Source organism: Garra rufa, chromosome 14, assembly GCF_049309525.1.
Source record: "Garra rufa chromosome 14, GarRuf1.0, whole genome shotgun sequence".
NCBI lineage: Eukaryota > Metazoa > Chordata > Actinopteri > Cypriniformes > Cyprinidae > Garra > Garra rufa.
Genome location: NC_133374.1, coordinates 22577061 through 22649149, shown reverse-complemented (window position 1 = coordinate 22649149; position 72089 = coordinate 22577061). Strand labels below are relative to the sequence as shown.

At 39.3% G+C, this 72089-nt stretch overlaps 4 protein-coding genes across 6 annotated transcripts in view; 1 reads left to right on the top strand and 3 right to left on the bottom strand.

Annotated features, from left to right (window-relative positions):
• The window catches only part of bco2b (beta-carotene oxygenase 2b), a 6768-nt gene extending 5630 nt beyond the window's left edge, over positions 1-1138 (bottom strand). Inside the window, exons 1-4 of the mRNA XM_073817808.1 lie at positions 1070-1138; positions 794-992; positions 502-713; positions 293-408 (exon numbers count right to left, since the gene is read on the bottom strand). Coding sequence (XP_073673909.1) covers positions 293-408; positions 502-713; positions 794-992; positions 1070-1097 — 555 coding nt within the window. The 5' untranslated portion in view covers positions 1098-1138. The remainder of the gene's footprint in view (positions 1-292; positions 409-501; positions 714-793; positions 993-1069) is intronic.
• Positions 1139-22064: 20926 nt separating this feature from the next.
• Positions 22065-26074, bottom strand: sdhdb (succinate dehydrogenase complex, subunit D, integral membrane protein b). 2 transcript variants are annotated; one of them, XM_073818020.1, is made up of 4 exons: positions 25980-26074; positions 25397-25507; positions 24443-24593; positions 22065-22351 (listed from the first exon to the last, which is right to left on the bottom strand). In XM_073818020.1, exons 1-4 carry the CDS (start codon positions 26026-26028, stop codon positions 22186-22188), a joined length of 477 nt encoding a protein of 158 aa, XP_073674121.1. In that variant the 5' UTR covers positions 26029-26074; the 3' UTR covers positions 22065-22185. The 2 variants fall into 2 exon arrangements, with proteins under 2 accessions (XP_073674121.1, XP_073674122.1); XM_073818021.1 differs by having other exon boundaries at positions 24443-24590.
• Positions 26075-28209: 2135 nt separating this feature from the next.
• il4i1 (interleukin 4 induced 1) lies at positions 28210-39960 on the bottom strand. Its single transcript, XM_073817339.1, has 8 exons — positions 39940-39960; positions 38177-38282; positions 33111-33331; positions 32405-32517; positions 31430-31631; positions 30941-31009; positions 30704-30840; positions 28210-28975 (listed from the first exon to the last, which is right to left on the bottom strand). Exons 1-8 carry the CDS (start codon positions 39958-39960, stop codon positions 28210-28212), a joined length of 1635 nt encoding a protein of 544 aa, XP_073673440.1.
• Positions 39961-56051: 16091 nt separating this feature from the next.
• On the top strand, positions 56052-60094 carry nkapd1 (NKAP domain containing 1). 2 transcript variants are annotated; one of them, XM_073818214.1, is made up of 6 exons: positions 56052-56145; positions 56516-56594; positions 56680-56756; positions 56961-57116; positions 57237-57290; positions 59044-60094. In XM_073818214.1, the coding sequence occupies exons 2-6, from the start codon at positions 56526-56528 to the stop codon at positions 59453-59455; spliced, it is 768 nt and encodes a 255-aa protein (XP_073674315.1). In that variant the 5' UTR covers positions 56052-56145; positions 56516-56525; the 3' UTR covers positions 59456-60094. The 2 variants fall into 2 exon arrangements, with proteins under 2 accessions (XP_073674315.1, XP_073674316.1); XM_073818215.1 differs by lacking the exon at positions 56052-56145 and having other exon boundaries at positions 56530-56594; positions 56937-57116.
• The last annotated feature ends 11995 nt before the right edge of the window (positions 60095-72089 follow it).

Sequence of the window (72089 nt, the reverse complement as noted above, 5' to 3'; positions counted from 1 at the left end):
AATTTTTACTGTTTAATGTATGCCACCATTTAAATGCTTATGTGTCAAAAAATGAACTAAAGTAGAAATATAATATAAAAACTTCACTATTATAGTATTATATGAAGTACCAACTGACTCCCATGTATATTCTACAGCATAAGTTGAGGATTTTTGTTTTCCTTGAGAAAATTTGGCATCTACTGTACCTGATATACATATCCAGAATAATCAATATCGAATCTCAAGCTTGTGAATCAGAATCAAATCGTCAAATTTGTGTCAAAACCCAGCCCTCATAACTACCATGTACCTTTTCTTTTGTTTCCAGTGTCTGTGGGTCTATTTTGTGCATGAAGTTGGTCTCTGTGCTAACATAGTAGTCTCCTTTATACTGGACAAAGCTCACATTCGCATTGTCAGTTGGCTCTGTGGGAAGAGACAGATGACAAGATCACATACTGTATGCAGAAAATATTTAATCAGACCACTTCAATCAGACACCAAAGACTTCACACTCACTCGGCAGCTCAAAGCGCGAGAGGAAGCGCTGGAAGAAGTTCTTGCATGGGTCTGGCATGGCAATCGTGCCGAATTCAGACACCATGATGCGGTTATGCTCAAGGTTTTCCTTGTAGCAATCACTGTTGAGAAAGCGGCTCATGTACGTCACCTTTCCATCCTCAATGTGGAATTGGTGCATAAGCGCCATGCCATCAAACCAGTGGTTGAAACTGAGGGGCAAACACAATGTCTTATTTACTTTAATTTACTTTGTTGGTTCTCATCTGCTGAGAACTCAAGTGATACTCACCTGCTTCTTCCGATCTCAAACTTTCCAGGTCCATTCCTGAGGAAATTGCCTTTGATCCAGGAGGGGATGTTACCTGTGATTGTAGTTGTGATTGGCTCCGGGGTTTCATCTGCAGAACACACCAGATTCTCAATGCATGGCAGACCGTGAACATCAGTGAAGTGTTGGTCTTTAGTCTGTGATCTCGTCTTTTTCCAGCCTGTGGGAGACAGAAGAGTTTTAGATCTTAAGTTTTTTGCAGAACATACATCAAACATGATTAGAACGGTAACATACCAGAAGTGCTACTGCTCATAGAAGACATGCTGGTCTGCTTGTGATGGCTTGCTGAGTTGAAGTCCTTCTGGAGACTCCCTTGTCTCCCTCTGCTGTGTGGACTCTCTTTTAAAGATATCTGTTGGGTCACATGGCGCTTATGCAATACCACATCACAGACACAACCACCAACTGAAGTTGTTTTGCCTAAATTACCTTGATAAGAATGGTATGTTTGAATGGAGTACAGGGTTACTCTTTAATCTAACACAGCTGAACTAATCTACTAATTAATTTCTTGGAGTGCTTGGGTACAACACATATATATCTAAATCAACAAACAAATATATTTTAATAATATCAGAAATCAGTTAATTATACTAAAGAGTTGTGGTGTTATGTTTATTAGCAAAATTAATCATTCTAAATCAATGTAATCTGTCTGGGAAATTCCAGTCAGCACCAAGTGATGTAACTATATCCTCACTTTAACTCAAACTTTAGAAAGAAACAGTAATAACTCTGAAATCCTAATGTCATGGCAGAACTTTAATTTATCTTACCATAAAATCTCATTATCAGAGCAGCTACCCTGAACCACAGACTTTCATTGAATTTAGGTCTTCATTATTTCAGTATTTTATCTGTTAAAAAATATGTTTTTGCTAACTAATACACTACCAGTCAAAAGTTTTTGAACAGTAAGATTATTAATGTTTTTTAAGAAGTCTCTTCATGCTCACCAAGCATGCATTTATTTAATCCAAAATACAGCAAAACAGTACAATTTTTAAATATTTTTACTATTTAAAATAACTGTTTTCTATTTAAACAAATTTTTAAATGTAATATATTCCTGTGATTTCAAAGCTGGAATTTTAGCATCATTACTCCAGTGACATGATCCTTCAGAAATTATTTGAATATTCTGATTTGCTGCTCAAAAAAAAAAAAACATTAATTATTATTATTATGTTGAAAACAGCTGAATAAAATGTTTTCAAGCTTCTTTTATGAATAGAAAGTGCAGAAGAACAGCATTTATCTAAAATAGAAATCTTTGGTAACATTATAAATGTCTTTACCATTACTTTTTACCCCAATTATTGGGGTACATTTTTCAAGAAAATACTATTTCAGTCTTTCTATTTTAAAATTTCACAGTTTAATAAAAAAATGTTACGTTGTACGAATTGTGAAATTTACTAGCAATCTCTGAGTCAAATTTGTTTCTACACTATTTTTTCAGTGTAAGCTGTACCTTTATAATTTCAAATGTGTAATTACACATATTTAAATACATGACATACAAGTTTAGGTAAAATATTTTAGTTTATTTTAGTTTATCATAAATATTTGTCAGCACATTCAGCAGTACTCCACTTAAGCAGCAGTATTCCAGCATAAATGGACATGAAAACCATGTATTAAAAGCAAAAAGTTAAAAGCAAAGACCCTAAAGTAAATTGCAATTAAATGATTTAGGTCAGGTCAACTCTTTTTGATTTTTTAGATTCAATAGACAGTGTTCCAGTGTTGAGTTTTCATCCTGTACATCAGAAAAAAGTTCTTGTCCCATTTTTAGATCAATCACATATGCAGTCATTAAAATGAATTATGCATGGGGTCGATAAAATATAACTTAAATAACAAAGGGTTAGAACGTTCAAGGGAAATTACACAAAGCCTGCCAAGAAATATCTGGGTCATATTTGTCAAACCGAAGTGGAAAAATAAGAATTCATAAAGAAAATGAAGCATGAAGTACTTTTGAAACATTGTTTGTTTTTTTCTTTTTTGACAATTATGCACATTTCTTCAAGTTTATGTAATGTGAACAATATGCTTATTTGTATGAATGCAAAACTCTATGCATGAAATCTTAATGGTCCAAAAATAGGGTTTCAGTTATTTCAGAATATTTTTCCTTTTGAGTTTGTTCAGAGTTGAATACAAATTAAAAATGTCTATGCTTTCTGGGAATTTCCCATAAAAACACATTGTGGAAAAACCAGACTGATTCTTTCATAGAAACAGGGCCGTCGCCAGACCATTTTTATTGGGGGGGCATTTCATTTTCATAGGGGGGCACAGTTTTTATATATAATAATTTATATATAATTATATATAAAACATTAACTTGAATAAAGTTCTATATTAAAACATATTTTAAAGCATGTTTTTGCAGCGTTGAACAATAGCCGATCACAGACATGACTGCTAAGATTGTATGCGCAGCTGAGCAAAAGGAGATTTTTTTAAGGAATTGCGTAATATGTATATTGATACATCAGTATAATGCTATATGCGACTATATACTTTGCTAAAACAATATTCTTCCATCTATATAGGCCTATAACAATGCATTTTGTAATTTACAACAAATTCATGACAATGCTTTACTTTAAACTACCCGAAAAGTTATAGCTAGTTAAAAGTTCCTTAAAATCCTGTAAAAAAGTAAAAAAAAAAAAAAAAAACGTATTTATGTACTTACTAGTTTTAAAACATTTGCTGCATGAATAAAAAAAGCTGCTATACACATATCAGACAAAATTGTATTGAGAGAAAAAAAAAGTTGTTATCGACAAATCCTTTAAATTTGCCTATTCAGACAGATGAACATAAAAATCTGAAAATATTAGCTAAAAAATAGCAGCTACAAAATTATAGTACAAATTTATAAATAAACATTATGAAATAAATCACAAATTATAATGGCATTCGTTATAAACACCATACAAATGTCTAACCATACGAATTTAAAGAGAAACTGAAACGCACTGTAAAAAGTGAACAGTTGGATCAACTTAAAAAAATTACTTCAATTGGTAACACCTAAAAAATTTAAATTGATTGAACTAAGATTATTTAAGTGTGGTCAATCACACTTAGATAATCTTAGTTCAATCAACCAATTGAAGTAATTGTTTTAAGCTGACCCAACTGTTCACTTTTTACAGCATCTTTTGGCAAGAATTTAAATATTTTCCACAGGCTCCGGCGCAATCGCTTAGATTTTTTTTCCTTATAGCGGAACCAACTTAAAATATGTCATTTTTGGTCCCATTGATAAGAATAAGACATTATTCGGAACTGTAAAAGGTTAACTTCTATTTGCACTCACTATAAAACAGCTTTCGTAAAATAAATAAGAAGTCTTTCAGCCGAGCTTGCTGCATGGTCACAAAATGAACCAGAACTCAGTGTCGCAGTTTTTTTTTGTTTTTTTTTTTCTGGTTTGATAATATGTTAATTATTTAAGTGAAACTTAAAAACATATTTCGTTTAGGACTATTTATTTTATTCTTTTATACCCCTTTTTTGGTTTTCTCCCTACACAGAATCCCATGCGCAGTGCGTGCCTGCTTGCTTGCTACGCCAGTATGTTTCCATCCAAAGTTAATTAAACTTATGCGCAAAATTAGAATATCGCATAAAACATTTGCGAATAAAGCACTGTTACCATCCAGTGAGTTGAAGAGAACAAAATTGTCACTTCCTGATTAACTTGCGCTAAATATCACGAAGAAAAAAAATCTGCAGTATAGGAGAAGGCACTGTAGGCTATAGCCTATAGATCATTCTTATATATATTATTATATTCGTACACAATAAATTACGAGCTTCAGAGCTCGCAGACAAAATGCAGTCATGTTATCTTATTTTCAGAGCCTGCTGTTTGGGAAAACAGTTCTGGGAGTTTATTTTAACGAATCACTTTGCAGACTTTCCTCAAGCATTTTAAATTGACGGAACTAGATGCTGTGCAATGAGATCGGTCTGTTGGTTGGTCCAGTTATGCTATCACATTGCAAAGTCACATGTCAAATTTTTGATGAGCATGAAGGAATGTATTAGGTAAAAGTGTTTTCATCGAGTTTATGTATGTTTTCTTACCGGATAAGAATTGTATCCTACTTAGCAAATAAGTTTTTACGCGCATTTTTAGAATTTATGCGCATCTTGGCGTTTCCATCCAGCGTTTTTTATGCACTATCCAAAAATGTGCATAAAAAAGGTTACGGAAACGATTAGTTATTTGCTTCATATTAGTTTACCGTTGTTTAGGCTAGTGCTCCTTTACAGCTAGATGATTTGTTTGGCAGTATTTAACACTAGATCAATGTTTTTCGTTCTCAAATGTAAGTTAACTCGCGGTCATGGGCAGGGGGTCACTTGGGGGGGCACTGGCGACGGGCCTGCATAGAAATCACCAGTTTAATAAGTCACAGACTATCCTGGTTAAACAGAGGTGGACAGCTTGCCTAATATTCTCACCTTCAGTGTTTTATTGATTTCCTTTGTCTACTCAGGTGATCCAACACAAGTTTTCTACAAATATCAGTAATCGGTGCAGTGTCTGCTTTGTAAGCTATATGGTATTATCTTAAGAAGTCAGTGACAGTTACTGATTTTGTGATATTGTCCAAACAGAACTTTGTAACATGAAGGTTAGTGAAAGCTTATCCATCCCAATCTGATCTGCTAACATTCACTTCCAACCACACTCCAACCAAACCCTGAGTGCAGAACACGTCTCCAAAAGTGCATCTGACCTCTTTACCAACAACTCCTTCTGGCTATTGCAAAAAAAACAGTACATTCTCGAATCGGACATAAATAAATAGACTAGTATGAAAGTATGAAAAATGTATTGACCTTCTGAACAAAAGCAGCATGTATCTTAATTCGCGCCTGGGAATTTCCAGTGAACTTATCCAAAATAAAATATTAATAATTTTCCCCATGAGGCCTTTAGTGCTATAACTAAATAAATAAGCTCTTTAGGTTAAAAACAGTGCAGCAGCTGGCACAAAACATATCTCCCCTGAGGATACATCCATAGCTATTAAAGACAGTAAAGCGTTTTAGTGTTGATTGGCTCTTATACATGCACATAGCCCGTGTAAGCAGCACATTAACATCAGGCTTAGAACCGGATCTTTTAAATGTAATGTAATGAATGTAATAAAACAAAATGCAAGGTACGCACATGTTATTAAAACAGTATATTCCTCTAAATAAAGTCATGGATTATTTTCTTTATATATAGTATCCAATATATATACAAATAATCAAGCAGCATTAAAAAAAAAGATCCACTTACAGATTAGTGTTAATTTTGTCAGCCATTTTTTATTTAGTATTAAGCCCCGTTCACACTACCAGTGACTTCTGTCCGAGGCTGGCGATGACATCACTAGTGGGCGTTCTCATTACTGGTTGCTTAGTAACGTCATTTAACAGACGTTTTTATCCAAAGCAACTTTAGAAACAAAGACAAACAGGTTACAATTCATTTTAATGCAGTTAATATTTTTAATAGGGTACGTTTATTTGCTATCTAATCATTTATGATTTTGTCATACATTTAACACATTTTGGTTGTGATTTTCTAAGAGGTAATATCTAATTTTACATCCTATTAGTTCATTAAAAACCTACTTGGAATCCCCACAATATCGGCCACCCCTTTCCATGCCTCATTTTTTAAATTTATGCCCCTGTATGTGGGCAGGGACATGTCATAAAAACAGGACAATTGCTAACGGCAAGAATTAATTTCTCCTCCATCACTGCTGGAGCTGAAAGGAGAATGATCACATGAGCACTATCGTCTTCTTTCCTATTGGCTGTCGCTCCCGAAAGTTGCTCTTCATTTGCATAAAGTCTGAACTTTGTCACGTCACTGGACACGCCCACATCCGGTCGCCAATGGTCGCTGATGGCCACTGTCGCTTTCACCGCCGGAAATCGCCAGCTCTCCATTGAAATGAATGGGACCGCGTCACTTTGTCGCTGCTTGTCGCGTGTAGTGTGAACGGGGCTTTAGTCTTTTAAATTAGCCTTAAGGTCATGGCACACTAAGTCAAAAATTTTTGTATGCGTTTTTTACCGTTTTTTTTTTTTCATATTCATCATCCTTTCCTATCAAAATGCTTGCTAAGGATGTGAAAACGCAGAAAATCGAACGTGAACTGATTTTTTTTATGACGGATGACAGTTGTAATGCCAGGCCAGCAGAGAGAGCCCTTACCCAGTACAGACTGTTACTTTTACAGAGTGCCCAGCAGCCCCCCTAGAGGGCACTCCAGTGTGGACCCTTTATGTTATGTGTTGTCTCAACCCACCATGCTTCACCCTTGTCTGTGTCATGTTTTCATTGGTTCCCCTGTTCCATGTGTCTGTCTCCCATTGGTTGTTTCTGTCATGTGACTCCTAGTGTTTGTTATAAAAGGCCACTCCTCCCCCTCTGTGTTTTCTGATTGTTGTTTAGCTTTACTGTTTGCCTAGTTCTGTGTTTATTTTTGCCCGTGTGTTTTCAATCTTGGATTGTCTTTGTATTTTGGAACCTTGCCGCCTGCCCCTGACCATTTTGCCTGTTTATCGGATTACGCTTTGGATTATCTTGTTTGTTCCTGTTTGCCGGTGTTGAACTCTGCCTGTTTTGACCACGTCTATCAATAAAAGCTTGCATCTGGATCCACCTCAGTCTCCCTCTGTAACAGTTACTCCTCCCTCTGCTGCTTCTCTGGTTACTTCCTGTTTGACAGCCATATAAAGAAGGCCATGCCAAACAGGAGGTTGCGAAGTATTGTTTTGCTCTTGCAGACTCCACCAAGCGTTTTCTGTTTTTGTTTGACTTGTCTTGTTTCCTAGTAGAGTTGTCAAAAATATCGATATTTTGATAAATATCGATACTGTCACAATCTGGCTGAAAGGAGGAGTGGAGATGAAGCAGGTGAACCGGAGTAGATGAACGAATAAAGTTTATTAAAAACAAAACACTGAAACTATTACAAACAAACAAAAACCGGGAGCAAGCAATGATCAGATGTAACAATACAAACGGAAGTAACATATTCATTGACGGACAAACGGGGAGTGCAAACACAGACTCTAAATACACTGAAAACAAGGCGTGGTCATAAACAAGATAACAAGGGGGAAATACAAATATGGGCAAAACTGAACTAACTAAACATAACCAAAAGGGGAAGAACAGACTAAACCATTATAGCTAGAAACATAGGGGAAAAAACACTTGGGAAACAGAACAGAACAGGACAAGACACAGACATAATCCTGACATTACCCCCCCCTCCCCCAAAGGCCGTCTCGCGCCTAATAACATCCAATGGGGAGGGAGGGTGGGCGCCCTGGAGACTAGGTAGGGACACAGGATACAGGGGTGGTCTCCAGGGCGGATCTGGAAGCTCAGGTTGCCATGGTGGGTCAGGAAGCTCAGGGGACCATGGCCGGATAAACAGTCCAGGAGGCCATGGTGGATCTGGGGGCTCAGGAAGCCATGGCCGGATAATCAGTTCAGGAGGCCATGGCGGATCTGGGGGCTCAGGAAGCCATGGCCGAGTATACAGTCCAGGTGGCCATGGCCGAGTATACAGTCCAGGTGGCCATGGCTGATCAGGGGAGTAGCCCCCCCCCCAAAAAAAATTCTTGGGGGAACCTAGGGTATAGTCCACCCAGGAGAGCACGGAAGGGCACGCAGGAGAGAGCTCCGGCTCTGGAGGGCGTGCTGGCTCTTGAGGAGTGGGCTCTAGACGGCGCTCTTGAGGAACGGGCTCTGGACGGCGCTCTTGAGGAGCGGGCTCTGGATGGCGCTCTTGAGGAGCGGGCTCTGGAGGACTGGGCTCTGGAGGACTGGACGACCCCAGCGGAGACTCTGGAGGGCTGGGCGTCTCCAGCGGAGACTCTGGAAGAGCAGGCTCTGGGCGAGCGGTCACTGGAGGGCGCTCTGGCGGCGCAGTCACTGGAGGGCGCTCTGGCGGCGCAGTCACTGGAGGGCGCTCTGGCGGCGCAGTCACTGGAGGGCTGGGCGGAACCAGCGAAGACTCTGGGAGACTGGGCGGAACCAGCGGAGACTCTGGAAGGCTGGGCGGAACCAGCGGAGACTCTGGAAGGCTGGGCGGAACCAGCGGAGACTCTGGAAGGCTGGGTGGAACCAGCTGAGACTTTGACTTGGCGGTCGCCATTTTGGGTGCAGACTTAGGCTTGGTGGCCATCTTGGCCGGGGACTCAGGCTTGGCGGCCATCTTGGCCAGGGACTCGGGAACAACGGCCATCTTGGCCAGGGATTCAGGCTTGGCGGCCATCTTGGCCGGGAACTCAGGAACGGCAGCCATCTTGGCCGGGGATTCAGGCTTGGTGGCCATCTTGGCCGGGAACTCAGAAACGTCAGCCATCTTGGCCGGGGACTCAGGAACGGCGGCCATCTTGGCCAGGGACTCAGGAACGGCGGCCATCTTGGCCGGGAACTCAGGAACGGTAGCCAACTTGGCCGGGAACTCAGGAATAGCGGCCATCTTGCGTGCAAACTCTGGCGTGGCAGCCATCTTGCTTGCAGAATCTGTCGTGGCTGCCATCTTGCTTGTAGAATCTGGCGTGGCAGCCATCTTGCTTGCAGAATCTGGCGTGGCGGCCATTTTGCTTGCAGAAACTGGCGTGGCTGCCATCTTGCTTGCAGAATCTGGCGTGGCGGCCATCTTGTGAACTGGCGTGGCGGCCATTTTGCGAGCTGACGCTGGCCTGGCGGCTGAGGGGCTGGAGCGTGGAGAGGAAGCCGGCGGGCTTGAGCGCTGGGTGACGGCCGGCTGAACTGGGCTGAGGATGACATGGGGAATAGTGATGCGCGGGTCGGGGTTTTTTTCAACCCGCGGGTCCCGCAATTATGAAATTATTTGGCCCGCCCCAGCCCGCCCCGCAGTACTGTGTCTATTTTTACAACCCGCCCCGCCCCGCACCCGCGACAATTAAATAGACATACTATGCATTGTAATGCAAATGAAAACCGAAAGTGCTTTTCGCCCTTTAAACTGGCAACAATACTGTACGATTATGAATATGAACCATAAATCAAATCATATTAATAACAAGATAATCAGTGGTGTAACGTTAGTGGTGCCGGAAGAAATGTGGGTATATATGCTTCATTTATGAATATCGTTTTGAACTTTCTGTTTGAACGCATTCGTTTACTGGATCCTTGGACTGAAAGGTTTAAAGGTTCACTGGTTTAAGGAAGTTCTGATCATGAAAATCTGCTTCTTTTTATTTGTAAGATATTGTTTTCGTTATTATGTAAAATGACAAGGGTGCAGGAAACGCAGCAGGCGCAATCACCAAATACATTTCAAAGCAAGCCGGCGCCACAGTCCTGACTACATCATTGCTGTCTTTATTGTGTGTTTTTAGCGAATATTTACATTCATTCACATTATATGACTGGATGTGGTTGACTGTCATGATTTTGGCTAATGCAGGATAATGCGCATCAGAGGAGATTTAAATACGCATAGCACCAGGCCTGCAGAGCCGAATGAGCGAGCGTTCGCTTGATGCGCTTGTGGCTGGCAGCTGGAGCTGCTTGGCGCTTTCGTGACGTGACGTGTTGATAACCTTATTAAAGAACTTAATAAAATATGAAAATAGATATTCCCAAATATGTAATATAGGCTATAGGGAATTGCACGCAACATACATTGATTTTTTTATTTTATTTTGTATTTAATGACCCGCCCCAACCCGCCCCGCAAATAAAGTGACAGTTTCTTTACCCGCCCCAACCCGACCCGCGGGTTACCCGCGGCGCCCGCGGGTTATGAGACGACCCGCGCATCACTAATGGGGAAGCGTGGAAGGTTTGGAGGGGTCGAGCTCATTGGAGAAGCAGGTAGAGGATACTGGCTTGTGGTGAGCTGGAGTGTTTGCTTGCTTTCGGATGGGAGAAGAATTGGAATTCTCCACTTGGAACTTGGAATTACAGATATTGAGGACGAAATTTATAAAATCCGCTAGGGGTTGGCGGCAATCGTCCGGAGTGATCAAACAAAACAGGTGATCATCTGTAAGTCCCATCTGAAAGCAAGCCGTGATCATAGAATCACTCCAACTCACCAGATGTGAAACGCTCAAAAAATCCTCTACAAACTCCTCCAATGGCCGTCCTCCCTGCTGAAGATTAAACAGATATTCCTCAGCCCAGTTCATCTTTGTGGGTCCGTCAATCTGTCACAATCTGGCTGAATGGAGGAGTGGAGATGAAGCAGGTGAACCGGAGTAGATGAACGAATAAAGTTTATTAAAAACAAAACACTGAAACTATTACAAACAAACAAAAACCGGGAGCAAGCAATGATCAGATGTAACAATACAAACGGAAGTAACATATTCATTGACGGACAAACGGGGAGTGCAAACACAGACTCTAAATACACTGAAAACAAGGCGTGGTCATAAACAAGATAACAAGATAGCGAAGAGGAAATACAAATATGGGCAAGACTGAACTAACTAAACATAACCAAAAGGGGAAGAACAGACTAAACCATTATAGCTAGAAACATAGGGGAAAAACACTTGGGAAACAGAACAGGACAAGACAGACATAATCCTGACAGATACTGAAATATCTGAACGATACCAATACTAATTTCCCGAAGTATCGATACTAGCCGAGCTGTCACTTTCACTTTTTCACATAGGCAAGTTGACAAACACCACACGTGACCGCAGTGCCTGTCTCGTCTCATTCAAGCGTGAGGTGAATGGAAAAGGCGAGTGCGGCACCCCACGACCGACTTTGTTTGATAAAGAACACAGCAGGAGTGCTATCTGGAAATATTTTGGATATGAAACAAATGAACATGGAAAGCCGAAGTACACAAGCAAGACAATATGTAAGAGTTGCTACAGAGCAGTGCTAACAAAAGACGCTACCACCACTAATTTCGCAAAGCACCTGAAAGACAGACACCCGGATCTATATAAAGAAGAACTGTTCTCATTTTAACATGACTGAATCATTAAATAAGATTGCCTTTTATTGTTGCTGATATGAGTGTTGTCCCGTTTTTTACCGTAGTTCGTTAATATAATCAGATTGAGGAATTTTAGACGAGTAAATGCTTTAACTGCGGTCAAATGTAAATTAACTGCGCTTATTTAACTTTATTTAAAAAAATCATTACTTAAATTCTACAATTTGTCTTAATGTCGATCCAGTGAGCAACTGAGCATTGTGTGTGATGCACGCTTGTTTGCTTGCGTGGATCGTTGATTATGAATCTGGCATTAAAATCTGTTCATCAAATAATATTAATCTATTAACCAGCATTTATGACCGATGAGCAATGCATTTGTTACAGAATATTTGAATCTTTGATAACGGTAGGTAATAAAAATACAACGGATCATGTTAGGTTTGGTCCAATAAAAAATATTAACAGATATAACTTTGGATTTTAATTAGTTAATGTAGTAGTAAATTATAGTTTGAATTAACTGTTAACTAAGATTAATAAATGTTTTGGAAGTATTTTTCATTGTTTATTCATGTTAACTAATGTTAACAAATGTGACTCTGGACCACAAAACCAGTCTTAAGTCGCTGGGGTATATTTGTAGTAATAGCCAAAAATACTTTGTATGGGTCAAAATTATTGATTTTTCTTTTATGCCAAAAATCATTAGGAAATTAAGTAAAGATTATGTTCCATGAAGATTTTTTGTAAAATTCCTACTGCAAACATATCAAAATGTAATTTTTGATTAGTAATATGCATTGTTAAGAGCTCAATTTGGACAACTTTAAAGTTGACTTTTAACTTAAGTTCTAAGATTAGTTAGTTCAGTTAATTTTAAAAGTGTGGTCTGAAAAAAAAAAGTTTACGACCTACACAACCAGTTGTATTTGAACAGCAAATAAAGCATGAAGCTCAAACTCAAATTAAGTTAAGAAGCTGAACAGGGCTGTAGCAGTGTACATATGCATATACTTTATTGTCATGTTCTAGACTATATTTATCTTTAAATTAAAAAAGAAATTTACCTCAATATTGTGGTAGTTTTTTTCTCTGTGGTATCGAAAATAGTATCGAATATCGATATTTTTCAAGGTATAGTATCGAAGTTAGAAATTCCAGTATCGTGACAACACTATTTCCTAGTCATAGTCGTAGTCTTGCCTTGTTTCATTGATTTTTTTCATTTGTTACTTTGGACTGCCCTCTTGGATTTTGACCCCCGCCTGTGTTACTGGATTATTCTTTTGTCTTGCCCTGGACATTCCTGTTTGTTGGTGTTTGACCCTGCCTGTTCGACCACAATCTGTTTAATAAAGCTCGCATTTGGATCTATCTACGCAGTCAAGTTGTTACAGAATACTTCGCCACCACAGATCCAGCAGCTTGTCAACACAGATCATCATGAACCCAGTATATCGTTTCATTGGACTACGTCAGGGCAATCGCCTTATTGAGGACTATGTACAGCAGTTTTGTGAGTTATCCTATCATGTACCATTTGAAGAAGTTGTAAATGATTTTTTTTTTCGTTTTGCACTTAATGAGCCTATTAAATCATGGTTCCCTTAAGGAAAATCCAATTGTAGTTTAAAAGGATTTTATGGTCTATGCACTAATTTTGAGCAGCTCTGCATTCACTGCGGAGATCGCTGAGGAAGAACATTGCACCACACTAGAGCCTGGTCACAAAATGGCAGAAACTCAGAAACTTTCCACAAAATAGCCACCATTCCTGAGCCTGCTTACACCACAGCACCCAAGCCACAGTCTGCTTGCACCATGCCTGCCACTCCCGGGCCTGCTCGCGCCATGCCTGCCATCCCTAAGTCTGCTCACAAGATGGCCGCCACACCCAAGTCTCCTCGTAAGATGGCCGCCACGCCAGAGCCTGTTGCAAAGATGGCCGCCACGACCAGAGCCTGTAGCAAAGATGGCCGCCACGCCAGAGCCCGTCGCCAAGATGGCCATAACGCCAGAGCCTGTTGCCAAGATGGCCTCCACGCCAGAGTCTGCACCCAAGATGGCCGCTACATCTGCACTTCATCATGTCAACTCTGTTTCGAGGTGGTTGGTGTCTAGCGTGGAAGACCCACCGCTGTTATTGACTCGAGCAGCTGGTCTCCTTAAACTCACGTCAGCCAAGCCACAGCCTGTTCATGTCATGTCCGCTGTTCCTGCCAAGTCAAGTCACGTTACAGCTGCTGTTCTTGCCAAGTCAAGTCACGTCAAAGCTGCTGTTCCTGCAAAGTCAAGTCACGTCACAGCTGCTGTTCCTGTAAAGTCAAGTCACGTCACAGCTGCTGTTCCTGCAAAGTCAAGTCATGTTGCAGCCGCAATCCCTGTACCAAGTCAAGTCGCAGGTGTACTTTCAAGGCCAAGTTCAGTCGCAGCTGTTCCTTCAGAGTCAAGTCAAGACACAGCAGTAGTTCCTGAATCAGGTCAAGACACAGCTTCACATCCTGAGTTAAGCCAAGACACCACTTCAAATCCTGAGTCAAACCAAGACACCGCTTTAAATTCTGAGGCAAGTCAAGACATAACAGCACTCCCTGAGTCAAGTCAAGACAGAGTTTCACACCCTAAGACAAGTCAAGACACACCAACACTTCCAGAGTCTAAGCAAAATACAGCAGCACTTTCAGAATCACATCAAGACACTACAGTACCTTCTGAATCACATCAAGCCGCAGCTGTTCCAGTTAAGTCAAGCCAAGCCACATCTGCTTTAGTAAAGTCAAGCCACAGCTGTTCCAGCAAGGTCAAGTGAAGCCATGTAACAACTGATCCAGCAGAGCCAAGTCAAGTCACAGCCGCTCCTTCAATGTCTAGTCAAGTCACAGCTGTTCCTGCCAAGCCAAGCCAAGTCACAGCCATTCCAGCAAAGACAGCTCAAACCACCGCCGTTCCTGCAAAGCCAAGTCAAACCAAAGTTGTTCAAGTAAAGCCAAGTCAAGTCACAAGCATTCCTTCAAGGTCAAGCAACGCCTCGCCCGAGCATCCAGAGCCAAGCCACGTCTCACCCGAGTGTCCAGAGCCTGTCTGCTCTGCCATGGCTACCCAAGCTCCCTGATCCGCCATGGCCTCCTGAACTGTCTGCTCTGCCATGGCTACCCAAGCTCCCTGATCCGCCATGGCCTCCTGAACTGTCTGCTCTGCCATGGCTACCCAAGCTCCCCGATCCGCCATGGCCTCCTGAACTGTTTTCTCTGCCATGGCTACCCAAGCTCCCTGATCCACCATGTCCTCCTGCTCTGCCTGCACCGCCTAGGCTTCCTGCTCTGCCTACACTGCCCTGGCTTCCACTACTCCACAGTCGGCCATTGCTCCATTACGCAGGTCCTCCAGAGCTTCACTGTCTGCCCTTACACAGTCCAGGCCCACCTCTGCTCCATGATCCAGATCCGCCATTGCTCCATTACCCAGGTCCTCCGTTGTTCCACTGTCTGCCACTGCTCCAGGGCCCAGGTCCTCCTGAATTTCACTCACCACTATCGCTCCACGGTCCAGGTCCTCCATTGTCTAACTGTCTGTCACTGCTCCACGACCCAGGACCTCTATTGTCTTACTGTCAGTCACTGCCCCATGCTCCAGGCCCCGAATCTGTCCCTATCCCCCTTCATGGACCTGGCCCTCCGTCCCACCCCCTGTTGTACCTTGTTCCACCCACCATCTTGGACTTTTGTTTGAGCACCAGGAGTAGCTCCTGGGGGGGGTACTTCCTGTTTGGCAGCCATATAAAGAAGCCCATGCCAAACAGGAGGTTGCAAAGTATTGTTTTGCTCTTGCGGACTCTACCAAGCATTTTCTCTGTTTTCTTTTGCCTTGACTTGTTCCTAGTCAGTTATAGTCGTAGTCGTAGTCTTAGTCTTGTCTTGCCTTGTTTCATTGTTTTATTTCATTTGTTACCTTGGACTGCCCTCTTGGGTTTTGACCCCTGCCTGTGTTACTGGATTATTCTTTTGTCTTGCCCTGGACATTAATGTTTGTTGGTGTCTGACCCTGCATGTTTGACCACGATCTGTTTAATAAAGCTTGCATTTGGATCTATCTACGCTGTTGTCGAGTCCAGATTGTTACAACACTCAATTGACACAATGTGAGGTTGTATTAATGTTTTAACGTGCACAATTTTTATCTGAAATTTTCTGCATTTTCGTATCTGTTTTGATAGGAAAAGATGATGAATCTAAAGAAAAAAAAACAAAACAAAAAAAAACCCATATGAAATTTGCTACGGATGTGAAAACAAAAAAATCGAAACTGATCCAAATTTTTTATGACAGACGAAAGTTTCGAAGGCAATTGACACAACGTGAGGTCATATTTATTTTTTAACATGCACAAATTGTGGACTTAAAAATTACCGTAAAGGTCATTGCACACTGAGTCCGAAATTTTCATGTGTTTTTCGTTTTTTCCGTATTCGTCCTCCTTTCCTATCAAAATGCTTGCTACTGATGCGAAAACTTTTTTATGACAGATGAACGTTTTGGAGGCAATGTGCAAATGTGATTGACACAACATGAGGTTGTATTTATTTTTTAATGTGCAAACATTTCAGATGAACATTTTGGACTTTTAAGTCTTAAGGCTATTGCACACTAAGCCCAAAATTTTCATCCGAAATAATCTGCGTTTTCGCATCTTGATAGGAAAGGATGACAACTCTAAAAAAAAAAAAAAAAAAAAAAAAATTTAGGACTCAATGTTCAAGGACCTTAAGTATGCATTTTTTCATATTTGTCATCCTTTCTTAACAAAAAGCTTGCTATGGATGTGAAAACGCAGAAAATCAAACCTAATGGACAAAGGTTTTGGAGACAGTGTGTAAACATGATTGACACAACATGATATTTATTTTTTAACGTGCAAAAATTTTGTATTTTTTATTTTTTTTTTACATTTTAGGTATTGCACTTTTACCAATAAGCACAAATCACATGTCGACTCATACACATGGTTTATTTTGCCTCATATGCGGATTTATTAAAGGCTATTCATTATCTACCTTGTTTTTCAATGCGGAAGTGAGCTGTTTTCTGGCAATGTGTTAGATTCCTGGGTCATAAGCAGCTGTAGGAAAATAACAAGAATATTTAAGTGCAGTAAACTGTAAAACTGTTCGAAATACAAACCAGTGTGTTCATAATTAAGATTAAAATAATATGGTAAGACAAAACAGTTTGCGAAATCAAGCAGCAAAACGAGTTGTTTTGTCCAGCTAAAAACAGCTGGAAGCTGATGAGACCGGAAGCCAGACAGTACAAATGGCCACGCCCGCTCTTATCAGAAAAATAAGATGGATATAAATTAATATCAAAGACTTATGCTACTCTGTGAAAACAGGTAAAACCAACTAAAAATTATTATAACAATGAAATCAATAGTAATTCCAAATCACAACAATGTTTCTATACTAAAACAACAGCGATATCTCATGACACTTTCATTTAATGGAGATCGCTCTACTTACCGAACACTTTTCAGATAATGTATCCTTTTAACAGAAAATTCCTGATTTGGTGATTTGAACTCTTTTGAACTCTACTGATTTCTAGCAACCGCATACATGAACGTAGTAGAGGCGTGTCCACAATAAAATGTAATTTTTCGTTTTTATTTTAAAGTTTTTATTTTTTTAAATACATTTAAGTCTAGTCTTTTATCTTCAACAATAGCCTATTGCATGTTGATGTAGTTACTGTTATCTTTATTGGCCTTGTTGTCGCGTCGTCATTGTCTCTATTTAGTCATGGGGAAAAAGCTCATCAACAAACATTTTTCGTATAGATTTCGTTAACGAAATTAACACCATTACAGGGTCCGTGTACTTTTTCGTTCATTCATTATTCAATTTCGGAATGAAAGATGAAATTTAAAAAAGGGTGCAGCTTGGTTTTTTGTTTAAAAGAAAAAAAGCAGAAATGGCTGTATTTTGTTTTCCAAATGTATTTTTGTCATCAAATAATAGTAATAGAAAATTGGACGCATTTCCGATCGTTTTTTAATTTGTAATATTTATTTGTACATTTATTGTATTTCATTTGACTGATCATATCTTTACCCGGAAGTAAATTACACCGTCGAGCGGGTATCAATTATTATTGTCTAGTATCACTAAAAATGCTACTAAGATCCATATTACTATCACACGAGCCAATGGCAATTAAATGCACGGATGCATAGTCAGATAATGAATGAAATACAACTGTTCACGAACAGAAGATTGTGACTCATGCTGCATACGCAATGACAATTATGCCTACTGTAAATATAGATATACAACTACGATTAGAGTTGTTTGCATAAAATGCACCGTGAATTTCACACGTTTGCCTAGATGTGATAGGCTACAATTTATCTCCATTAATACTATTTTCTCAATTCTGCTCATATATTTTCATTTACCTTACATCAATTGCTCGATCAATATTATCATCACATATTTTACATTTGTAACTGTAGGTACCACAAACAATTTAATATAGCTAAGTTTGTGTATTTTTACAGGTAGTAAAATACTGTGTGTGCTGCTTATAAACACCAGAGAGATAATGATTCATGAAAAAGATGGTCTTTCTTTACTCATCTTACTTGCACAAAATAAATGCAGTAATAGAAAGTACAGAAACGCACAAAATACACTGAAATACACTGGGAATTATATGCATTTAAAAATTTTGTTGAAATCATCTCCCCGGATCTTCTGCATCCACTCAGCCTGTACGCATGCAGCGTCAACGGGGAATGCGAAGAAACGAAGACCTCCATGAAACTGTGTTTTATTGACAAGTGGTTAGGTTTAGGGGCAGGGGTTGGGTTACGTGCTCGTAAATGTGTCTGTTGTGACTGTTCGCATTGAAAAATCACACCCCAATACATATGCAATAATGGCAATATTATTACCCAATAGATCATTTAATCATGACGATAAAATTCACAGTGCCTTTCGCGTCAGCTTATTGACGCCAAGGGTTTCTTATTTAAAGTAGTGAGGACCCTGCACGTCCAAAAATGACGCTGAAGGGGTACCCTGTGCGTCAAAATGCGACGCCAAAGGCCAAACGTCAATATGTGACGACTTGGGAGTGAGACTGTGTTGCGCGAGCGCACATTCAGCTCTGCAGGCCTGGTGCTATGCGTATTTAAATCTCCTCTGATGCGCATTTTCCTGCATTAGCCAAAATCATGACAGTCAACCACATCCAATCATATGTGAATTAATGTAAATATTCGCTAAAAACACACAATAAAGACAGCAATGATGCAGTCAGGACTGTGGCACCGGCTTGCTTTGAAATGTATTTGGTTATTGCACCTGATGCGTGTGCGCCCGCTGCGTCTCCCGCACCGAAGTCATTTTAAAAAGTACATAATAACGAAAACAATACCTTACAAATAAAAAGGAGCCGATTTTTATGATCAGAACTTCCTTAAACCAGTGAACCTGTAAACCTTTCAGTCCAAGTAAACGAATGCGTTCAAATAGAATTTCATAATTGCGGGACCCGCGGGTTGAAAAAAAAATCCAACCCGCGCATCAGTATGGGCCAGTACTTCAGGTGAAAACTTCCGGTGATCTGACAGCGAGAGCGAGAGACAACAGCGACCGAGTTCCATTACCACAGAGATATTTTTTCACATTGACTGTTTTTAGGATTCAAGAGAGGAGACTCAGCACTTCATCGTTGTGTGCATTTTTGTACAGTTTCGTCGCATTCCCCGTTGATGCTGCATGCGTACAGGCTGAGTGGATGCAGAAGATCCGGGGGGGATAACTTCAACCCCACCAAATTTTTAAATGCATATAATTCCCAGTGTATTTCAGTGTATTTTGTGCGTTTCTGTACTTTCTATTACTGCATTTATTTTGTGCAAGTGAGATGAGTAAAGACCATCTTTTTCATGAATCATTATCTCTCTGGTGTTTATAAGCAGCACACACAGTATTTTACTACCTGTAAAAATGCACAAACTTAGCTATATTAAATTGTTTGTGGTACCTACAGTTACAAATGTAAAATATGTGATGATAATGATCGAGCAATTGATGTAAGGTAAATGAAAATATATGCGCAGAATTGAGAAAATAGTATTAATGGAGATAAATTGTAGACTATCACAGCTAGGCAAACGTGTGAATGTTCACGGTGCATTTTATGCAAACAACTCTAATCGTAGTTGTATATCTATATTTACAGTAGGCATAATTGTCATTGCGTATGCAGCATGAGTCACAATCTTCTGTTCGTGAACAGTTGTATTTCATTCATTATCTGACTATGCATCCGTGCATTTAATTGCCATTGGCTCGTGTGATAGTAATATGGATCTTAGTAGCATTTTTAGTGATACTAGACAATAATAATTGATACCCGCTCGACGGTGTAATTTAGCCTACTTCCGGGTAAAGATATGATCAGTCAAATGAAATACAATAAATGTACAAATAAATATTACAAATTAAAAAACGATCGGAAATGCGTCCAATTTTCTATTATTATTATTTGATGACAACAATACATTTGGAAAACAAAATACAGCCATTTCTGCTTTTTTTCTTTTAAACAAAAAACCAAGCTGCACCCTTTTTTAAATTTCATCTTTCATTCCGAAATTGAATAATGAATGAACGAAAAAGTACACGGACCTTACAGGCCTACTGTTTTTCAATTATTGCGAGTATTGTCAAGTCGACACCGTTCACAAAGCTCATCGGTGATTATCAAGAACTGCACTCTTATCTATGAACGTTTGCACTGGATATTTGATTTCATTACAATTTAATTAGTACATATTTACAGGTTACACCTATTCAAGGTTGTAACAATATGTGCTTCTCCTGAAAACCAGCTTAGATTTTTTTTACATAATAGGCCTATAGTTTGAGCAGTCTTGGACTCCATCTAGTGTCAATAAATAGTATATTAAAACAAAACAGTCGTTTAATCTGAATACTGTGATGTGTGATCTTAATTCAAGCTTTATACCCGATTATATTACCTAAAATGTGCAATGTAATGAATTACATTACTAACTACAATTTTTGTCACTTAATTTGGAAGCAACAGACTACAGTTTTAAGTAATCTACCCAGCTGTGGTTGTAATGCAGTACAGTGAAAAATCATGTTGGCTCCAAAGAAACTGCTTTTATTTTTAAATACACAGTTTTGTCCAACGCTTGTCTGTATAGAAATATAATCATACAGATTTGTTACACAAATCCACATATCTTTACATACTTTAAACAGACATAAGTGCGACCGGATTTGATCATGTCAGAGCATTTTCTTACATGTATCCACTTCTTCAACACAAAAGTAAGCCTATGGTCGAGACTTCCGGTTCATTAGCCGTTATAGGGAAATAACGACAACAACAACGTGGAGTAAACAGTAAAACTGTTTCCACTACAAACCACTGTGTTCATAATTAAAATAATATGGTAATACACACCAATTTGCAATATCAAGCAGCAAAACGAGCTGTTTTGTACAGTTTAAAATAGCTTGACGCGGTTAAGGCCGGAAGACAGACCCATAAAATTTACAAAATATATCTCTATAAACCTTTAGATCCAAAACTCACTTTGCAATTTAGATTTGATTTACATCATTACACACACAAGCTCAGTTATACCCGTTTAAGTACATCTAAGCAATTTAAAATGAAAGACGAAAATAAATTGCTTTTAGTACGAAGCACATTCAATTGCAAATTGCCTTTCATAAACCATTACTTAGTTGAGTAGAAATACAGCCATGCAAAGTGTGAAGCCAAAATACTGCCCATGTGACAATTCTCCAGCTGTTGTAGTCATTAATGAAAGTACGTGTTCAAATACTAGTGCAAAGTTAATTCTTCACATGCTGCAGTAACACAACCAACTTAAGTGAAGATAGATATTTGCTGACAAAAAGACATTATGCAATAAATATGGGCAAAACATTTATTACCCAATGGTTTTTTTATTAAAATTTAATATTATTAGCGGAGTGATTTTTCAAGTTCAAATACAGTGACCAGCATCTACTAGCCACAACAATTAGTTCATTTTGCTGCTTCAGAAACACTGATTTGCCAGACAAGATAGTGGATGACATGCAGAGATTTCCATTGTAACCAAAAGCTGCGCATTTTGTGAACAAACGGACAACATTGACAAATAAAAACAGGTGCAAATCGACATGATGTTGTCAAAAATTATATTTATAGAATTTACATATAATGTCACAATTGTATACAATAAACTGGAACTCTGATGCAGAAAGCGGATCCCCCAGCACCCCCATCCCTCATCTCAGCCCAGTTATTTACTCCACAAGAGGGCCACTGCTTTACAAATCCCAACATCATGGTAGTTGAAGTAGCACAGGCCAGCGAATGTGATGGTTGACATAAGGAAGAGGCCAGCGTTAGCCATCTTGACTTTAAAGTCTCCGTGAACGTAGTCTGTCAGAACCTGTCCAAGACCCCTAGAAAAAATAAAAAAACAAAACAATAAAATGCAATGCTATCATTTTCAAATAATGACACTTATGGATATAGATGTTAAAAGGAATAGTTCACCCAAAAACTGATTGTTTCACTAGATAAAACTGGGATCAACCCATTGATCCCCATTGAAGTCCACTATATGGAGAAAAATCCTGGAATGTTTTCCTCAAAAACATTTATTTTTGACTGAAGAAGGAAACACATGAACATCTTAGATGAAATGGGGGTGAGTAAACTATCAGGAAATTTTTATTCTGGAAGTGAATCAATTCTTTAATAACAGATTTGTTTAATACAAAGCTTTTTCACTTCACAAGATGTTACTTGATGGACTGGAGATGTGTAGATTACTTGTGAATTATTTTTATCAGCTGTTTGAACTCTCATTCTTACAGCACCCATTCACTGCAGAGGATCCATTGGTGAGCAAGTGATGTAGTGCTAAATTTCTTCAATTTCTTCTGTTCTGAAGAAAAAAACAAACTCATCTACATATGATGGCCTGAGGGTGAGTACATTTTTCAGCAAATTTTCATTTTTGGGTGAACTACTCCTTTAAATCAAAACTTCATTTAAGTAAGCCTTCAGTAAACATCTGAGACATGTTGGCTTTCAGGAAGCCAAACATACTGTAATCAGGTGTCGGAGGAAGCCTCTATAAATAATGATTACGTCACTGCAAACACTATAAGTAGGTGTTAAAGTACAACGGGACAACAAGCACTAGAATAATCCATTAAATTCAAAGTCAAAAGTAATGTTCAAGATATAATACAATCCACAAAATAACATCCTATTGCATTCAAATAAAGGCAATAATCAATAATTATTATTTGGGTAATAGAATAATTGGTTGATGATTCTGACAATTTACCCAGTAATCGGATAACTGTAATTCATTTTTGCAGGTAATAAAAACAGACCTGAGCTAACAATAGCCTTTAAAAATGACTTTAAACACATATATAATAGCAATGAGACAATAATAATTGGTTCAAATAAAGTATCAAAAGCAAGTAATCATATAGTTTTATTAAACAAATCTGAGAAAATACATAATGTATTATAAACAACAGAGGCAATGTACATTACACATTATAACTAAAGACTGCAAAGGGCGCCAACGACCTGACGATTTTTTTTACATTTTACTGCGATCTAATCCTTGTTTAATCTTTAATATTTGACCATTGCTTTACGACAAAAATTCTACAGCTACTGAAATTTCTTGATTATGTGGACATCAAAACGTGTAAGCTCAGAGTGAGGATTTTAGCTTTTATTTTGAAATCGCGATGAACAATTAGCATGAGAAAGATATTTATGTATTCTCTGTATTTTTTTTTTTTTTCACCTTGCAAATCTTCTAACAGTTCTTGTGGAGCAGCATTTACTGTGAACAGAGCTGCTCTGAGACTCGCGTACTAATGCAATGTGTACTACTTACGTTTTGGAAAACCTTTTTAGATCCAGGTTCAATAATGTTTAAAAGCCTGTCTGTTACCAGACTTACACCCAACTGACATAAATTTAAAAAGCAAACGATGTACCTATGTGACCCTTACGGTGACCGGGAGGGACACCTTCGGTTCACTTATGTTTGTCGTGGCCACGACATATAAACTCGTGGGAACATGATATTATGTCGTGGCCACGACAAACATAAGTGAACCGAAGGTGTCCCCTCCCGGTCACCGTAGACCCTAATGTAACTAGCAGCTTTGCTAAAATTAGAAGTGCGGCCTTGAGTGCCGATGTCCACAGGGAGGTTAAATCTTTGCATGAAGGGTGTTACAGCCACCCATGGCTTTACAGTCCAAAGCAGACGCTTCATTTTGTGTCAGAAATGATTTTTAATTGTAGAGTGCAACACTAAATTCAATCTGACCTGACAGTTACTAAATTGCAAAGCTGACACTTCATATAGAATCAGAACAGGCACATACTAAATATTAACCTAAATATTTGTTCCAAACAGCTTGCGGTATTTCAGAAAAAGCAGTTAAAACTAGAGGACAATTTCATTTGGAATGTGTCAAGGATTAATTATAAAATGCATATTCTCTTACCAGTGACCATGTAGAGTAAGCACAGCTGCTAAGGAATAGTCAACTGCAGGACCGGGGCAATAGTATGCAATGGGTGCCAAACCCAGAAGAGCTACGCTCACAATCCTCTCTCCTGTCCAGTGCAGGGAAGCAGCTTTAGACCCAGAGCCTGCTATTTAAAACAACAACAAAAATGCACATCAACGATTGTCATTTGACAAGAGAGCATCTCCATCAATACATATTTAGTCTTTCTGCAGTATATGTCTCCAGCCATCACATTTAATAACACTTATTTCATGCTTTAATAATCCTGTAGCCAAACAGAGGGAACAAAAATGCTGATGAAAGAAGACTTTGTGCATGTTTGAGCTTTACTATGTTTAGTCTGTGGCTCTAAATGACCAGTTGTGTTCATTCTGTCTTTACCGGTGATGTACTTAATTACCATTTGTTCAGAGAACCTGAAAGATTGTTAGCAATATCTACATTCAGCATACTTCTGTCACCTGTCAATAATTATTCACTTGACTAATGAAACAATCAAGGTTAGATTTAGACTTCTTTAAGAGATAGTTCACCCAAAAATTAAAGTTCTGTCAATAATTACTCACCCTTATGTCGTTCCAAACTTACAAGACATTAACCTTCAGAACACAAATTACAGTATTTTTTTTTTAGATATAATGAGAGCCCTGGGATTTTCTAAAAAAAAAAAAAAAAAAATCTTAATTTGTGTTCCTTAAATAAATAAAGATCTTACAGGTTTGGAACGTCATGAAGGCAAGAAATTAATGACATAATTTATTTTTGGGTGTAAAAACATTTAATTTCAAACCCAATGAAAAGGCTCTTGTCCAGTTTGAAAATACTTTCAATTATATATTAGGATAATAATATTACAGAAAAGACAAAAAGCTGTCCTGATTTACAGAGTTACAAAAAAAATAAAAACACAAAATGTAAATCACTAACCATAGTTGGATGGAGTGGCATGTATCTTTGCTGATATTAAGTATTGACAATCACGATCCGTCTTCTGTACGGCCAAAGGTCTGATGAGGGAGGAAGAGCGAAATAACAGAGCTGTGGGAAGTCACAAGAATGAACAATACAAGAAAACAAACGTAATTAAAAGGAAATATGTATTCAGAATTAAAATTTCAAGTAATATGAAGTTCATCTGTAACTAGTGTTTATATTTGACAAGTCTTTTAAAACCACTCCACAAGAATTGATAAATTACGAGAATATAACTTCTCTTTACAGGCTTGACAAATACTCTTTTCTAGTCTCAGTCTTACTGTCTACGTTACTCCGTTTACAAACAATTTCACATAAATATAAATAACTGGTTAATTTAGAGAAAGTGAAGAGAGAGAACTGAGAAATAAGTGACAGGGTTAAGTTAGCATGCTAGCAGGACGAGTACGCGTGCTGAAATTAACGTGACACGTCATTAGAGAAGGATTTCTTTTTACATACGACCCTGAAGCTAAACAATTGTGATACAGGATGAGGTGCTGAGAACAAAAGCATGACAAACACTCAAACTTACGATTGACACCTCTGTGGCAAACAGAAGTTATTCTGACAAGAGCAGCCATGATTCTCACAACCAATCCAAGGTCACTGAAATCACCCGGATGTACTAATGCCGCCAGTGACCGGTGCGATGAAATTAACCGTTTCATGTAAAAATACTAATATACATCGATTAAAATACGTTCATATACTACAGTACTTATGTCATTTTAATATAGTCAGTGTTTTAAGCATTTTTACATTTTTTCCGAAACAATATCTCAAGGCATTACTAATTTAAAGAATATATTTCATCTGTGTTCTTTTTAATACGCCACCAGCCAAACGTTTTTTTTTTTTTGTCTCTTCTGCTCACTGAACCTGCATTTATTGATCCAAAGCAGGGCAAAACATTAAAAATGTGAAATATTCTTACTATTGAAATAATATATTTTACAAACTAATTTATTCCTGTGATTACTCATCGTTACTCCAGTCACATGATCCTTCAGAAATCATTTGCTGCTCAAAAAAACATTTTTTCAGGTTTCTTTGATGAGTATAACGTTCAGAAGAACAGTATTTATCTGAAATATACATTTTTTGTAACAAATGCATGTCTTTATCATCAGTTTTGATTAATGAATCCTTGCTAAATAAAACGATTCATTTCTGGTATAGTGGTGTTGTGTATAATGTTAGAAAAGCTAAAGATAAATGTAGATCTTTGGATCTTTCTATTCAACAAAGTATCCTGAAAAAAATGTACTCATTACAAAAGGAAATATCAGTTCCAATATCATTGGGAAAAGGTGAGGGAAAAGCAATAATCAAGAAGAAAGGTATTGAATTATGGCAGAAATGGTGGGAAGAAAACAAGAAGGGAAGAGGATACTATAAAGTACAAATGTCTGTCAGTATTAAAAATTATAAAGAAAAGAACAGGAGGGAAGAAATTTTAATAACAAGACTAAGAGTGGATCACACAGGACTGAATAGCACCTTGTTTTTAATGGGGAAAAGGCATAATAATAATAATTGTGAAAAATGTGGGGTTACAGAAAACACAGAACATGTTATTTTGCACTGTGCATTGCACAAATTAGAAAGGCGGGTACTTCAGGATAGGGTTCAGGAGGCAGGAAGAGAGTGGAATTTGATGGGGATACTGGGAACAGAAGGTGAGAGAGAAGGGATAAGGAACACTAGAGAGGCATTATTTACATTTCTTAAAAATACTGGATTAATAAGTAGAATTTAAGGCACAAAGACATGATGTTACACACTCCTGTACAGTAGGTGGCGGTATGCACCTTTAAGCTGGTTGCAATCCACCATAACCAAAAGAAAGAAAGAAAGAAAGAAAGTACTCTTGTCGGTCTTTGATGTTTAATGGATGTTTTCCCCTGGTGTTCCCGTGTCTACCTGTATTCCGTTGGATTTATTAAATATACGTCTTTTTATTACGTCGTTGTTTGTGTGTTCCTGCCTAATCCGTGACAGTATTGTTGTAGATGTTATGATTTAAAATTATAAAAACAAAATGTTTGAAACAAAATTATGAAACAATATTTATAAAATAACACATAATAAATACAAAATGCTTTATAACAAATAGTCAATTTTATTAATATATAACATTTAAAATTTGTCACATTCACTTAACTTGTAAATGAATAACAAGGGTGTGTAAATACAATTCAATCATTTCAACTGAAGAAAATATATATTAATGATGTTAATAATAAAATAAATACAGTACTAGAATTTTCAATAAGATAATACCAATTCAGTTAAAATAAAAATACAATGAATAAATGTCAAGTCTTGGCTTTGTGTACTTTAGGCGCAATGTTACATGATATGCTGACAGTTAGCTATAATTCAGGACAATGATTAATGATACATTGTATGGAGTGTCAAGATTCTTGCATAAGTGCTTAAACAATCACTAACATCTTATTTTTATTTACAGTTTTATAAAATATCAAACACCTCCAGAATGCCAAGAACATCCCTCAACGTAATCTACTCATTTCCTCTACAAGAGGGATTTTTTAAGAATTGATATTTTACAAATGTCATGGCAGTGGAAGTAACAAAGTCTGATATCCAGCATTTCAAGTCATATTTAGTAGTCTCTGAGAGTAGTCGGTCGAAACCTGGTGAAGAAAGAGCGCAAGAGGGTTAAATTTGATTTGGCAAATATATGTTTTTGGAAATGTGTGTAATGTGTTATTTAACATACCATCATGCTTTGTTTCCTACTTTGCATCGTTATTTATTTTATCAGAAGCTCTCAGAGCAGATTTGATGGCGGTTTCAATCCAGGCGTGAGGTCTGGCGGTGTGCTCTCCTGCAAAGTAAATCCTCCCCTCATTCTGGACTATAGACTTACTATAGTCTCTCATCTGGAATGGAGTGAAGATGGCAAAGGCACCATGACTGTAAGGATCCAGTCCCCACTTTTTCACAACACCTCCGGTGTGGAGCTGGCGGATGTGTTCTCCATGGATCTTCACCAGGTCATTCAACACCAGATCCATCAGTTCATTATCTTTTATGGTCTGCAGGAACGCAGCCTCATCAGACGAGGTGTAAGAAGCCAACACAGCCCCGCCTGCTGTCCCTGAGAAGTTATGACTGGGGTAGTGGATGAAACGTGATGGCAGATCCGTGATGCTTTTGCCACCCTGGATGCCTTCATTTTCCCAGAACCGTTTGCTGAAACTTAGCACTACTTTTGTGGAGCTGGAATAGTGCAGCGAGCGCAGTGCTTCCATCTTTTCGGCTGACAGAGAAGGCTTGAAGTCAATGAGGAGCGTTGCTTTGGCTGTGGCCGTCACCAACACATAATCGGCAGTAATGCTGGTCAGGGTGCCGTGGTCATGCCGGTCTTCGTACGTAACTGTTACATTGTCCTGTGTTTGACTGATGGCCTGGACTTTTGAGTGCTTAAGAATTGTGGCATTTAGCACACTGTAGAATGCATTAGAGAATGATTCAAAGCCGCCTATAAATTCAGAATACCTGAAAAAGAGCATTGATGTTTGGGATCAGTAAGATTTTTAATGTGTTTGAAAGAAGTCTCTTATGCTCATCAAAGTTCCATTTATTTGATCCAAAATACAGAAAAAAAGTAATGTTATGAAATATTATTGCAATTTAAAATACATTTTCTAACTTTAACTTATCATTTATTTCTGTGATGCAAAGCTGAATTTTCAAACTTCAGTGTCACATGATCCTTCAGAAATCATTCTAATATGCTGATTTATTATCAGTGTGGCAAACTGTGCTGCTTAATATTTTTAAAACCTATGATTCTTTGATGAATAAAAAGTTAAAAAAGAACAACATTTATTCAAAATACAAATCTTTTTTTCAAAGTTCTTTCTATCATTTTTAATAAATTTTATACATCCTTGCTGCATAAAAGTATTCATTTCTTTCAAAGAAAAAAACTTTGAACGGTAGTGTATGTTGTTAGAAAAAAAATCTATCAAAAAAGGTTTCAAAAAATAAAATAAAAAATTATCACAGGTTTCAAAAAAAAATTAAGCAGCACAACTCTTTTCAACTTTGATAATAATTCACAAATTGGAATAATTTCTGAAGAATCATTTGACATTGAAGACTGGAGTAATGATGCTGAAAAATCAGCTTTGCATCACAGAAATAAATTCAGTTTTAAAGAATATTCAAATAGAAAAACACTATTTTAAATTGCAATAATATTTTATTATATTACTGTTTTTTTTCTGTATTTTAATCAAATAAACGCAGACTTTATGAGCAGAAAAGGCCTCTTTAGTTTTTTTAAAAACGTTTGAACAGATAATTTGATATTTTAGCTGATATATACCATTGAAAAGTCTGAAGTAAGTACGATTTTTTTTTTAAAGAAATTAATAATTTCATATATCAAGGATCAAATTGAAATTAATTTGCAAGGAGCATAGCGTCACATTTATTAAAAACAACAGTAAAGACAAGCTAAAAAAAACTGGGGGAAAATCCTCAGACAAAAAAAATCTGCATATTAGAATGATTTCTGAATGATCATATGACTAATGATGCTAAAAATTCAGCTTTGCATCACAGGAATAAATATTATTTAAAGTATAGTAAAATAGAAAATCACTATTTTAAATTGCAATAATATTTTACAATATTAATTTTTTTTCTGTATTTTTATTCAAATAAACAAAGCCATGATGAGCAGAAAAGACTTCTTTAAAAGACATAAAAAAATCTTTCTGATCCCAAACTTTTGAACAGCAGTGTATTTTGAATATGTTTGACATCATTTGATATTTTTTGCTGATATATAGTACCATTTAAAAGTCTGGAGTAAATAAGATTTTTTTTAAAAGAAATCAATACTTTCATTTAGCAAGGATGCATTAAAATGATTTAAAACAACACTGAAGACATGCTGAAAATTTGGGGAAAACCGCCCCCCAAATTAGCATATTAGAATGATTTCTGAAGGAACATGTGACACTGAAAACTAATGAGTTAATGATGCTAAAAAATCAGCTTTGCCATCACAGGAATAAAATTACATTTCAAAATATATCTAAAGAGAAAACATTGATTTTAAATAGCAAAATATTATATATATTACTATATTTTGATCAAATTAATGCAGCCTTGGTGAGCAGAAGAGACTTTCATAAAAAATATTTTAAATTCCCAAACGTTTAAATGGTAGTTTACAGAGGATATTAGTTTTGGTCAACCGTAATATCTTACGTGTAATTGTCGTTTATATCCGACTGGATGTAGAGCATCTCAGTGAGGGCCGTGTAGAAGAAGCTGTTCTCATTCAGGAGATCACCAATCATTCGCAAAGCTCCTCTGCTCAAATTTCCCACGTTTACTAAATACTCCTGTTACAGATTGGATTTAGAGGCATGCTGCCATTAGTACCCATTTTAAAGCTTATTGTAAATGCTAATTAAATCTGATTACATATTACAGACTTCTTACCTTAACTGAGTATGAATCATATTTGTTCAACATTTTCTCACAGCCCATTTTCTGCACATCATCTCTTAACTAATAAAGATCAAAGAAAGAAAGAAACAATAAAATATAATTATTAAAATATTAGCAAATAAACAAATGCAAGGTAAGGAGGAAAGTATCTTTTGGTTGAATTCATATCATAAATTCATAACAGAAACATAATTAATTAACCTCATTTGTTCTCTCTTTAAATAAACAATTGGTTGACCAATTACAGTCAAGCCCAAAATTATTCATGTTATTCATATTCAATTATTCATAATTATTCATACTCCATAAAAGATGAATAATATTTTTTTTCCACAATGATGCCTCTTGTACATCATCTTATTATCTTTTGGGAGAAGCCTGTGTCATTTCCGGTCAAAAAAAACTTGCTGGTTGAATATACTACTGTATATATACTATATATATACTTTTTTAAAATAAGCTAAATGTCTTTTCACTCACCTTTCCTAAAGCCATGTCAAACAGTTCTCTGGCACTTTTCCCCTTCTCCCAGTCTTCTACAGGGTAGTTCAGAATGTCTGGATTCTGCTTTACGGCGTAGGTTTTATAACGAAATCCGTTTATAAAATAATAAGTGTTTTCGTCTTCCTGTTTAAATTTTCCAAACCCCAGGCCTAGCTTTTGTGCAAAATGCCTGAGAATCCTTGAAAGTGATATAATTGAAAAAAAGTTAATTAAAGAGACAGTTCACCCAAAAAATAAATTTCTGTCATTAATTCTGTCATCCTCATGTCATTCCTGTAAGACCTTTGTTTATCTTTGGAACACAAACTAAGATATATTTGATCAAATCCAAGAGCTTTCTGACCCTGCATAGACAGCAATGCAACTGACACATTCAAGGGCCAGAAAGGTAGTAAGGACATTGTTCAAATAGTCCATGAGAAATTGTTAAAGTTTTCTCATAGCTTCATAACATTACAGTTGAATCACTGACATTACATGGACTATTTTAACAATGTCCTTACTACCTTTCTGGGCCTTGAATGTGTCAGTTGCATTGCTGTCTATGCAGGGTCAGAAAGCTCTTTTAGATTTCATCAAAAATATCTATATTTGTTTTCTGAAGATGAACAAAAGTCTTACAGGTTTGGAACGAGGATGAGTAATTAATGACAGAATTTGCATTTTTGCATGCACTATCCCTTTAAGTTGTGGCCTGCCCCTCCACCTTCTGACCACCAGAGGTCATTGTCACTTGAGTAGCAGTCTTTGATAATATCAGTTTCACATTTTGGATTTCCTGTTGTCTTCCTCATGTTCTTCATTATGAATTCCACTATCAAATAAATCTCTGCACTATTATTCTTGTGATACAGTTTCACACTTATTGTTCCATCAACCCTCAGAAAATTACATGAGGTGAATATGAAATAGAATTTGACTCTCGAGGATAGAGATTAAAAAATAACTTACTTGTGGAAACTTGGGATCCTCATGGCACCGAGTTCAGCATACCAGCCTTCTTTTTTGTCCCTATGCGTTAGAATTCTTCCACCTATGCGCTCACTTGCCTCAATAATCGTCACCTATAAGAGCAGAGAAAAAAGAGCAGGCAAAAGCAGCAGACAACAGAATTAAAGGATACAATTATTATAATAATGACATAATTATAATACAAATAATGAATAAAAAGTAGTTAAGATTCTATGGAAAACACCTTACATAAAATTAAATCATGCCATGCTTCAGGGAAACATTTTCTAGGGACTTTCTCTGCTTCACCCACTTTATATAATCTTGATTGCTGTCATTTTCCTTTCCTAGCCATAAAAATGACTGATTTCCTCATGTGCTGTGTAAGTTGGGAAAAGCCAGGTCATGAGATTCAAGACGTCATTTTGGAACTAGCAGAAAGTTACTATGTTAGGCCACATCATGAATCTCAAGTGGAAGTGGTTAGAAGAATAACCAAGGCTATTAAAGTCTGGAGTCTGAAAGGGTTAAACAGATAACTGAACTAACTGGAACTAACTTCTAACTATAGAGACCTGATTTGCTTCAGACATTGTTTCTCTCGGTTTAGATGTGTTTAGAAAGCTCTTCCCATCTGTATATCCCATTTTAATGAGTCTGTTATGGTGTTAAATGTTGTTTTGTACTATGCATAGTGATATTAGACCTTGTGTCCCGCATCCTCCAGAAACTTGGCAGCAGTGAGTCCAGCAGCACCTGCCCCGACGATTACTACATGCTGAGGGTTCTTTGTTGGAGGAAGACCTTGTTCTGTTAGCTTCAGAAGGTAATCATAATCAGAGTCTTGTAGGCATTTTAAAAGAGGATCTTCTGTAGTTCCACCTGCATGGTAGATGAAAACCAAGACCACTACCAGCACTGCAGACACTGTTGAAAACAGACATTACAGAGTAAAATGGTCAAATAAATCAGTTATTGGCAGTTATGTTGAAAATATATTAGCCTAATGAAAATAATTAAGCTTTCATACATAGGCTAAACAGCATTAGGAATGTGAATTTTTGTCATCAAACTCGAATAGTTAACTCAATATTATCATTACAAAATGGATACAATACGCCTTTGGATAGTTTAATGTATTTCGTTACACTAAATCTGTAAAAATAGATCTCAAGGACTGCTTTGTTAGGCTAAGATGAAGGACTTTTCCATATTTATTTTTCACAGGTGTTTTACCCGTATTTTGAATTACTTTTTGCATTTAAGTCCTGTTTTAGGGTTAAAGAAATGTCCGTAAACTTACAGATAGGCTAATGTCCTGAGAGAAAATTTCTAGTTAGCAATTTCCAGTTTTATATTTACAGGCTGCACAACGTAAAATACGACACAATGCAGATAATATTGTTGATTTTGAATTTGATTTTAAGTGTTATAACCGTATTTTAATACACATTGGACTGTGTAGTGTTTAGAGCTGATGGAATTTAAACTGAGGAAAACTAAGACATTTAAAACGTTCCGTAAATTTAGCTAATGTACGGGTAATTTTCTGACAGGACATTATCCGCTTTTCTAAGAATTAGGTGAGGTTTTTTGACAACAGTTGCTATTAAAATTGCTATTAAATTTGCTAATATGGGACGTTTCTCAAAAGTTTTGCGTAAAGTCCACTTATTCTTCGACATTTGCTGCTACCTTTTAATAAGGTGTCGACATGTTCCTACTTTGTCCAATACATTCTAACGTCCTTTTTGGATGATTAAACAGCAGGAATGTTTTAAAAATGCCGCCTAAGCTAATTCACGTCTTAAAAAATATCCTGTAGACTAGTTCCGTTTTCCACCAAAATGATCCTGTTTTTCCATTTACTCAATACAGGAAGATTTCTCCACAAATGAAAGAGGTTTCGGTTTACTTTCTTTATAAATGAAAAACACATGGCATCTAGTCTTCTTTTAGTGTCCCTAGCATGTATGCATCAGCAAGTGATTCAGACAAAGCATTTTGACAAATCAAAAGCACATGTCACTTTAATACTCACAGTATTTACACAGGCTAAAGTTTTTAAACATTTTGAACTGAGCGTGCCAGAAGCCGGAGCGCCTCACGCACCTTCTCTTGCGTAAAGTGGAAAGCGAAACCTAGGCAAAACAGAATATGCAAAATGATGGAGACATTAGGGCAGCATAATTAATTGTTTGGTTAAAACCGTTATATAACAGTATAAATCACAGACGAATTCAAGCTATAAACATTCAAAATGATACTCACACAGTGCACTGGAATTATTGACTAGTACTCACCTTCATAATGAAAAATTGTTCAAAGTGGTCAGAGCTGTACTTAAGCACTATAGATTAAGAGTGTAACTGCTAAAGTTTAATTGACTGAAGAGACAGAGTAGATGGATAAAGTGTCTGGACAGGCTATTCCAGCTATAAATGTGTCTAATGAATCATGTGTGGGCTCCTTTATTCTGCAAGAAATATTTTCCCACACAGACTCAAGATTCAACCACACTGAACAAATTAGATTAGTGAGCTTTAGTATTCATTAACATACCTAATTTCCGCCAGAATCAATCACTTCTAACCACTCATTTATGAGTTTATGCTTCTGACTATCAGTAGGCAAGCAAATATAGCAAATTTCATATTTTAGTTTCTGCCACTTTAAGAAAGTTTAAAAACGTGTTTACTGTACAGGCAAATAAATCATACATCACTTACCAGATTATCCTGTTACACACTCTGACTGGTCTAGCCAGAATCTGGTCTGTTTTATAGTCTTCACCATGCAGAAACTGAAAGTAAGATTGGTGATGCTTTTAGCCACAAAGTTTCCAATGCTGTCATTCAAGATGTTGCAGCGTAAGAAAAAATAGGCCATTAAAGGGGAAGACATAGGAAGATATGGACATTTTTATACTCCTTATCACATATATTCCTTTTAACCGCAAAGTTCTGTAGATCAAAAGGCTGGTCACAATTGAATTCTTCCCTCTTATCACAGGACTTTTGCAGAAAAGCTGGAGCCTGAGTGAACATGTCAAGTCACATCTGCATGCATGAGCAGATTTTTTTCACTGTTATTGTTGTTATTATTATTTAAATAAATTAAAACTTTCAGAAAGGATGTTAAATTGATTATAAAATTATATTAAAGACTTAATCAAATATAAATGAAACATAAAACATATTTTTTAAATAAATGCTGCTCTTTTTAATGTTTTCCCTTACGAAAATTAACCATGGTTTTACTATAGTAAAACTGTAGTTAACCATGACTGTAGTAACCATGTTTTTTTGGTGCAGTTTTTTTGGTTTTAAAAAACCATGGTTCGGATACCATGGTTTTACTACGGTTATATTGTAGTAATACTATAGTAACCCTTGTCAAAAAATCCTATAGGATTCCAATAGGAATTCTCTACAGGATTCCAGTTAGAATTTCTATCATATTTTGGAGCCGTTCCTAAAGGATTCCATTAGGAATTGTCTTATAGGATTTTCTTATACAAGACATAATAATCCTGTAGCATAATTTCTACAGGATTTTTATGGGTTTTATTTTAAAGCACCTTTTAAGAATTTTGAAGAATCCTAACCTTACACTTTTGTATTTTTTATAACACTAATAGTTTAGTGTCTTGCAGTTTACTTTAACTCACCTCCAATAGGAATCCTCTACAGAATTCCAGTTAGAATTTCTATCATATTTTGGAACCGTTCCTATAGGATTTTGATGGGAATAGTGTTAGGATTCTTTTTTTTTGGGGGGGGGGGGGGGGGGGTGCTTTAAAATAAAACAGGATCCCATAAATATTCTGTAGGATAATTTCTACAGGATTTTAATGTCTTTTCCCATAAGAAAATCCTATAAGAAAATTCCTATTCCAATAACAATCCAGTACAAGTTTCTTATCAGAATCCTTTAGGATTCTTTGATAAGCAACATACAATGAACAACGTCTACATCAGGGTGATGTCAACAGTAAACTGAAAGTACTTTTTGTTAGCAAAACAAGAACAGTGGAAAAATGCACCTTCAGATAAAAGTTTCCATAAAGACATGAACAAGCATCCAATTAGATCCCATAAAAAATCCTTTAGGACTGATCCTACAGAATATTTATGTCTTATAAGAATATTCCTATAGAAATGGTTCCAAAATATGATAGAAATGTTTCTATGGGATTTTTATGGGATCAAATTGGATGCCTGTTCATGTCCTTTTTCCCCCTTTTTGTAATCTAAAGTGCACTTTTCCACTGTTTTTATTTTATTAACAAATAATACTTGCAGTTTGTCGTTTACATTACCTTGATGCAGCACACAGCTTTCGCGCAAACACACACACACACACACATGTTTGTTTTTGTGAATTGTGGGGACATTCCATAGACATAATGGATTTATACTGTACAAACGATATTTGCTATCACCCTACACCTTCCCTACACCTAAACCTAGCCCTCACAGGAGACTGTGCATATCTTTACATTCTCAAAAAAACTTATTCTGTATGATTTATAAGCCTTTTGAAAAGTGGGGACATGGGCAATGTCCTCATAAGTCACCCTCTCCTTGTAATACCTATGTCATACCCATGTTATTACACAAATTTGTGTCCTGATATGTCACAAAAACAAACACACACACACACACACAGAGAGAGAGAGAGAGAGAGAGAGAGAGAGAGAGAGAGTGAGAGTGTAATGCAATGCAAATACTACACTGGAGCACTTCTAGACTTGAGTAAGGGAGGTAGATATAAAACTTAGAGGACACCAGAAGTTGGAAAGAAAAATAACTCTTTACTGTGACAATAAATAAATGACATGAACAAAGAAAAAAAAGAACACATTGTAATCACACATTAGTGGATGAAGTTAGTGTAAATAGCCTCTGCCAACAACGTGTGCTATTTGCACTTAAAGTATAGTGACGCAACAAAGCTGTAAAGCACAACATTAATTGAAACAGCTACAATAGCAGAATAGTCACTACTCCAATATTTTATACTATGAAAATTAGTAGCATAAACAACATATAACGTTATGACTATCATTAATAATATCAGTTATACAGATTCATAGCTTTTGACACATAGCTGATGTGCTAATCAGCAGATACAATCAAACGCGAGTTCAACAACTCACATCAGTGAATCCTGAAAATAAAAAATAGCTTATCACAGGTTCCAAAAAATATTTAGGAGCACTGTTTCAACATTGAGAACAGGCTATTAGAATGATTTTTGAAAGATCATGTGACACTGAAGACTGGAGTAATGGTTGATGTAAATTCAGCTTTGCCACAGAATAGATGGGTGTTTCTCAATTCCAAGAATGCAAAGAATGGACTTGCATGGAGACCAGTCTTGCCATGATAACTTGAAAGAACAAACCTATCAATGTACACATATGAGCTGGCATGGCAACTGTTTTTATTTGACTGTAACATGCCGGAGGATGCTGCGCTTAAAGGCAACTCTGGATGTTGGGATTGTATGGCTTAATATAATGTAAATGATGTCTCTTATTGAAATATGTAATAGAAAACCCATTAAAGATTTATGTTATTTTGGACTATGGTGGGCGGCATTATTTCGATGATGTAAAATGGTTGCACTTGGTGAGCTTGCGCTACCTGTTGCAATTTTTACCACAGCACAACTCAGAAAAAAGAAATACTGATACGATACCACAGCTACTGAAAGAGCTTACAAGTGGTGAACGATATAAATGTAGGCTTAAACTAAATGCTGTACCACTGATTTTTCCCCACAAGGAGTCTAAACACCCCGGATAACGAGTGAAATCCGCACTGAGAAACTCGTTCACTAGCTGAATTCGTTCTGAGTTGTGGAAGAGATGCTGTTGCCATGGGATGAAACACAAATAATCAATGAGTTAATCAATCAGCATTTATTTATACAGCCCTTTACAACACTCAAGGTGAACCAAAGTGCTTTCCAATAAGAGTAGATTCAAAGACTGTAAAAAATATGGACGTAGTGTCTGAGATGTCACCCGTAGGTTTCTGAAGAGCGATTTTGAAGCTCATAGTGGGTGGGATTCGGCAGTCGCCATCTTGGAATCGTGTCATCGTGTGTCACCCCGCATAATCGGAAATGGGCAAAGAGACGTGGGTGGATCTGGTTGCTGAAACCACACTCACCTAGTACAACAGTGGTGACAGCAGCGGCAATCCCCCTGTCACTCAAGTGGCCACGCCCTTAATTAAGCAGAACTTTAAGGCTTAATATAACTTAAACGGATGAGTTATAAAAGAATTCACCCCCTCACAGTTGACATGAAGGGCAAAATGAGCTATATAGACCAAAACCACTTTTTGTACCAGGCTGTAAACATATTTTTTCTGCTGTAAAGTTGGGCATTTTAACATGGGGCGTCTATGGGATTGACTCCCTTTTGCAGCCAGTCTCTAGTGGCCAGTCGATGAATTGCAGTTAAAGAAACTTTAGTGTTTCAACAGAGAGAGCAGGAGGTTGACACTTGAGTAGAATAGAACACTAAAAACAGAAGTATAAACCAACAATAAAATAATAAACAAAAATGACATAAAATACAGAAACAACATTGCTAGGTATCAAAAGCCAGTCAGAATAAATATGTTTTAAGCCTAGTTTTAAAAACACTCTAATCAGTAACGGTGCCGCATATTGGGGGGAAGCTTGCTCCAGAGCATGGTCACCCCAATGTTTGTACCTTGACCTCAGGATTTCCAACCAAAGTTGATTTGTTGATCTCAGAGCCCTGTTTGACTGAGTTAGTTTTAATGCATTAGACTTTGGCCATTGAGAGCATTAAAAACAAATTAAAACAAATTGAAATTAACTCTAAATGAAACTGGAAGCCAGTGGAGCAAATAGAGAACTGGAGTGATATGCTCACGTCTACATGTGTTGGTTAAAAAACGGGCTGCAGCATACTGCACTTTTTTATTGTGTTACTCACTGTTGTTTGTTGCAGTGGTGTTCTGAAATGAGGAGGCAAAATGAAATCCTCAAATGTAAATTCATGTCCCAATCACATTTTCTTAATTTTCTTCTTTTCATAATTCTAGTCCATTATTCCGTTTTATATTTTTATATTACCAATCAATTTCTATTACATCAGATGGGAACAGGATCACAGATACACAGAGAGCGCGTGATAGCGAAATCGAAAGTGAACAACAAGCGCCTATTCAAACGCAATTTAAATAAATTATGGGTAACTGTTGCTGTCATGACAGATCTATTTCAGCTGCCACTATCAAAAGAGTCTTGTTTTGAGATACAATACAATTGCCTGACATCAAATATTTTTTGCTTGTTCAGCTGCCAGTGCTCATGACCCACCAATCTGCACATTTTACGTATCTCTTATCACCTCAGATGATCGTTCTATTCCACTGTAAAGGTGATGACATGTGCAACTTTTTTGTTGCTTGGGCACTTTCCCATTGAGAATGGGCAATAAATTTCTATCTGGATACTTTAGATCAGTCGTGGGCCCTGTGTCTCACCTGGCTACCCGTTGACGGCATCATTGCCTCAAAAAGTTGCCCCTCTATATCATCACCCAAAAAAAAAAAAAAAAAAAAAAAAAAAATCTGTCATTAATTACTCACACTCATGTTGTTCCAAATCCATAAGACCTTACTTTGTCTTCAGAACAAATATTGAAATCCGAAGGGTCCTACCATGTTCAAGGTCCAGAAGGGTATCAAGAACATTGACAAAATAGTCCATGTGTGGTTCACCCATAATTTTAGAAAGCTACAAGAAACAAAGAATCAATTGCAACACATTCAAATTCCTGTAATAAAGTCCCTGTTCTGTGGGATTTTGGTTTTTAGTTCTTGATGGTGACAGGATCCTGAGGACACTCTTGTGATGTATTGTCTTGTCTTTATGTGAGAGTGCTTCTTAGGCCATTTTTTGTGTGACTGCCTCACGTGTATTTTCATACTATCCCTTTAAGTTACAAGTAGACTTTCTGCCCTGATTTGAGTTCAAATGGAGCATATTTTATTCATTTAAAGGGTATTAAAGTGTGGAATTTTATTTTTTTACAGAGCTATATTATGTCACACTTCTCTAGTAAGTTAGTAAGACTAGTAAGTAAACTTCAACGGTTTTTCCGTGCTCAGGGAATAGTAAGCAATGAACACTGTTGGGACCCTGTCAATCAGAACACAGTTTATGGAGCTCTCTTTTAACAAGCTGATGATCTGAATCAGTTGCAAAATATGCAGAGTGGTGAAAATCCCTGTCCTATACCACCTGTAGATTGCCAGTGTGTTGGGTGCATAAACTCCTATATGAAATGATTGACATCTGCTGGCATCATATATTATTTAACTGAGCATTCAATAAACTGGGCACTGAATGTTCTTTTGTGGTCATATACATTTTTCTCACGAAAAGACTATTGTCTAGCAGACACTTACCCAGGCTAAAACGAAAGTGTGACAACCACATATCCTGCAGCAGACAAAACCACATATGCACCATGCTTGCATGTAAAAATGCCGTTTATGTCTGTCTTTATCATGAGCAAATGCTAAGTATTGTCTTTTTCTCTTTAGTCTCGTTATCTGGATAACTCAGAGGGGTCATTATGAGAGTGGTTGGAGACAAGAGAGATGAGATGTCTGAGAGACAAGTTCACAAATAAAGTATATTGTTTAAATTGTTACTGCCTTAAGTTATTATTTTGAAATAAATGTGAAATGCTTAAAAACAATTTATTATTATATTATATTATTATAGTAAAATAAACCCAACATGCAGTTTAAAAAAAATCTCTAGCCACATTCAGGCCTGATTACTGCCACACCTGTTCGCAATCAAGTAATCAGTTAAATAGGACCTGCCTGACAAATTAAAGTAGACCAAAAGATCCTCAAAAGCTACACATCATGTTGAGACCCAAAGAAATTCAGGAACAAATGAGAAAGAAAGTAATTGAGATCTATCAGTCTGGAAAAGATTATAAAGCCATTTCTAAAGATTTGGGACTGCAGCGAACCACAGTGAGAGTCATTATCCACAAATGGCAAAAACATGTAACAGTGGTGAACCTTCCCAGGAGTGGCCAGCCGACCAAAATTACCCCAAGAGCGCAGCAACAACTCATCCAAGAGGTCACAAAAGACCCCACAACAACATTTAAAGAACTGTAGGCTTCTCTTGCCTCAGTTAAGGTCAGTGTTCCTGACTCCACCATAAGAAAGAGACTGGGCAAAAATGGAGTTCCACGTCAAAAACCGCTGCTGAGCAAAAAGAACACAAAGGCTCGTCTCAGTTTTGCCAAAACGCATCTTGATGATCCCCAAGACTTCTGGGAAAATACTCTGTGGACTGACGAGACAAAAATTGAACTTTTTGGAAGGTGTGTGTCCCATTACATCTGGTGTAAAAGTAACACAGCATTTCAGAAAAAGAACATCATACCAACAGAAAATATGATGGTGATAGTGTGATGGTCTGAGGCTGTTTTGCTGCTTCTGGACCTGGAAGACTTGCTGTGATGAATGGAACCATGAATTCTGCTGTCTACCAAAAAATCCTGAAGGACAATTTCCGGCCATCTGTTCGTGACCTCAAGCTGAAGCGAACTGTCACGGATTGGCCAGGTTCTACTCCCTCACTCACTCAACGATCACAGTCACCTGATTACTAATCAGACGCACCTGAAACCAATCACCAGCACCACATATAAGCACACCACACACCTCACTCAGTGTCCGGGCTCGTTTGCACGAAGCGGACTCATTGTGTTTCTCTGTCGAGTTCACAAACTTCAAAGACATACTTACCTCGCTACTTACCTGTTGAAACTTACCTGTTGTCTCATTTGTTCCAGTACGAAGTCTGTTCTCTGTTCCAGTCAGCGGTGGTCAGCCATAAGCCAGTCTGTCTATCACCAACGGTGTGTGTGTGTGTGTGTGGGTCGGAGTCCTCCTCCCGTCGTTCCTGGAAAGGAAAGGATCTGTCTTCAGTATTCATCTCTAGTCATCGAATATCATACCTGGACTGTTTATACTTACCCGGTTCTGCACGTCATCTTATCCACAACGCTCTGCTGATAATAAACATTGTTATTCTTATCACTTACCTCTCTTGTTTGGTCTGCTTCCGTAACAGTTAGCCCGGACCAACACAGTATCAGCATGAGCAATCGGGACCCATTTCAAGAGCTGGTGGACTCACTCAGGAAGGTTTTGTTGGCTAGTCATGCCACCACTCCAACTTCAGTTCATCCCACCGCACCACCGGCACCCAGCACTTCTTCGGCTCCCGTCAACGTCCCTTCCAGTCCCATGGCCCGACCAGCGCCCTACTCTGGCGGGGCGGAGGAGTGCAGTGGATTCCTGTTACAATGTTCCTTAATATTCACAATGCAACCTGCTCTCTATCCCACAGATTCTTCGAAAATAGCCTTCATCACGTCTCTGCTTACCGGACCAGCTCTCAAATGGGCGGACACGTTATATCAACAGGCCGGGCCGGCAACCCATTCGATCCAGGCTTTCGTCGCTCATTTTAAAGAGGTTTTCGGACGTTCTGATGCAGAAGTATCCGCAGGAGAGCAATTGTATCATCTAAAGCAGGGAAGTATGACGACACAAGATTACTCCCTGCGTTTCCGCACTTTGGCCGCTGCCAGCGGATGGAATGAGCGATCGTTACTGACCACGTACCGGCTCGGCCTAGAACCCAATCTCCGGATGCAGTTAGCTGCTTTGGACGATTCCATGGGATTGGAGAAGTTCATTCAGCAGTCACTTCGTTGTTCAGATCGTCTAAAATCCTACCAAGATCAGTCCGCCACTACTGCACTCCTCCGACCAGTTACATCCGCCAGCCCTCCAGAACCAGAACCAATGATCCTGGAATCAGGAAAAATCTCTGCAGCTGAGCGACAGAGAAGGCTGACCCGGGGTCTTTGCATGTACTGTGGGGCTGCGGGGCACGTTCGACTCAACTGTCCTCTACGTCCTATACGATCTTTGGTGAGTGTAATACGTTCTGAATTGGATAACATGCATCCTCTGACTACCAATGTTCAGTTAACCACCCACACTTCCTGTGTTACAGTCGCAGCCCTCATCGACTCCGGGTCAGCGGGAAACTTCATCTCGAACACCCTCTGTCGCCAGCTCCAGCTACGCACCCAAGCCTCAACCACCATCTACCAGATTCAACCGATAACAAACCGGATCAGCTCACGGACCCGTATTCACCGGAAAAGTGAACCCATCATCCTACAGATCGGAGTTTTGCACCGTGAGGAGATTCAGTTTCTGGTTCTGGAGGGAGCTACTATGGACATCATCTTGGGGCGCCCGTGGCTGGTGAAGCATGATCCCATCCTCTCTTGGGGCACGGGAGAGGTGATAAAATGGGGAGAAGAGTGTACCAACCAATGTTTCCCAGATCTTCCACGTCCTAGACACAAGATACTACCTGTCAACGTCACCTCCGTCGAAAGTCCTGTTGAGAAGCAGTCAGTCCAGATTCCTGCCATTTACTCGTCGTTTCAAGACGTCTTCTGCCCCAAGAGAGCTTCCCAGCTACCTCCACATCGGCCATGGGACTGCGCCATTGACCTAGTTCCGGATGCTCCAATGCCCAGAGGTAAGATCTACCCGCTGTCGCTTCCGGAGACCAAGGCAATGGAGGAGTACATACAGGAGGCTCTCGATCAGGGTTACATCCGACCATCAACATCACCCGCAGCATCCAGTTTTTTCTTCGTGGCAAAGAAGGATGGAGGGCTGCGGCCATGCATCGATTACCGCATACTCAATCAAGGCACCATCAAGTTCCGGTATCCCCTTCCTCTCGTCCCTGCGGCCCTCGAACAACTACGCACTGCCCGGGTGTTTACGAAGTTGGACCTCCGCAGCGCGTACAACCTCGTGAGGATACGTGAGGGGGACGAGTGGAAGACCGCCTTCGTGACCCCTACAGACCACTACGAGTATTTGGTCATGCCCTATGGTTTGGTCAACGCCCCCTCCGTATTTCAGAACTTCATTCACGAGGTACTCCGGGAGTTTCTGCACCACTTTGTCGTCGTCTACATAGACGATATCCTGATTTACTCCCGGAGTGAGGCCGAACATCGCCTCCACGTTGCGGAGGTCCTTCAAAGATTACGGGATCATCACCTGTATCTCAAGGCGGAAAAATGTTCTTTTCACCTATCAGCAGTAGACTTCCTTGGATACGTCATCGACCAGAAGGGGGTTCGTATGGACGAGAGGAAGGTATCTGCAGTTGTATCCTGGCCAGAACCCACAACTATCAAAGAGCTTCAACGATTCTTAGGTTTCGCCAATTTCTACCGCCGGTTTATCAAGAACTACAGCATCATCACTGCTCCACTTACCAGTCTGCTCAAAGGAAAACCACGAACTCTACTCTGGAACCCAGACTCGGCCGCAGCCTTCCATAAACTCAAGGAAGCATTTACACAAGCACCTCTTCTAACCCATCCTGACCCTGATCTCCCTTTCGTGGTAGAGGTGGACGCATCTACTACCGGCGTGGGAGGTATTCTGTCGCAACATCATGGTACTCCTCCATTGCTTCATCCCTGTGCCTACTATTCCCGGAAGCTCAGCCCTGCGGAGAGGAACTATGACATCGGCAACCGCGAGCTCCTTGCCATCAAGCTCGCTCTGGAGGAGTGGCGACATTGGTTAGAGGGATCCAACCACACGTTCCAGGTGATAACAGATCACAAGAACCTACAGTACCTCCGAGACGCCAAACGGCTCTGTCCCCGTCAGGCAAGATGGTCCCTGTTCTTTTCCCGATTCAACTTCACCATAACCTACCGGCCAGGATCCAAGAATACCCGAGCTGATGCTCTGTCTCGCATCCATGATTCCCACGACTTGCCTGACACACCCACGACCATAATCCCCGAAAAAATCATCGTTCAACCCATTGAATGGACCAACCCGCCAGCTGTCGCCACTCCGGAACCCAGATCTCCGCCGGGCTGTCCACCTGGTCGCAGATTCATCCCTAGGACCCAGCGGGTAGATCTAATCCATTCTACACATACCTCTCTGGGCACTGGACATCCAGGGGCCAACAACACTCTCTCGCTGCTATGTCCAAGAGTCCACGTCATCTGCCTGCTGGGAAACTCCATCCCTTGCCTGTGCCGAACCGCCCCTGGTCACACCTGGGAGTTGACTTCATGACCGATCTCCCCTCACCTGACAGTAACACCTGTATCTTTGTTATAGTTGATCGATTTTCAAAATTCTGCCGACTGATACCTCTGAAAGGTCTTCCCACAGCCCTAGAGTCTGCCGAACTGCTCTTCAACAAAGTCTTTAGGTACTATGGCATTCCGGAAGACATCGTCTCAGACAGGGGTCCACAGTTTATTTCACGGGTGTGGAAGTCTTTTCTCAAACTCCTAGGTGTGACCGTTAGCCTCTCCTCTGGATACCACCCTGAGACCAACGGGCAGACGGAGAGGAAAATCCAGGAGGTGGGGCGGTTCCTCCGGACATTCTGTCATGGTCACCAGGACTCCTGGAACCAGTTCCTGGGTTGGGCAGAATACGCCCAAAATTCACTGCGGCAACCCACCACAGGACTCACGCCATTCCAGTGTGTGCTCGGCTTCCAACCACCTCTCTTCCCCTGGAATGGCGAACCATCACAGGTGCCCGCAGTGGATTACTGGTTCCGGGAGAGCGAGAGAGTCTGGGACGAGGCTCACCATCATCTTCAAAGGGCAGTGCGCAGAACCAAATCCACTGCTGATCAGAAGAGGATTCCTGGTCCCACATACACTCCTGGGCAGAAAGTCTGGCTCTCCACAAGAGACATCCGTCTGCGCCTGCCCTCGAAGAAATTGAGTCCCAGGTTTGTTGGCCCCTTCACCATCGTGGAACAGGTCAACCCCGTCACCTACAGACTCCAATTACCACCACAGTACCGTATCCACCCCACATTTCACGTCTCTTTACTCAAACCCTTTCACCCACCTGTGATTCCCTCCACAGAACCTGGTCAGGAAGAGGAACCCCCTCCCCCCTTGGTCCTGGAAGAGGGATCCATCTACTCGGTCCGAGAAATCCTTCTGTCCCGACGTCGTGGTGGTAATCTGGAGTATCTCGTCGACTGGGAAGGCTACGGACCAGAGGAGAGGTCGTGGGTACCCAGAGTTGACATTCTAGATCCAGCCCTCATGGAGGAATTCCATCGTAACCATCCTGAATGTCCAGCCCCTCGAGGACGAGGTAGACCACCACGACGTCGGAGGCCTCGGCCCTCAGGAGCGGGCCCTGGGGAGGGGGGTAATGTCACGGATTGGCCAGGTTCTACTCCCTCACTCACTCAACGATCACAGTCACCTGATTACTAATCAGACGCACCTGAAACCAATCACCAGCACCACATATAAGCACACCACACACCTCACTCAGTGTCCGGGCTCGTTTGCACGAAGCGGACTCATTGTGTTTCTCTGTCGAGTTCACAAACTTCAAAGACATACTTACCTCGCTACTTACCTGTTGAAACTTACCTGTTGTCTCATTTGTTCCAGTACGAAGTCTGTTCTCTGTTCCAGTCAGCGGTGGTCAGCCATAAGCCAGTCTGTCTATCACCAACGGTGTGTGTGTGTGTGTGTGTGTGGGTCGGAGTCCTCCTCCCGTCGTTCCTGGAAAGGAAAGGATCTGTCTTCAGTATTCATCTCTAGTCATCGAATATCATACCTGGACTGTTTATACTTACCCGGTTCTGCACGTCATCTTATCCACAACGCTCTGCTGATAATAAACATTGTTATTCTTATCACTTACCTCTCTTGTTTGGTCTGCTTCCGTAACACGAACATGGGTTGTGCAGCAGGACAATGATCCAAAACACACCAGCAAATCCACCTCTGAATGGCTGAAGAAAAACAAAATTAAAACTTTGGAGTGGCCTAGTCAAAGTCCTGACCTGAATCCTATTGAGATGCTGTGGCATGACTAGGGTTGGGAATCGAAAATCGATTCTGAATAAAGAATCAGATACTTGTTATAAAATTAAAATTTCGATCCCTCGTATCGATTCCTGGGTGCATTTTTTCATCTGGCAATCTGCCAGGACCTTCCGCGCTGGCAATCTGCTAATGTAAAACTAAGACGACCAGAGTAATAGTAACAAAATCACGCGTGCCTAATGTATTCATTCTTATATATCGGAGTCGAACATTATGCACGCATAAGTCCGCTGTTGATTCACAAACTATTCCTGATTTCGGGGCTCTGATCCATAATATTTTTGCGTGAAATTTCTAAATATTTGCATAGTTGTCAAAATGAATTTCCTGTGAGAGTTTTATAATGAAGGCTCACCCATAGAGGTGGATCTTGTAAGGGTCAGTAGTGTTTTTGCACATATAAGCACCAGCATAAACAGATTTAGAATATATTTACTGTATTTTTCATTTGTATGTTTATTTTATAATAAATACAAACAGTAGATGTTCAGTCAGTCCCGTTCAAAAGGAAAGGTTTAGTGAGTGGTATTTTGACTTCTCCCTGTTGAATGTTTGGCAGGTTCACTTACTTAAAAAAAAGTACTCTGAAGTTGTGAAGAATGTCTGAATAGGTTGGTTTCACGTGACGTCACTGCTGTGGCGAGAAATGCAGATGGAGGGCAGGAAGTAATTTTACTCCATAGGAATCAATAGCAAAAACTTAAAATGCCTATGTTTTGCGTTGTTTATAGGCGCTCAAAATCGGTCAAACCGAGAAACCACACGGAGGTTTTATCATTGCATGAAAATCTGCTGTATAACGAGGAAAGGCAAGAAATTGACTTAAAATCGCAGAAAAAAAGTGGCTTGTAAACCTCCATCTGCAGTCAGGAGGAGAGCCGGATAATACTTGTGAAATTTATAAATAGATAAAGTGTGAGACAGTGAGAATTTACTCAATGCTAAACGACAAGTGTACATGATGTATATTTGTAGTTTTGAGCTTTTTAGTGACTGTATGAAAGCGATATTTGCACGTATTCTACTCTATAATCGGTTCAGAATTTGAATAAAAGTTTCGCTTTACGTGCATGACTAAAAAAGCAGAATGGATGAGAAGGAGGAAAGCCTGTACTGTATTGGTTTAGACGCTATTACAGAAAGGTATAAACAGAAAATCACAACATATGTTGGATGTGATCGTTATGTTATGAAGATGATTTTTTCAACCAAATTAAAATAGTTGCCTGCCACCGAGGCTGTAAATATAAGGTAAGTAAACCTGATTGCAAACAATTTCGAAAGTGATTCCCACATTTATATGAAGGATGCAGGATGTCACTCCTGAAACTACTGCTGTATGGGTTTTGGCTGTTGGTCCTGTTAGCAGTGCGTAAAGCGAGCAAATATCGTTTTCATAGTCACTAAAAGGCTGTCACTCACTTCAATTTATGGCAATCTCACAAGGTTCCGTTGTAATCAATTGCAAACATAAAGTCTTATTTACATTGTGTCTACGTGTGGTATTTAGCGACTTCTCACTGTCTCACCCTTTATCTATTTATATATTTGTTTATATCTTAATATTATTATCTTTTATTAACCATTTGCACACACAAGCATTATCCGACTCTCCTCCTGACAGCAGAGGCAAGTTTACAAGCCACTCACTTTTCTCTGCAATTTCTAGTGTTTTCCTCCTTATGAACAGCATATATTCATACACGATAAGAAATGAAATTTCTAGGTTCCCCTTCGAAAGGCAACTCTCGTTGCGTCGTCATTTTTTACGACTGCTAATGGGGTAACTCCTGTTTACTCCGATACTGAAGCCTGATTTGTTAACGTTTGTGAAGTTGCACAAACCAATGGCGCTTTCACCTGCCAGAAAGGGCGGAGCTGACTGCTATATAAGTCGTCGAAAAGCGCCATATCATCAGAATCTTCTCCTTCAGCGACGAGACCATCTCTTCGCTGACTCTGCAGCAAGAAGCCGAAGCCGAGGAAGAAGCTAAGAAGCTTACCTGCTGCCCGCTCAGCGCTCTGCCGTCCCGCCGTGGAACTCGCCACCTGCAGTGGACTCCGCCTCCCCTGCGGCTATCCGGCCAGGACCGAAAGAGCAAATTTGAGCAAATTTCCAAGCACGTTGTTGCAAATGTCGCTTTGTGAGTGTGGTTCATGCAAAGAGCCCCTCGACATGTTCTCCCGCCTCTCTCTCCACGGAGGAAGAAGCAGCGGAACAGTGGGTCTTCTCTTCACGGCGCGAGTGATGTGACGTCGGCGCGGCACCCGCGCCCTTTACCCTCCCCTTCGCGCTCCCTCCCGCCGGTGTGTTTCACACGCCCCTCCCCTGATGCCTGTTCACCTGTGGCTGAACTTGACGGAGATCAGGGACACTGAAAAGATGGCTTTCCTGGATTCGCCGATCTCTCAGAAAGGTCTGTTCGGCCCCACTGTGGACGGTTTCACAGAGCGTTTCACGGAGGCACAGAAGACGTCGCGAGCGCTGCGTCACTTCCTGCCTAAACGCCCCAGTGCATCGGCGACTGTTACAAGCCAGCTGAAGACAGCGTCCACACCGCAGCCTGCAAAGCCCGCACAGCCTCAGCTATCGCAGAAGCCGGAGCCTAGACTGCAGCAGCGCCCCCGAACGGCAAGGAAATTTCCATTTCCAAAGCGCCAAGGTCCACGCCCTCGCGTAGTGCTGGACCCTGAGCCGCAGAAGCCGTCCTGATGTGCGTGCGGAGAGGAAGAGAAAAAGGAGGATTCTCGCAGGTGCTGGAATTCCCTTAAAGAAAGCTTGCATGTATTCCCCGTCACTTCGAAAAATTCTGAGTGGCGGAGGTTTTCTGACCAGGCACGTCCCGCTAAGGCAGCGTGCGCCTCAAACTACCGCTGTGATAGCGGACCCACTTACTATAAAGAGCAATTTTCCTCTCTCCACACTTACACTCACACACATCAGCACATCCACGTCTGGCGATGCGCTGATATTATCAAAAACACTCAAGAATGCCAACGCTCCCTCTATAGGTGGCAAGTTAGCATCAATAAAATTAGAACCCCTCTCCGCTCGGCTGTCGGCTTGGAAAGCCATCCCCGGCGTGTCAGATTGGGTTTTAAAGACAGTGGAACGAGGCTACTCGCTTCAGTTCGCTCGCAGGCCACCTGTATTCAAAGGTGTCATTCAGACTTTGGTTACAGACAACGAGTCACGTGTTCTTCGAGCTGAAGTACAAATGATGCTTGCGAAGGGCGCCATAGAAACGGTCCCCATAGCGAACAGAGAGTCAGGTTTTTACAGCCGGTATTTCCTCGTACCAAAGAAAGACGGCGGGCTCAGACCAATTCTCGATCTCAGACATCTGAATCAAGCTCTCATGCGATGGCCGTTCAGAATGTTAACTTTGAAACAGATCCTCGCGCAAATTTGCCCCGAGGACTGGTTTCTGTCTGTGGATCTGAAAGACACGTACTTTCACATCCAAATAGCGCTCCGTCACAGACCGTTCTTGAGGTTTGCTTTCGAGGGAGTGGCTTACCAGTACACAGTTCTTCCTTTCGGACTGTCTCTGGCCCCTCGCACATTTACAAAATGTATGGACGCGGCTCTCTCCCCTCTGAGATGGGAATTCGCGTTTTAAACTACCTCAACGACTGGCTGCTGCTAGCCGACTCAGAACGTCAACTGATTGCTCACAGGTCGTTACTGCTAGACCACCTGAAGCGCTTAGGGTTGAAAATCAACATGTCCAAGAGCTGTTTGACTCCCAGACAAGGAATTTCCTTTCTGGGTACAGTCATAGACTCGATTCAAATGTGAGCTTGGATTACATCAGAACGCTCCCTAACTATTCAGGGAGCGCTGATGTCTTTCAAGTTGGGAACATTGGGTCCCTTAAAAGCATTTCAGAGGGCTCTCGGCCTCATGGCCGCCGCGTCTCCTGTGATTCCTTTGGGCCTTTTGCTGATGCGACCCCTGCAGTATTGGCTAAAAGCGCACGTCCCGTACCACGCCTGGCGCCTGGGCCGTGCTTACATTAAGGTAAGCCGCCGCTGTCTCAAAGCTGTGGCTCCTTGGACATCTCCTCGCCTGTATATATCAGGCGTCCAGTTAGGGATGGTATCCAGGAGGAAGGTGGTCACAACAGACGCGTCCAGCTGGGGCTGGGGCGCCCTGTGCGAGGGCAGTCCAGTGTTCGGCTCCTGGTCAATCCACGAGCAACGCTTACACATCAACTGTCTCGAAATGATGGCAGTGTGTCTAGCCTTGGAAACCTTCCTCCCAGCCCTAAAAGGACATCATGTCCTGGTGCGGTCGAACAATATGTCGGTGGTAGCCTACATCAACCGCCAGGGCGGCCTCAGGTCCCCTCCCCTTCACAGGTTGACGCAACGTCTCCTGTTACGGGCACAGAAAAAACTCCTCTCATTACGAGCGGTTCACGTGCCGGGCAGATTGAACCAAGAGGCGGATATGTTGTCGAGGAACAACATGGCGCCGGGTTATCAGGCGAGTCAGGGAGACGAGATGCTCTCTCCTCCTCGTGGCCCCCCTCTGGAGGAATCAGATTTGGTTCCCGGAGATGGTCCAGATGCTGTCTGCAGCACCATGGCAGATACCACTGAGGAGAGACCTTCTCTCGCAAGTGCAGGGCAAGATTTTGCATCCTCAACCAGAACTGTGGAGCCTTCATGTCTGGGCGCTCGACGGGAGTCTGACCAACTCCCCGCGAGAGTCAAAAATACCATTTTAGAAGCTAGAGCTCCGTCTACAAGACGTCCATATGCTCTGAAGTGGAAGAGACTGGTGTTCAGTACGTAATCAGGATCCAGTATCGTGTAATGTGTCCCATGTACTGACTTTCTTACAAGAGCTTTTGGACAGGGGACGTTCCCCGTCCACGCTCAAAGTTTATATGACAGCTATTCCGGCGAATCATTCTCCTGTAGCTGACCGTTCAATTGGCAGAAACGACTTAGTCGTTAAGTTTCTTAGAGGCGCTCGACGGTTAAACCCTCCTCGCCCTAAAACTGTACCTACATGGGACTTGTCTGTAGTCCTAAGAGCCCTTAAAGGGGCCCCCTTTGAACCGCTCGCTTCGATCGGCTTAAGGGCCCTGACGTTGAAAACCGCTCTGCTTTTGGCCCTAACGTCGGTCAAAAGAGTGAGTGACTTGCAAGCCCTGTCTGTCAGCGCTGCATGTCTCGAGTTTGGGCCTAATGACTGCAAAGTCATTCTTCAGCCACGCAGTGGCTATGTACCGAAAGTGCTCTCAACACCGTTTAGAGCTCAGGTCATTTCCCTTCTGGCCCTCCCTACTGCGGACGGCGAACAGGGTCCCAACCTGCTGTGTCCTGTCAGGACTCTCAGGGTCTACTTTGAGCGTTCTGCATCTTTCAGACAGTCAGAGCAGCTCTTTGTATGCTTTGGAGGTCACTCTAAATGGCTGCCAGTTACAAAGCAAAGATTGTTATGATGGATTGTTGACGCTATAGCCGAGGTTACATGAGTAACCGGAGCGTTTGACCAATTTCCATAAACAACTTAAAACATAGGCATTTCGAGTTTCTGCTAGTGATTCCTATGGAGAAAAATAACTACCTGCCCTCCAGCTGCATTTCGCGTGTCATCAGAACCACGTGATTGCAAACAACCTATTAAAGAATTTAGGAGCTTTAAATCTGTATATGTATATACATGTTAAAAAGTTAGAACTGAGCAGAGGGTTTTCTTTTAAATTCAAAAGTATAGCTTTAATTAAAAGTTTGTTTGAATTTAGAGTTTTTTTTTTATAACATGCAGTAGAAAAATAAAAAGGCAAAACAAATGTTTTGGTTAATAAAAAGGTTTAAAAATAAACACCTTTAGAGGAAATGTCAGGCATAGGGGGGCCTTGCAAAATTCACCCGAGAAGGAGGGGGGCCCTGGTGTAAAAAATATTGAGAACCCATAATAAACTAATATGTTGCAAGCAAGGTGTCACAAGCAATATGTCTAAGCATCTGCAGTTGGTACACCACGTTAAAAATAAAAGAAAATAATGTAATACTTTGTGGGTGATTTCGGGGCTTTAATTCTATGTAAACTAGAAGATTAATAAAGTAAAACCCTCAGACATGGACAAGCTCTTCTTAACGCCATCTCTCCTTTTATTTATTTTTTTCTCCCCAACTCCCCGTCAAAATAAAAGTCCTCACAACAATATCGAACAACACAGAATGGATACTATTAAATAACATTGTATGTTTAAATATAAGATTAGCATTTATTTTCAAACATAAACTCTTTAGTTACATAACTCTGTTAAACTCAATTTAACTCTTACAATAATTTTTGTTTGTTATTTGAGCTGAAACTATTCACACTGAAAATAAACATGTTTGATATATTAATATTTGTCTTTTGCTGTTGTTGTTTTTTACTAAATTGGAATCGAAACTGGGATTCGATAAGAATCGGAATTGATAAGTGGAATCGGAATTGGAACTGGAACCGATAAAATTCAAATGATACCCAACCCTAGGCATGACCTTAAAAAGGCGGTTCATGCTCGAAAACCCTCCAATGTGACTGAATTACAACAATTCTGCCAAGATGAGTGGGCCGAAATTCCTGCACAGCGCTGTAACAGACTCATTGCAAGTTATCGCAAACACTTGATTGCTGTTGTTGCTGCTAAGGATGGCCCTACCAGTTATTAAGTTTAGGGGGCAAACACTTTCTCACACAGGGCCATGTGGGTTGGATTTTGTTTTCCCTTCATAATAAAAAAGTTCATTCAAAAACTGCATGTTGTGTTTACTTGTGTTATCTTTGATTAATATTTAAATTTGTTTGATGATCTGAAACATTAAAGTGTGACAAACATGCAAAAACAATGAAAAATCAAGAAGGGGGCCAACACTTTTTCACACCACTGTACCTGCCGTGTCATCATTATATTTGTGTTTCCAGATTTTAATTAATGTTTATAGCCTAATATCTTATTATGTTTTTACATTGTTGTATGTCTTTTAAACTATAGATATTACAAATGATCATATAAAATCATATATTCTTATGATACTTATGATCAACTTCACAGACATTAAAATAGTACATTTGGCTATTAATTACTCTGTTTAGTCTTTGTATTAAATCATGTTTGTATTAGTGCGAGTAAGTACAAGAAGTTGCATTGTGTATCTCTTGTAGTTCACAAGGAAGTAGCGTGTAAAGTAAAGGTATCAAAAAACAACATTTCTTTCATTGTTTGGGGATTTCCAGTGTGATTAAAATCTTAATCCTTTCATTTTCAAGTTTTATCTGTTTATGTCTCTCGCTCTGTGTCCTTCGTGACTTTCCTAAAGTGGAATTTCTGCTGCACGAGGATGTGGAGTGATATATTGCATCATCATGGGTATTACTGGTGCCATTGTGACACAACAGACTCCATGATTTGAAACTATAACCTACCAATCAAATTAAATAGAGAATATCCACCTTATTTTTCAACGTGGATATAAGCCGTTTTCTGTGAATGTGCAAGACTTCCCGTTCATTAGCTACTGTAAAGAAAAATAACGGGAAGAATAACAAACTGTAGTAAATGCTAAAACTGCTTACACTACAGACCAGTGTGTTCATAATTAGGATAATACAATAAAATAATATGGTAAAAAACACCAGTTTAATGAACTAAGATGAGTGACAGCTTTTAATGATTTTTAAGGGAGTCTGTAAATGACATTGATTTAATACAACAGGTAAATAAACACAAAGTTAATATTAAGTGACTTACATTGTCTGACTATAACACTATTGCCTGATTTTGCTATTTTGTCGTCAAAAATAGTTTGAAACAAGTCACAACTCAGTCACTGCGCATCTCCACTCAAACACAGCGGTGTTTCATTTATGAATGAACGGCCATTTTGAAACAAATCTAGTGAATGATTAAATTTCCCATTCATAAAGACAGTCACGTGCTTTATTCCTGAATAAATCAGCTGTTAGAACGAATCACGAATTAATGATTCAGTAATTAAATCAGTGACTTGCCGCCACCTACTGCCAGCTTTAGTTTCATTTTTAAAGTTTTCAGTTATTTCAATCATTTAATATTCCTATTCAAAATGTTACATTAATCTCAACATGAATTTATGAATTTGATTGCACTCATGCCATCTCTAAGTCTAAAAATACACCTACAAGCCACTTTTATGTTCTTCTGTGTCACCTCTGTAGTACAATTTATTTACGTATTAATTTAGTTAATACAGATTTCATTTGATTGGTAAATTATTCTTATTCGACTTGTTCTTATTACTTGTTTTAATTCGAAATTTCAAAAAGCTTCTAAAATATAATTTGTAAAAAAATTTACATAAAAGATGACATACTTTTAATAAAGTTAGAGAAAAAATGCCATTAAAGAGGTAAAAACTTAAATTTTAAGGAGTCAAATTTTGATCAGATTTTTTGATTATTGATTAAATTTTGACTGTGCTCCTAATTTTTTTTTAAGTTAGGATTATAATACAATTCTATATAAATGTATATGATTTTATATAATGGAAATTTTGGCTTTTATTATGAAATAAATGTTTTCGCTTTTTGAGCACTTTTATTTTGAAATAACTCTTGCGCGTAGTTTGTGCAGGAAGTTAATACAATCTATGTTTTGGATGCCACGTTCCCTTTGCTCACTAGATTTTAAATTGATTGAAAAATAAAAAGGTCAGTTCATTCTTTATTCTGTTTTAAAACACTATGTTGTTTAATCTTGACTTTTTTTTCGATTTTATGACTGTACTATTACTAGATAAACGTTTAATTTAGCTGAACGCTTGTGTAAGCTAGTAGCAAAACGTTAGAAAACCAAATAGTGAACTGATGTAAATAAAACTTGCCACACTCATGTTTATGGGACAAAAACATGGCAAGTCTAGTTTATTTTGCCATTTATTTGCTTATTTTTGCATATCCAGTTCATTCGCTTAGCTTCCAAAAAACGATTCTGTCTAAAATAGTCTTTGTTTTCTCTGACAACAGTTTTGTGTATTTTATATATTTATATATAAAATCTGCTGTGGTATGTTGTTTGAAGGTTTGCCATTATGTCGAAGGTGTCTATGGGTAAAGTACTCCTCCGAAATGTCATCAGACACACAGATGCCCATAACAAGGTAAATCAACGTTTATAAACCTTTTAAATACGTTTGCAATATTTCAGCATTTTTCTATCAGCTGAAATCAGTCTTTGTACTGCAGATTCAAGAGGAGTCTGAGATGTGGAAATTAAGAAATCTTGAGCGACATGCTTCATCTACTCATATCCCAAAGCACAGGTACAAAACAGCACAACCTTTCTTTATATCTCCTGCAGGGGCGCCGCTCGCAATTTTGGGCCCCCCCACTACACCAAAGCAGATCTGTGGGGCCTCCTAAATGGCGTGGGCCCTTAGAATTGTCCTAACTTTCCCCCCCTTAGCGGCGCCCCTGATCTCCTGATGTATTTTTCTCTTTAGAGACCGTGTGTAATTCTCTCTTAGGGGCCGTATGCACTGTGACCGTGATTTGGAGGACTCAGAGGGGTCCATGCGAGACCGGCTCGGAGACAGGAGAGATGAGATGTCTGAGAGAGATGAGAAGGAGGCACGATACTGGACGCGAAAACTGTATGAGTTTGAAGCCAATGATCCTGACAGGTATTGATGGTTGGTTTTGTTCTCATGGTGTATTAATTATAACGTATGCTTGAAACATGCAATTAATTGTGTATGCTTGAGGCATTTCCTGTGATCACAAAGCTGTCTTTGTCTCCTCAGGTGGGGCCACAGTGGCTTTAAGGAGCTTTATCCAGATGAGTTTAATTCTGATGGGTAAGGAGAAGCAGTCTAATATAAAATACTTAACATTTTATTCAAAGTAAAATGAACGTATTGTATATACAAATGTATATACTTTTGTCGCAAAAGCCGGGTCAAAATGATATATTTTTCTCATATGCCAAAAATCATTAGGATATTAAGTAAAGATCATGTTCTGTGAAGATATTTTGTAAATTTCCTACTGTAAATATATCAAAACTTGGTAATATGCATTGCTAAAAACTCAATTGCACCCGTCAGATTCCGTCAGATTTTCATATAGTTGTATCTCGGCCAAATATTGATCTATCCTAACAAACTATACATAAATAGAAATTAATTTAAAAAAATTGACCCTAATGACTGGTTTTGTGGTCCAGGGTCACAAATGTTAGACTGTACATCAGTAATGGTCATTTTAATACCTATTCAATCATGTAAAATATTGTGTACTATATGTAAAATTTAAGATCCGTGCTATGCAATCTATTTTTCCACTAAATCTTAAATGATTTTTAAAAAAAAATCTAAATTTTGTAATGGCTTTTAATGTTTTTTAAATAAATATATATAAATATTAATATTATTTATATTATTTATATTAATTATTAATATTAAATAAATATTAATATTATTTATAAAAAAAAACAAAGTTAAACACATTTTAATTTAGGCAGGACAGTTAAAATTAATTACTTAAAATTAAAATGTAAATTACAAATATATGTATATTTATAATTATATATATTTTTGGCTTTGCAGTGTAACCATCGTAGAAAAACATGTAATTCATTTACTTCTGTTTCATAAAGAATTAAATAATCCTAAACTTAATTATGAATTTATCTAATACAGATCTTACATTTAATTCTATAATAATTTAATTTATAATCTCAATATATAAAATTATTCTAAATATTCTAGCAGCATACACTACCAGTCAAAAGTTTTTGAACAGGAAGATTTAAATTTTTTTTTAAAAGAAGTCTCTTCTGCTTCTTTTTACTATTTAAGATTAATTTTCTATTTGAAAATATTTTTAAATTTAATTTATTCCTGTGATTTTAAAGCTGATTTTTTTTTAGCATCATTACTCCAGTCACATCATCAGAAATCAGAAACCATTCTTATATTCTGTTTCTGTTGCTCAAAAACATTTATTAATATTATTATGTTGAAAACAGCTGGGTACAATTTTTTAGGTTTCTTTGATGAATAGAAAGTTCAGAAGAACAGCATTTTTCTGAAATAGAAATCTTTTGTAACATTATAAATGTCTTTATCATCACTTTTGATCAATTCAAAGCATCCCTATTAAATGAAAGTATTACTTTTCATAATTTTTTTTCCAAAAATCTGGTATAGTATATAATGTTAAAAACTTTTTTTTTTCAGATAAATGCTGATCCTTGGATCTATTCATCAAAGAATACTGAAAAATGTACTTAACTGTTTTAAATATTAATAATACATGTTTTTTTGAACAGCAAATCAGCATATTAGAATGATTTCTGAAGGATCACGTGACACTGAAGACTGCAGGAATGATGCTGAAAATTTAGCTTTGATCACAGGAATAAATTACATTTGTAAAATATATTCAAATTGAAAGCAGTTATTTTAAATAGTAAAAATATTTCAAAGTCTTACTATTTTTGCTGAACTTTGGATCAAATAAATGCAGGCTTGGTCAGCAGAAGTGACTTCTTTAAAGCACACTTACAGAATTTTTTTGTTTAATATTGTTTTTATTCTTTCACTTCAGAGAAAAAGACTGCAGTGCAAGTAAACACAGAAGGAAAAAACACAAGAGCAAACTAGGCGCTGACATAGAGAAGTCTTCCAAGAAGTCGTCTAAAAAGAAGAAAAAGAAAAAGGAGAAGAAGAAAAGAAAGACTGCTGCCTCAGACTCTGAGACCTGCAGTGGTGCGGAGGACGCCTTCAGGAGGAAACAGAGGAGGAAGGGAGGTAAAAGCAAGCGTAGGAAAAAGGAGCACAAAAACAAAGACAGAACCGACGACAGCAACACGGAGGACAGCCATTCAGACACAAGGAGGAGAACCCACAGGAAGAGAGACTACCCTGAAACAGACACGCTGAACGAACCTCAAAGGAAAAAGAGGAAAAACTGGAAAGTGGCAAATGAGGAGAGATCAGAGGAGAGCTCCGATGCTTGACTTTTCAAATTGTAGAGATTTTTTTACCTGTGCATATCATACACATTTGGGAGACTCTGATCATGGGTCCGGAGTCTTTAAGTTGATCTTTATACCTCACCAAACAGACTTGATGGCTTTTTAAAGCCATGTTTGCATCCAGGAGAATTTTTATGAGGTTATGTGTTTTCTAAAGACTTTTAAATATCTTTGAACATTTTTTATTATTTTGCAGACTGAACAATTTTACTATCATAGAAAAAAAACTCAGGTGTTTTTCTGCCATGTATGAAATAAGTGGGAAAAAACTACTTGAACCAATGACAATACTGTATATAATCAGCATTTGTGTGTGTTCGAGGCGACTGAATAATTGTCATACAGCAGCTGTCCGGAAGGTGGAGGTGTTGCACTATATCAGACGACAATCTCAACGCGAGGCCGACTGATTGTCTTTTAATGACTTGTTTTGTACGGTTGCTTGTAAACACCTACAGTAAATGGTATTTCGCTACTGTTTACTTCCGACATTTACGGATAATGGCTACTTCCCCTTGCTAATGTGTCCGCTTTCACTCATTCATTTGCACTAAACTGCCAAAGGTCAAACCTTCATGTCATATAAATGTAATTATATCATTAAAGCTGACTTTGGAAGGACCCGTTTTTGTTAGTAGCTAAATTCCCCCTCAGAGAAGTTGACTTGAGTTTGTCAGTGTTTACCGTTGTCGCTCACTTGGTTCCACGGAGTCCACGTGAGTTGTACGAGGGGTATGTATCGGTGTGGGATGACTACTCATTATCCTGATCACCGGCTGCCATCTTCCGCTGTAAACACGGAGCAGTCGGCGTAAAGAACATTGCGTCTCTATGGTAATGAACACTGCCCTTTGCTAACAGCCTGGCACGGCGACTCAAAACAACTCTGAAAATTATCAAACACTTTCAAGCTGCCAAGCTTCATAATGAAGTCAAATTAAATGTGGCCAGCTTTCATCAGCTGAGAGATTGAGCTGTTCTGGGTCTTCGGTAAAACACGGTCATTAACACGCAGCTCAGAGGAACACGCTGTTCAGACTTCGATTCGCTGAGGGGAATTTCAGGCTGATCCGTTAAAGGCTGTGCCCTTTTGCTCTCTTTGTAACTGTTCCAATTTCATACTGGGATGTTTTTGTGCAATTCGTGCCCTTCATTGACAACAAACCAGTTCCTTTTAATTCAAGTAACTTTCCTTAAACATTTTCAGTAATATGAAAGCCCGTTTCCGCCACTGAATTAAAAAAAAAAATTAAAATCGCGGTTTATCTCACAACTCTCATGACTTTTTTCTGGCAATTGCGGTGATTTTTCTTCTGAAAATTGCGTGATATAGCCTAAACTTGTCCCAATTCTGAGAAATGAGTTTATATCACGCAATTCTGACTTTATAACGCGCAATTGAGATTCAGTTCTGAGAAAGAAAGTCAGAATTGCAAGATATAAAGTATTTATGTATATATAAGTATTTTATCTCGCAATTTTGACTTTGCCTCACAATTGTGATTGAGTTTACATCACACAATTCTGAGAAAAAAGTCGCAATTCTGACTTTTTTCTCAGAATTGCAAGTTTATGTACTGAAATTGTAACTTTTCATCTCAGTATTGCGAGTTTATATCTCACAATTCTGACTTTATAACATGCAGTTTCCTTACCTTTCCTTTTTTTCAAGTCAGAATTGTGAGATATAACATCAGTCTTTTTACCCCCTTAAAATGAGCTTGTATAGTTTATATCTTACAATTCTCAGTGAATTCGCAGTTGCAAGAAAAAAAGTCAAAATTGCAAGATAAACTCGCAGTTGCAAGAAAAAAGTCAGAAATGTGAGATATAAACTTGGAGTTTTCATCTTGCAGTTCTGACTTTATAGTTTTTATAGTTTTTTTGAGAATTGCGAGTTTATATCCCACAATTTTGAGAAAGAAAGTCAGAATTGCGGGGTATAGACTCGCAATTGCGAGAATAAAAGTCACAATTTTGAGATATAAACTATAAAGTCAGAACTGCGAAATGAAAACTCGCAATTCTGACTTTTTTTCTCGCAATTCCAAGTTTATATCTCACAATTCAGATTTTTTTCTTGCAACTGTGAGTTTGTATTTTGCAAATCTGACTTTTTTTTGCAACTGCGAGTTTATATCTTGCAATTTTGACTTTCATTCTTATAATTGTGAGAAAAGTCATTTTTATCTCACAGTTCTGACTTTGTTTCGCAACTGTGGTCGAGTTTAATATCACGCAATTAAAAATAAAAGCAATTCTGACTTTTTTCTTGCAAATGGCAGTTTATATCTGACAATTCTGACTTTATAACAATTGCAAGTTAAGTCAGAATTGTAAGAAAAAACTCAGAATTGCAAGATACAAGCTCGCATTTGCGAGAAAAAGTCAGAATTGTGAGTTTTTATCTCGTAATTCAGACTTTATTTTTTGCAATTGTGAATTTATATCACGCAATTCGGAGAAAAAAAGTCAGAATTGTGAGAAGAAAGGTCGCAATAACCTTTTTCTTATTCAGTGGCAGAAATGGGCTTCCATAAACATCAGAATGATCATCATTACATCACAGTGTCAGTGTTGAAAAAGTGTCCTCTGTACAGCTTAATAATTTTATAATATTAATAATTAGAATTTTATTTACATAACACCATTCATAAAATGCACAAAGAACAGATATAACGAGCAAATCAGCATATTAGAATGATTTCTGAATGATTATGTGACACTAAAGTCTGGGGTAATGATGCTAAAAATTCAGCTTTGCATCTAAGAAATAAATTATGTTTTAAAATAAATATATTTTAATAAAATCAGTTAATTTGCAATAATATTTCACATTATTACTCTTTATACTGTGATTTTGATCAAATAAATGCAGCCTTACACGGTAGTATAAATGAACATGTCAAGCCACTATAATAAATCTTGTGTCAGCCCTATAATTTTTTTATATTGAAGTAATAATTTTTGTTTTATAAGTTTAACAAAGCAAAACCTTCCTTTGAGGAATCAGCTGCATACTTTATCCGCTTGCTGTTTGTTCACTTGAAGTTTGGACACAGTTGATGAAGAACCTCCGTTTTGCCTAGAAGGAAGAACACTGATCTCATGTTTGATTTGATCTTTAATAAGTTCACATTACTCTACAATTACACGTTTGTGTGCGGTATGTTCCTTCTTCAAGTTAACCATGCCAGAACTACCTTAGCCATGCAGGTCAATCCAATAATCCTTCCTTATTGAGTTCTGCCTGCAGAGCCCTTCATATTGACGTCACATTGTGATGTCTATCATAAGGTAAGAGGGCATTACCAGAAATTGGGTTGAATTATTTCAGCCCTTTCCTCACATACTAAAACTCATTATTCAGGACTGAGCTACAGTTTTGAGTTAAATGTAATCCATATGATCTGTTGGTCTGGCAGGGATAATGTATATGACGCAGGTATGGTTTACAGAGGATCAGATGTGTGCATCACTGTGCAAATTACATATAGGTAGAGATTACACACTGAAGCGTGCATGTGCTTTTAGCCCTGTATTGACATCACATCTGTGAGTCACCAGTCATGTGTTGGTTCTTGGAGGCGACTGATAAGTATCATTTATCAGAGCTAGAAAAAGATCTTATCCTGAAGAGGATTATGGGCCAAACAGAGGAAGTATGATACATCCTCAAAGTTGGTACTGAAGTGTGCTGATTCCCTCCAGTTTCATTATGAATCACTTACTTCGGTTATGTGGTCAGTCATTCATTCTGCTTTAATAATAGCTTCTCACGCCAACATTATAATTAGAGTTATTCATTCTTTTATATCCAAAGCAACTTATAAAAGAGAAAAAACACTGTTAAAGGTGTGGTCACATTTGCTAAATCTTATTAGAATTTTTCAGGACAAAGGTCTATTTTCAATAGTGTATGGAGCTCTCCTCACACAGAAGTCACTTTCAAAATCACAATTTCACTTGACCAACATGAACCCATTGTGAAATCACGTGAATTTACTTGGAATTGCTGATTGTGTGAATTCCTGTTGTGGTATCATTTGTATCATAACCATTGTTCTGCAAATTTGCATGGGCAAAATCAAGTAATTTCAATAGGAATCCACATGATTTACGAGAAGGCAAAACATTTCTAATGCAGAACAGGTACAGTTGTGAATTACCCATGATTTACTCATCCTCTCATCCAAACTTTCCTAGGTGTATATGACTTTCTGCTTTCTGATAAATACAATTGGACTTATATTAAAAAATGTCCTGGCTCTTCCGAGCTTAATAAAGACGCCGTGGGCGGACTACGTACGGAAGCCTGTAAGCTTTAAACTTCCCGTTCTTACTTAAGATGTTCCCACTGCAAGTGCATAAATACGTGACGGCTTGTGAAAGTAAACGTTTGTTGTTTTGTTTTGCATAATTTTAATGAAGTGAGAAAGCCTGTCATACTTTTTATTGGCATATTAAAAAGAATATATAACATTATACATAGCCTAATTATTTCAAATATATGCTATAAAATAATATGATAATAATTGTTGTCTATAATAAATGAAATACATTTTTTAAAGCGTTATGGCATTTGTTTTTGATGTTATTGTGCTTTGCCTGCTGCTGTCTCACTTCTTATAACCTGCCGGGACTGTCAGTTGAGCAGCAAGAGCACAGCACATCTCAATTCTCTCAAAGACACGTTTTGTTTTCTCACATCCTTCCGAGTTTGTTCTTTCAAGGAAGCCTGGCAAGACTGGTCTCCACAAGAACACAAGTCCGTTCTTTGCATTCTTGGAATTGAGAAACAGCCAGAAACTAGGTCACACTGAGCAGGAGGGATGAAAACACAACAAAACAGTCCAAAGGTGTGATAGTTTGCCCCTCTCCTGGGAGGCTCGACCTTGCATTATAGAAACAACAGGGGTGGGATGGAGGGGGACTCAGGAGGACGACAAAGGAGTGGATGTGGGATGGTGATCAGGGATGGAAAAGGGCTAGCAGGAAGGCAGGCAGACAATACTGGTGGAGTTTCAGGCGGAGGATGGACCCCTGTGAGGAGGATGACGACGAACAGAGTCCAGGGTGGAGACGACGGAGGGAGGAGCCAGGGAGAAGACAGGAAGGACTTGGAGCAGGAGGAGCCAGGCGGGATCCAGACCGCAGCCATGATGGCGAATCACAGTAAAGCCGACGGAGGGAGGAGCCATTATGTATGAAGGGCTGACAGTTCCAGGGGACCGACCGACAGCAGTGGAACAGGTGGTGTGGAGCCCGAGGCAGAGACGGGGAGCCAATGAGCCAGGGTGACGCTGAGGATCCGCAGGGCCTAGGTGGAGCAAATGGCTGAAAGCAGGGATCCGAAAGGTGGACTCGAAGTGACACAGGACCAAGGTGGACCCAGAGCGACAGAAGACAAAGGTGGACCCAGAGCGACAGAAGACAAAGGTGGAGTCGAAGCAACACAGGACCAAGGTGGACCCGGAGCGACAGAGGACAAAGATGGAGTCTAAGCAACACGGGACAAAGGTGGACCCGGAGCAACAGAGGACCAAGGTGGACCCGGAGCAACAGAAGACAAAGATGGAGTCTAAGCAACACGGGACAAAGGTGGACCCGGAGCAACACAGGACCAAGGTGGACCCGGAGCGACAGAGGACAAAGATGGAGTCTAAGCAACACGGGACAAAGGTGGACCCGGAGCGACAGAGGACCAAGGTGGACCCGGAGCAACAGAAGACCAAGGTGGACCCGGAGCAACAGAAGACAAGGTGGATCCGGAGCAACAGAGGACAAGGTGGATCCAGAATGACAGAGGACCAAGGTGGACCCGGAGCGACAGAGAACCAAGGTGGACCCGGAGCGACAGAAGACCAAGGTGGACCCGGAGCAACAGAGGACAAGGTGTATCCGGAGCGACAGAGGACCAAGGTGGACCCGGAGCAACAGAGGACAAGGTGGATCCAGAGCGACAGAGGACCAAGGTGGACCCGGAGCGACAGAGGACCAAGGTGGACCCGGAGCGACAAAGGATCAAGGTGGACCCAGAGCGACAGAAGACAAAGATGGAGTCGAAGCAACACAGGACCAAGGTGGACCTGGAGCAACAGAGGACCAAGGTGGACCCAGAGTGACAGAAGACAAAGGTGGACCCAGAGTGACAGAAGACAAAGATGTAGTCGAAGCAACATAGGACCAAGGTGGACCCGGAGCAACAGAGGACCAAGGTGGACCCGGAGCGACAAAGGACAAAGGTGGAGTCGAAGCGACAGAGGACCAAGGTGGACCCGGAGCGACAGAGGACCAAGGTGGACCCGGAGCGACAGAAGACAAAGGTGGAGTCGAAGCAACACAGGACCAAGGTGGACCCGGAGCGACAGAGGACAAAGATGGAGTCGAAGCAACACAGGACCAAGGTGGACCCGGAGCGACAGAAGACAAAGGTGGACCCAGAGCGACAGAAGACAATGGTGGAGACGAAGCAACACAGGACCAAGGTGGACCCGGAGCGACAGAGGACAAAGATGGAGTCAAAGCAACACAGGACCAAGGTGGACCCGGAGCAACAGAGGACCAAGGTGGACCCGGAGCGACAAAGGACAAAGGTGGAGTCGAAGCGACAGAGGACCAAGGTGGACCCGGAGCGACAGAGGACCAAGGTGGACCCGGAGCGACAGAAGACCAAGGTGGACCCGGAGCAACGGAGGACAAGGTGGATCCAGAGCGACAGAGGACCAAGGTGGACCCGGAGCGACAGAGGACCAAGGTGGATTTGAAGCAACACAGGACCAAGGTCGACCCAGAGCGATAGTGGACCAAGGTGGACCCGAAGCGACAGAGGACCAAAGTGTAGCCGGAGGGAAGGAGGACCCTGACAGAGCCAGTGGGATGGAGGAACGAGGCGCAGCCGAAAGAGTGGAGTCCTCAGGCAGCAGATGGTCGACGACTGACCAAAATGAAGCTGGAGGGACAAGGTAGCCAAGCGGAGCTAGTGAACTGACGGGCTACGGTGGAGATGTGGGAGCTAGGAGCCATGATGTAGCCGCTGAGTCAACGGGCCAAGGCGCAGTCTGGGACTCAGAGGCTGGAGGCGGAGACAAGGGATGCTCCAGCCACAACACTGATGGAGAGTGAACTGCCTGTCTGTCTTGAACTGTCTGTCTAAAGATAATTAATGACACACCTGAACCAAATGACACAATCAAAGGGAGACTAGGTCACACTGAGCACACAAGGGATAAAAACACAACAAAACCGCCCAAAGGTGTGACAATTAGAAATACAAAATGAGGATTTGTAAAGAAAAATGTTGGAGGATTTTGATCCAAGTTATGCTATGCCTACGTCCTACATCATCCGTTGGAACACCATCCTCTCATTAATGCACATATGACAGTTAGCAGAAATTAGAGATTATGATTCATGAAGTTTTAAATATGGTTATTATTCTTGCACAAACCCATCGCTTTGTTTCAGAAGGCCTTTATTAACCCCCCAGAGCTGTGTGGAATACTTTTTATGATGGATGGATGCACTTTATTTTGTTTCAAAATCTCAACACCCATCCACTGCCATTATAAAGCTTAAAAGAGCCTACTGTAAGATGGTTTGAGGGTGAATAAATCATGAGGTAATTTTCATTTTTGGGTAAACTATCCCTTTTAATACTGATTATTGTCAAAATATATGACCTTCATTATGACCTTCTTGCAGCTACAGTTTAGTATAGAACACATTATCAGATTCTTTTACTGTTAAAAAAACCTAAAAGTCATAGTAAAAATGTGTCAGAGTGAAGTCAAATGACATGTGGTTTAAGCATGGTGGACCCCATGGCGCTCATTAACATGCCCTCTGCTGAGAATCCTTCAAGGTTAATGGACAGCTCCCGCAGCCTGTGCGCAGAACACGCGCCCATTTCCCGGATTGCTCTCCAAATCAGTTGTGCATCCAGGCTGACCCTCTCACACTTTGCTTCAATTAGCCACCAAGTGAATCATGGGTCAATCTGCTGCTGTTGCCATAGAAACCTGACGTAAAGGATTTGGATTTCCTCAACACCACTGGAGGCTTCATCAAAGTCACTGCCAAGAATTTGCATGTTGTCTTGTAGGAAGGCATTCAAATAAAGCAAAAAAAGTGGGACATTTATCCAGCAAAACTAGAAAAATAAAACTCAAGTGCCCTCAAGTATTCATCTTCATTAGAAAATATATAGAGTAAAATGAATTTATGCCAAATCTCTGTCATAAAACTCTATGGCTGGTCTCACAGGTCAGTTCTAAATTGGTTTTGGCCACTTTTAGCTGGTCAGGCTGGTCTTAGCTGGTTAAGCTAGGAGACCTGCTAAAAGACCAAACAAGCTGAAACCAGCTATTTTCAGCTTAAGCCAACTAAGACTAAACAACCAACCTCGGCTGATAGCTGTTTATTAGCTGATTTTAACTGGATTAGCATAGAAACATGTTAATCATGCTAGCAACATGCTAGTAACTTGCCAATCATGTTAGTAATTTGTTAGCAAACATGCTAGTAACTTCCTAATCATGGTAGTATCATGCTAGAAACTTGTTAATCATGTTAAACATGCAAGCAACATGCTAATCATGCTTGAAATGTGTTAGTAACATGTTAATTATGCTAGAAACATGTTAACAACATGCTGGTAATGTTAATCGTGCTAGTAACTTGTTAATAATGTTAACAACATGCTAGCAAAGTGCTAGTAACATGCTAGTAATGTGTTACTAATCATGCTAGAATCATGCTAATAACAATCATGTTAAACATGCTAGCAACATGCTAATCATGCTTAAAACATGCTAGTAACATGTTAATTATGCTAGAAACATGTTGCTCATGCTAAAATCATGCTAGTAAAATGCTAGTAACTTGTTAGCAATCATGCTAGTAACTTCCTAATCATGGTAACAACATGCTGGTAACATGTTAATTATGCTAAAAACAGGCTAATCATGCTAGACGCATGTTATTAACGTGCTAATCAGGCTAACAACATGCTAGTGACATGTTAATTATGTTAGAAACATGTTAACAACATGCTAGTAATTTGCTAATAATGCTAACAACATGTTAGCCTAATGCTAGTAACATGTTAGTTATGCTATAAACAGGCTAATCATTCTAGAAAAATGCTAATAACCTGCTAATCATGTTAAACATGCAAGCAACATGCTAATCATGCTTGAAACGTGCTAGTAACATGTTAATTATGCTAGAAACATGTTAACAACATGCTGTAACATGCTAATCATGTTAACAACATGTTGGTAACGTTAATCGTGCTAGTAACTTGCTAATAATGCTAGCAACATGCTAACAGTGTTAGTAACATGCTAGTAATGTGTTACTAATCATGCTAGAATCATGCTAATAACAATCATGTTAAACTTGCTAGCAACATGCTAATCATGCTTAAATCATGCTAGTATCATGTTAATTATGCTAGAAACAGGCTAATTATGCTAGCAACTTGTTAATAATGCTAACAAAATGCTAGTAATGTGTTAACAATCATGCTAGTAATTTGATAATCATGCTAACAACATGCTAGTATGCTAGTAACATGTTAATTGTGTTATAAACATATCATGCTAAACAAATCATGATAAAACAGGCTAGCAACATGCCAATCATGTTTGAAACATGCTAGTAACATGCTAATTATGCTATAAATATGCTAATCATGTTAAAAATGTGTTAACAACATGTGTAATAACTTGATGATCATGTTAACGACATGCTGGTAATGTTTATTATGCTATAACTTGTCAATCATGCTAACATCATGCTAGTAAAATGCTAGTTATGCTGGAAACTAATACTAATAATGCAAAAATCATGTGCTATCAATATTAATTACATTAGAAACATGTTAGCATCATGTTAAAAACATGCTAGACACATGCTAATCATGCTAGCAAAAACAAAACTGAAAGTTTTCAAACTAAAATGGCTCTGAGATTCTCCATTTCGAGACTCAAAAATTCCGGCAGAAGTAGTAGATTATCCAGATAGTTTTCAAGAATATTATGAATTAGGACATACTACTCTTTTGGTGTACTGTTTTTTGCATACTATATAGCAGGGATCCTCAAATCTTACCCTGGAGGTCCAATGCACTGCAGAGTTTAGCTCTAACCCTGATCAAACACACCTGAGAATGCTAATCAAGGTCTTCAGGATCATTAGAGAATCACAGGTAGGTGAGTTTCATCAGGGTTGGAGCTAAACTCTGCAGCGCATTGGACCTCCAGGGTAAGATTTGAGGAACCCTGCTATATAGTATGGAAGTATTCGATTTCGGACGCAGCATAGGTGTTCTGAACAGTTTTTAGCATAATGCTATGCATATTGCTTAAAGGTACTATTTTAACAATGTCCTTACTACCTTTCTAGGCCTTGAACATGTCCGTTGTGTTGCTGTCCATGCAGGGTCAGAAAGCGCTTGGATTTCATTAAAAATATCTTAATTTGTGTTAAAGATGAACAAAGGTCTTACAGGTTTGGAACGGCATGAGGATGAGTAATTAATGACAAAGTTTTCATTTTGGGGTGACCTATCCCTTTAAGGCTATGACTAATATAAATGTTTTAAATTATGTAATTAAAAGTCTACAACAAAAAATTGGACCAGACAGATAAGCTTATTACAGCCTGGGTTTCATAACAGCACTCGTCTGACCTTTGCCTAATAACATAACAGACTGCTGTGTTGTTTCATAATATAAAAGGTGTTTGAGCAACCAGTCCCTTGTGCTCAGTTCAAAGTAATCCAGTGCCCAAAAAAACAGCACTACGCTCCTCCATCACCTCTGCGAAACACTCATAGGCATTATGGTGTGACGTCAATGCATGTCTTTGCCATACTCAGAAAAAGAAGGAGGAGATTTGGAGACGGATGTATGATCCAGGGGGGAAAACAGCTTTCAGAGAAGCTTTGATTTGAGCAGTCAACCCCCTGCCCTCCCTCGCTTTCACATCCCTGCTATCACACCTCCGCCTGCAGAGCCTTATGGGACGCGGGTTTGACGTCAGCAAGTGTCAGCTTAGCCCATAGACTGTCTCTGCTGCTAAATGGCTGCAGTAATTGATTCGGAAGAGCAGAGCGAGTCTCCAGCTAATTGGTCTATGGCAGCAGCTGCTCTGTTTCAGGTCTCTCCTCACATCTTCTCCCAGTTCACGTCAAACAAACAGAGCAATGCACTTTTATAAGCTGTGCAAATATGAGTGGGAGGTTGGCCGTGCATCATCTGACGGATGATTGAAAAGTACTGAAACGCTCTGCTCTGAAAGGTTCTGCAATGTGTTATCAGCAATTCACTTTGGAGAAGTGCATAAATATGGTGTTTTTGTTGACATTTGTGATGTTAAAGGAATAGTTCACCCAAAAATCATTACTTACTCACCCTCATGTCATTCCAAACCCGTAAGACCTTTGTTCGGGACACAAATTAAGATATTTTTGATGAAATCCGATAGCTTTCTGACCCTGCATAGACAGCAACACAACTGACAAATTCAAGGCCCAGAAAGGTAGTAAGGACATCGTTAAAGTAGTCCATGTGACATCAGTGGTTTAACCGTAATGTTATAAAGCTATATGAATACTTTTGGTGCACATCGAAAACAAAAATAATGACTTTATTCATTTTTTTTCTTCTCTTCTGTGTCAGTCTCCACCGTGCGATCACAAGAGTACCATGATGCATTTACCGAATTACCTTCGGAACATTCTTATAACCAGAAACTGTAAATTGGGCTATTTACTGTAAAACTGTGTGTCATTTATAAATAACAGTCAATATGCAACTTAATGTTCAGCTGTTGTCTACAACAAAAAAAGTGTTAACAGCAAAAGTTATTCAGAAATATAGCTGCAAGCAGAGAATGCCAGGGTTCAAGCACTTTAAGGCATTTAAGCACATGAAAAAAGACATAACATTATTTAGCAAGCCTGTAACCACCTAAATCAATGATTAAAAAAATAATGTTTGGCAAATCCAAGTAATTTATCATAGAAATATGTTGTTTCTTAACGTTTATGACTTTTGTACCTCCAGCTGTGGTCCGATCTCCCTAAAACTTTACATGCTTGTTTAGAATCACCTGTCGCACGTGCTCAACCGGTTTTGTGAAGTTTTGAGTTTTCATTTAGGCTTTATAGGCTTTTGGGTATATTTGGACAGGCGCCTTTTCTAAATAACCCCGTTGTTATAGCTTCCCAAAGGGTCAATTTCAACATTTTTTTGATAACCTAAAGAGTCTAGAGAATTGTACTGCAGTGTTTTTTTTCCTGCGAGTGAGCTAAAACGTAGGAGTAGTTCGTAAAAAGAGTTTTTTTTTACATCTTCTCAATCATTTAACAAATTGTTTGATTGACAGCAGTGGTCCTAAAGGCAAAGTTGTATCGTACAATATAAATATTGCGCATACGTGTGAAAAAACGCATGTACAATCGTTGCACAATGAAAAATCTGATTTCTTTCAAATCTCTCACAGACCTTTGAGCGCAGTGAGTCAAACAGGCACACAGAGTTTAGTTCGATTGACCTCCGTTAACCTTGTTTAATAGGTGCTCAAAGTTCTTCGGCCATGTTTTTTT

Bases quoted from the DNA above. Each gene is read 5' to 3' on its own strand.
- sdhdb (XM_073818020.1), bottom strand. From the start codon at position 26,028: ATGGCTGCTCTTGTCAGAATAACTTCTGTTTGCCACAGAGGTGTCAAT. The intron at 25,508-25,979 runs GTAAGTTTGAGT...GACTTCCCACAG, and splicing joins TTGCCACAGAGGTGTCAATC to CTCTGTTATTTCGCTCTTCC. The intron at 24,594-25,396 runs GTTAGTGATTTA...TGTTTTAAATAG, and splicing joins TGCCACTCCATCCAACTATG to CAGGCTCTGGGTCTAAAGCT.
- il4i1 (XM_073817339.1), bottom strand. From the start codon at position 39,960: ATGCCGTCAACGGGTAGCCAG. The intron at 32,518-33,110 runs GTCTAATATCAC...CTGCTCTTATAG, and splicing joins TGGAGGATGCGGGACACAAG to GTGACGATTATTGAGGCAAG. The intron at 31,632-32,404 runs GTAAGTTATTTT...ATCACTTTCAAG, and splicing joins AGGATCCCAAGTTTCCACAA to GATTCTCAGGCATTTTGCAC.
- nkapd1 (XM_073818214.1), top strand. From the start codon at position 56,526: ATGTCGAAGGTGTCTATGGGTAAAGTACTCCTCCGAAATGTCATCAGA. The intron at 56,595-56,679 runs GTAAATCAACGT...TTTGTACTGCAG, and splicing joins ACACAGATGCCCATAACAAG to ATTCAAGAGGAGTCTGAGAT. The intron at 57,117-57,236 runs GTATTGATGGTT...TTGTCTCCTCAG, and splicing joins GAAGCCAATGATCCTGACAG to GTGGGGCCACAGTGGCTTTA.